Source organism: Dicentrarchus labrax, unplaced genomic scaffold (genome assembly GCF_905237075.1).
Source record: "Dicentrarchus labrax unplaced genomic scaffold, dlabrax2021, whole genome shotgun sequence".
NCBI classification, from domain to species: Eukaryota; Metazoa; Chordata; class Actinopteri; family Moronidae; genus Dicentrarchus; species Dicentrarchus labrax.
Window position 1 is genome coordinate 24,536,569 of NW_026136707.1, and position 72,089 is coordinate 24,608,657.

Here is a 72,089-nt window from a genome sequence, read left to right on the forward strand (position 1 = left end):
TAGTATGCTAAATAAACATGCTCTGAATGATACCTGCTGTTAATCATGAACGATGATTTATTGTTCAGATATTTCAAAATATGTCTCAGAAAGTGCACACTCATCTCTGTATGACACAACTTTAAAGACCTCCAGATCTGTCTTACAGCTGCACTAATCAATATGTTCATATGAACAATGGAAAGAAAATGTCTTTGAAAGGAGTCGCTTGTAGTGACAAACCCACAGAGAATTATCATTTTTTTACCATCTTTTAGATAATTTTTTTTGTTTTCCAGCCCACCAGCCTTGTTTCCAGCAGCAGAAGGCAGCTGTTTTCAGCAAAGAGCTCTAAAAAAATTCACTGTACACTACCTGCCATGGACCATACAGCAGACAGAAACAGTTAGCTGGTGAACAAAGTGGAGCATCTAGCAGTTAAAGAGCCAGATATTGTTCTCAGGGGTTGGTGGAGACCAAAAACCGAGCTAAAAGTAGAGTGAATATAGAATTTACATTTTAAGGTCAACAGAAGCATGATTCTAATTGTCAATATTATTCTGCTGCAACCAAGTAACCCAATGTCTTCTTACTTCTTAATGAGACCTTGAAAAATTAAATGACGCACAAAGGAACGTGGGAGAGAGAAACTACTTAAAGCCACTACGAGGAACTTTGTGTTGATTCTGGCGGCCCCTGTGGACAAAAGTATGCGTGTTTTCACTGCCTTGTTTCAAAATAAAAAGAGTACTGAATGAGAAAGAAAATGTACAACAGATGTACACAGTCTGCAGTATCATTATCTTGCTCCCAGATTTGTTTGGATAACAGAAAGAGTAAGAACAGAATCTCAGTATACAGAAATATCTTTAATTCATAAAAGATTTACAATATTTTACATATGACACATACTGTGTGTAAGGCAGGGTAAAAGATCTTTGGCACACTCCTCAGTTTCCTGTTGATATAGACAGAAAACATACAAAACGCTTTAAAAAATACATCTCTATGAAGTCTTTTATTCTCTGCATTCAAAGATAAGTAGTAGGATTACTGTCCCTTTTTGGCTGATTTATCTCTTATGTACAGCTATTGTCTCTTATGTACATTGTGCTTGTTTATCTGGCAAACAAGGTTTAAGTATAGCTGGGTGAAAACAACACGGTTACACAGACACACACACACACACACACACACACACACGAGTACAGACACTCTCAGTCACACACACACACACACACACACACACACACACACACACACACACACACATACATTCATTGGGATTCCTGCTGTTGAGGATGGAGTGCACAGCATCATTAGTGTTAGGGCGACATCTCTGCTGGCTCAAAGTTGGACACACAAAGGCACTTTCAGGCAAAAACTCCCCTTAACTCCAACATGTTAGAATACATGAACATATGAAAATGACAAACATGTGTAATGCAAAAGTATTACATGGTAAAGTGCACATCAAATGTCTTTGGTTTAATAGTTATTGCCCTGATTATTTCTCATAAAGCGAGAGAAGCCTGTCTGACTACTGTCTCCATGCTCAACACATCTTTGGAAGCTTCCAGTTAACTTTGGCTTTTTGGCTCTTTAGCTTTTCAGCTGATTAAGGCAACTTGTTACATTTTACAAACGGTGAAGTACTAAAGCATCACCCAGAGTCCCTCTTTGCTAGAATAACATATGACACTGTGACTCAACTCAAAGTCCTGGGTGGATGCAGGAGCTCAACTCCTGACTCTCTTCAATCCCATCAAAGTCGAATAAGTGCCCTTGTTGAAAAATCTCCCTCAGAGTCCCAGAGGAGCTCCCTCTCACTTCTCGTCGCTCACGGAGCAGTCCACGGCTATGATATCCTGTATCTCCGTGATTTTAACCATCTCCTCCGGGATCTCCACCTCTATTGGGATCTTCAGCTCCTCTGGGATCTTTTCTGCCGAGGAGCTGCGGCTGGACAGTTTGTCCATCTCGTCCTCCAACTCGTTGATGCGTTCGGCGACGCAGTGGGCGGTGAGCCGGGCCTCGGGGTCGTGGTCCCAGCATTCCATGATGGTGGCGCAGATCACCGCCACACCCTGTAGGGGGAGGAAGAGAGCAGGGATGTGAGACTCCACACTGAATGAAACCCCTTGAACTGTTTGGGTAAAGGTAGCAGCTTCTCAACGGACCTCAAGTTATTATATTGCAATGTAACAATAACCATATAGTTGTAATGTAACACATTTGTTCACACATAGTTATGTTATACATAGGCTGCAACTAACAGTTATTTAAATTATCAGTTAATCTGTCAATCATTTCCTTGATTAATCGAAGAAACCAGAAAATATTCAAATCTGAGAAGCTAAAAACAGAGAATTTCTTTTTCTTTAAAAAATGACTCAAAACGATCCATTATCAAAATAGTCGATTAATAATAATAACTAATTTAATAGTCCACAACTATTCGATTAATCGACTAACCGTTAACACAACTTGGCAGTATAATAAGAATTTCAGTGGTCATGGTTCTATAAATAGTGTGTTTTTTTGACATTTCACCATATGTTTCCCTTTAATACATGACTCCCTACAATTTTGACTTACTTGTACTTCATACACATATTTCCATTTTATGCTACTTTATACTTAATACATTACATATATACATTTCAGAGGGTAACATTGTACTTTTTACTGGACTACATTTTGCTTACAACTTTAACAAGTAGTTACTTTGCAGACAAGATTTAGATAAAATAAAAAACAACACATTGTTAGAGATTAAACAATTGGTCTCCAGTCTTTTTAGCTTGTGACTCCTTAGAAAAAAGCAAAGATTTGATAAAAGAGCAAAGAATGAAGATAAATGTGTACAGCAGAACTCATTAATCATCTTATGCTGATTCATCTCGTGGCTCTTTGGAGGGGTCCTGACCCCTAGGCTGGAAACCATAATGAGGCTACTACTTTTTTTTTTTAATATATCATATTCTGTGTCTGTATTTGTGCAGTCTGAACCACTGGCGCTGGAAGCAGGGGTGCTGAGGGGTCTGCAGCATCTAACATCTGGCTTAATAAAAACCATTAGTTCATTAAAATGTTTAAACTTACGACTTTCTCCTTTTTTTACTGGGATTTACACATGTGCACTGGTATTTGTGGCAGGGAAGAGGTTTTGGCTTGTTTTTTTATCAGTTTTATCCCCTAAAAAGTTATACCATTTGCATAAAATGTTGTTAATAACTATTAAATAAGCTTTAAATGATCCTGGCCATTCAAATTAATGACCAAAACTGTGACTGACTTCCAACAAAAGTTTAAATTGAGCCTTTTGGCTAACACTAGCATTATTAACACCATTTATAATGATGTTGACTTGTGTGCTTTGTTTATATAAAAATAAACCCTACAGAATATATAACCTTGCTACAGATAGTGTCTGTGTGTACATTGTGTATATCTGACCTGATGCTGGAGCCAACTGTCGGAGATCTCAGGTCTCCCTCTGTCTCTCAGCACGTTGTCCTTCATGCTCTCCACACAGGGGTGCTCTCGCACTTTAGAGCCATACGCAGGCTCGTAGTCCTTCACCTCTGCAAACAAAAACAAGACCCGTGGATCAGATATGGACTGCAAATCATCACCCGAGTCTCAAGTGCAGAAAACGTGTGGTCTTTACAGTATGTCAGGTTGTCTGTGCCATTGAGTTCCTGTCATTTGCAAGATGTAGATGAGTCAACATGAACACAAGACAAGTGCACATTTCATAGAATGGTTAATGATACCGGGAAATTACTAAGGTACAAAAAAAAGTAAAAGGGGAAGACGGAGTGAAACAGGTGGCATGATGAGTTAATGTGGTTAAGTGTAAAAGTATCCTGATATGAGGTCATTCCACACCAAACCACCGAGCTGTTAGTTTCCCCCGAGCTGTCAGCTTTGTACACTGGCACCAATAATGCTGACAGTAGGAAATAAAATGTCTTTTATGATGTCTACATGGGAGGGTAAATGCTGGCTCTGGCACTTGAACAATGATTGTTTCTAAAAACAACAAATCAGCTTCCGCTAACAAGCAATTAGCGGCGCCCGTCCAGAACACCAAAATCACAATCTGTCATTTAAATCTTTTTTCTTTACTGTTTCATGTTGAAGAACTAGCCGGGAAAAAGAGAGAGCGTAACGCCGAAACCATGAAAAATTAAAAACAAAGTTCCGGGATTGGGTCCAGACCTCATGAAACTGAACTCACAACAGCTGCAGTCTGTCTTCAGCCCCAAAGAGAAGGCTCTCAGGATCTCACAGTTGCTGTGAAATGAGACACTAGTTGCTGCAAAGTCATCATCCTCTACCCATCTGAGCCAGAAAATGACATGTATTTAACAAATAGTACAAGCCTCACGCTCTAAATCCTGTATTTCACAGCGTGTCAAACACAGAGTATTATTCACCTATGTGTACTCTTAGGTGTGTTACATTTGGCAGCATCTGAGCTTTTCTTCTTTCTTCAGTCAAGGTGAATCATGACTGGAGCACCAAGTCCACCCTTCGTAAAACACAACAAGTGTTCTGGTCCTTCCAACTGTGTTCTCACACATACATCTACGACTAAAAGATTTTCTTCCAATCAAATCTGTCAAATCCGAGGTGCCAAATTCATTCTTGACCTTGGAGACAGAAATAATCTAACCACATGGTCAATGAAGTTGCTGTTCTGGAGCTTTTAGCCATATCACATGGTCTTCATCAGCAGATGGATATTGGCAAGTTGTAATGAAACTGAAACAGCAACTGTTCAATCATAGCTTAGCAACCACAATTAGGCACAGCAGGTTTGTAAAGCTATAGATTGCTCCTCAAGTTGAACGGACCTGTAGTCCACTGCATAAATGATGATTTCTGAGTAAGTGAGATTAGCTTAAAGATCCCCTCCAGACATGTATGTAGAAATAGTCTGCTTAGAACAATAATGTGTGTCTGATATGTGTTTTTTCTCCTCCATTAAAATTGGTTCATTAAAGGTTCATAAGTTCATTAAAACTTCCAGAATCTGTGAATATGCAAATGTTGTACATTTCTAAAGGTTTCCTGCTGGACACAAGATGTCTCCTACTTCACTGTAAAGTCCATTCTCAGTGGATGTGCACTGGTGGCTTCAAGTTTCTACATCACACTGTATAAGTTGCATACTGGACCAGGACTGACTTCCTAACTATTTTTGATGTCACAAATCCTGCTGGTAGGCCCCTCCCCTTAAAATCAGATGTTCAATGAGCACAGAGAAACTTTCCACTTTCAGCAGATGAATGTGAAAACATCCTTCTAGAGTCAAACACTGCACAGACAGCATTCAAACAGCACACTGTAGGAACAAGAAGAAACACTGGTTTCTGACTGGAGGGGGGACCTTTATATACTAAATTTGCTGACTATGCAGACTAACTGGGCAAACTCCACCTGCTGATGAGGATCATGTGATATGGTCAAAAACTCCAAAGCAGCTACTAAACAGACATTGTGGTGAGATAATTTTCTCAGCAGTCTTCAAAATGCCCTAAACTGCTGGTGAAATCTAGGAAAAGCTGCAGTAGTCTCAATTTAAGTCAGGCCCCTGTGGTCTCTGCTGCTGTGTCCTCAAACACAGGAAGTGGGAAGGTTGGAGTGGAACCCCCGGACAGGAAGTTGGAGGGCTGGGATTGGGACTGTGTGCAGAGAAGCTGACTCTACAGGCTCACACTTCCTGTTTTTGACATGTGGAACTTCCCCCGTTTTTAGCATTTTAAAACAGAACCCAGCCAGGCCCGGCCCATTCCCCTGGAGGTTATTTATGCCAGGGCTGGTATTGTCCTCAGCTCTCTGCTGTTTAGATCTCCTGCTGCGGAGCTGGTATAAATACCACACATTTTCCTGGACTGGATACAGCTGAAGCACAGAGCAGCAGAAAGCAAGCTGACCTAAAATGAGAAAGTTGAACACAGAAATAAAAAAGAGGTGGAGCGCTTTCTAAACATCAAGACATGACTGAGCGGGAGAGGACTCATTTCACGCTCTGATGTTGATTTGGCTCCTTTACACCTGTCCTCATGTTTCTGAATGATTAGCTGGGACAATAGAGAAGTAGACACACACACAGATACTACCGCTTCAGTCTATATGATAAGCGTGGCCTGCTTCCCTGCTGCAGCTCTGGACATTTGTAAGCTATGAGAAGAATTTCACCCGTGGTTTGAGAAGAGATTTCACAAGAGACTGCAACCAGAGCCTCAGTCTCACTTTCCCCTCGCTGTCTGGGGCCCGTAGTTAAAGCCCTGCTATATCCAATCTAAGGGGCGGAAAGTGGTTTACGACAGTTTCCTTTTCAGATTATCTGTCTGAAACCTTTGTGGCCTGGAGGTTAGCAGAAACCTCGGCGGCTGGCTACACTGTCTGGGATCTGCTGCTATCTTGAAAGAAACACAGCTCCATGTTTGGCTTTTAAACAGACCGTAGTCTCTCAACAGGCGTAACACATGAGACTGATCCCGAACTGAGGCAGTACAAACTACATTATAAGAAGTAGAAATGATCGAACCTGCATAAACTCTAACAAACCACGCTTCCAAAGAAGCGTCTGCCCACTTCCAGAGAAAGTGGTTGGTTGAATTGCTTGCAGCAGATGAGAGCTTGGTGAAGCAGGTGAATCTAGTTTCAGTAATATCAGTTCATGGCAGCACGACTGACGTCAGTGACAATCAATCAGTTATCGTGCACATTATCGCCATGTTTTCTTTTCATTGGTTTCCTGTTTGTCAGACTCATCTATTGTGTCTTTTTCACAGTTCTGTTATCATCTGCTCAGATCATATGTTGTCATGCTTTAACTGCTTGCAATGTCTGCACTACTACTAACTAATCTACATCAGTTGTTAGCTAATGTTACTAAAACTCTAGCTAACTAGCTAGCTAATTTACATCAGTTGTTATTTAGCTAATGTTTTGCTAACATTAACATTGGCTAACTAAGATGTGACTATCTGTAGACGATGCTCAAAATGTGGTTGTCTAGATTAGCCTAGCACATAGCCTATCTAAGTACAGGAAAGCTAAACAGCTGACCGAGGTTGTGGCCGAGGCTTGCTCAACTGTTATTGGAGCATGGAGCAAAAAGGGGTGGGACTTAGGAACGGTCAATTTCCTCCTGGCTTCAGCTCCAGACTTAACACAGACATGAGCCTGCTATCTACCTTCTCATTTATTTCTCTGCAAGAAAGCGAATGAGTGTATTTCTCAAAAATCAAGCTCTGTTCCTTTGCCCCTGCGGGGTATAACCATCACCCCCTCACCAGCTGTTGCCAAAGGCTGTCTCCCTTCACAGACCACAAGCCTTTTGCTTGGCACAGTGCAAAGTCTTCTCCCCGCTCCATTACCCTGCATAACCCTCAGCTCAGACAGAACATGCGAGCCCTGCCGCGCCCTGCAGGCTAATTCAGGATATGTAAATAAAATGCTCGGCAACACACAGGGAACGTACTATAACTGACCACAAAAACAATGCCAGCGCGGGGGATTGTATTTCTATTCACTATTCTGCCCGCTGTTGTTGGGGTGGAGACAGAGGACACACACACAATCCTAGATTGAGACATAGACACAGGGATAGATGAGGGCATCTGTCTAGTACCTCCATTTCTCTTCCTGTTTCTATACACCTCTCTCTCTCTGAAATAAACACACACAGACAAACACACACACGTTGGAATGTGACTGTCTAGTTCTAAATGTCTCAGGCTGTCTAGAAAAGCCAACTAGGCGGAGGGAAGGAGGTGGACCATGAGAGACTCCATCTCTACTCCCAGGAGAATAGGTCAGAGGAAGCAGAAAAGTGAGTGTGTGTGGACTTCTATCTATGCAAGTCTTAAGCACTGAGACTGATGATGTTTTGGGAAAACAAGGACATTTTGTCTAGTCAAAATGTTTGTTTGACGGTTGAGAGTTTTCAAGATTATGTTAATAATATGTTAATGAGTTATTGGTTGCTACAGTTGCTACATTCCTCCTCTCCATACTGACTGTTAAACAATCACTTCGTAGCGGGAACACTAAAATTGTGACAGCAGCATCAATATTCACAGTCCTTTCTGTGCAAAAATGTATTCCAAAGTTCGCCTTAAGCTTATGAGGCTTTAGCAGTCTAAATTCAAGTGGGGATCTTTGTCCTGGCATTCATATGTAAGTTGTAGGTGTGTTGTCCCCAAAACAAACTTAAATGCGACTACGAGGATGCATACCTCTGCTGAGGCTCAGCAAGGAATCATTAAAGGTCCATTTATTAGGACATATTGGCAGAAATGGAATATATTATCCATAGGTATGTTTTCATTAGTGTATAATCACCTGGATATAAGAATTGTTGTGTTTTTGTTACCTTAGAATGAGCTGTTTTTATTTACAGAGGGGGTGGGTTCAGTGTGTTTAGCCAGCATGTTTCTACAGAAGCCCAGAATGGACTAACCTAGACCTGGGCTTTAGATAGGATTATTTGCATTTAGGATTTGTGTACAAAACAAACTTTCTAAGATATCCACTCATGTGGTTTACTGTTAGTTTTGACAGAACAAGGACTGTAGATTTTGTTCGCACTTATTTTACAGTGGAATCACATTAGGAAGGATCTATTCACGGCAAGTAATGTATGAGAGCATAGTATTACAATAGACTTGAAATATAAATAAAAATAAAGAGCATTTCATATAAATATTCAATCTGCAATCAAGGGAGAGAGATGGGCTCACCACTTTAGCGGCGCCCCATGAGCAATTTCTTGGGGTGCCTTGCTCAAGGGCACCTCTGCAGTGCATAGGAGGTGAAACTGGCACCTCTCCAACTACCAGTCCACACTCCATATTGTGGTCTGTGGGATTTGAACCGGCAACTCTCCGGTTCCTAAGCAAAGTCCTTACACACTGAGCCCCTGTAGTCCAGCGGGTTGCATTCCTGAAATGCACTGTCCATGTGTTTTCTGACTTCGTGAAACCCACCTACCCTGTAACACTATCAGCTTGTTACTCAAGCGAGGCAGTGAAAGCACCACGACTGGAAGGGATATGGCATTTACTTAGGCACAAAGCAGAAGAGACAGGAGAAAGGCATTGTTGTAAGTTTATTGCAACAGTGTTCCAAGTTGAACATTATGCAGCATTTTGTCAGACTATTAATTGTCATTACCCCCAGAGTTCAACTGGATTTAAGTTTGTTGGAAGCGATAGTGGCAAGGTCAGTTTACACTGCAAAAGCGGAATCTCAAGAAAGTAAAAAAGTCTTGTTTCTGGCAAATGAGTCTTATTTTTTGTCTAAAAAGAAACATTATCAAACATGTTTTGCATTAGAGTAATCTTGTTTAAAAAAAATCGATCTAACTTTGTCTTAATAAGATATTACAGCTAATATTGAGCTTGATTTAACCAGGAACAAGTTCCAACAATGTTTTACATAACATCCCAGGAGAGATTAAGATTATTTTCCAAATTTTAAGAGGAAGACCAATTGCACAACTTCTCAGTTTTAAGAGAAAGTAGTCTTATCCTAGTGTTGGAAATGACGCAGTTGTTTAGTTTTTCACTGTTTTAATAAAAATGCTAAAATAACAATGCTTCTGATGCCTTCATTTAAAGTCAGTTTTTTAAGGCCTGTTACAGTCTTTCAGTGGTCTGATTTTTATGCTAGTTTTTAGACTTCTAGTCAAGCAAAACTGGCTTACCACACTGGCAAATTGTTTTGCTCAATACAAGAACATTTTATTATATTCAAGAATATTTGGCTTGTTTCTAGAAGGGCTGCTTTTGCATAGCCACAGAGGACATAGCCACAGTGTTGTGACAGTGACAGTGGAGTAAGGCATGTAGTTGTAATAATTAAGTTTAAGGTAAGTGGTTAGGTAATGCATTATGTCATTGATGGTCCTTAGAGAAATACAAACCAGTGTTTGAGTGTGCTGCATTCAGACAGACAGTGGTGCGAAGAGGAGCACAGATACAGAAAAATGGCTCAGACACTGACAGCAATCAAACTTTACAGCTGCTCACATACACATACACAGACATACACACACTCCAACCTGGGGATGAAAAATGTCCTCACTTTAATCTGCCTGTTCTTGTGAGGACATTCAAGCCTCATGAGCACAGACACTCACACACACACACACACACACACACACACACACACACACACACACACACACACACACACACACAGCTCGATGAAACAGGTACAGTATCCTCTCCAGCTCTCTCTGATTTCCTGCCCAAAGAAGGGCAACAGTAGAGTTCAGATTGTCTCCCTCACATATCAGACATTCCTCAGATTCCTGCTGCAGACCTGGAGCTGGGGTCGAGGTGCAGTCTGACAGACACGACCATCAGACTCCCCACTGACACACAAACCCCCAGTCACTGCATAACAGGAAACAGTAGCCTGAACCTCTCGTCTGCACTATGTAGGTCACAGATACACACACAGGCGTACAGTACACTGTTAGTACATGTATGTTTACTCAGGTTGCAGTACAGTATGCAGAATCAAATACATGTTTGATAATAAGGATGTAGAGAATGTTTTGTTGATGAAATATAAAACAAAACCATGTCTCCTCACTTGAGTTAAGTTAACTTTGAAGGTAACTTAGGTGTGTCCTTTATTTTGCTGTATCTGTGTTACCAAAAAAAAAAAAAAGGTTTTGCATATTTATTTAAAGCTGCACTAATCAGTATTTTTATTTGATATGAAAAATGGGTCAAATGACTATGCTAATGTCAACAATGTCACCTGTAGTGTTGAAACCACCGAGAACTATAACCAGCTCTGCAGTTCCCCATAGCATCTTTCAGCTCATTGTTTTGGTGTTATGTCCAATAACTTCCCCAAACTCAGTTCTAAAAACCTTGCCATTTGCCATTTAGCAACTTTATAATGTGATGATATGTCAAAGATGACACCTTGCTCCTAGGTGCAATTTAAGGACAAGTGTGTAGGATTTATTGGCATCTTGTGGTGAAGCTGCAGATTGCAACTAACTGAACATAGCTCACGTTTGTATTTGACAACCTGGGAATGAGAACAGGCTGGGAAGTGTGTAGAACAAACTACGGTGGCCAAGATGGTCATTCTAAGATAACAAAAACACAACAATTGCTATATTCAGGTGATTATACACTAAAGCAAAACATTCCATTTCTGCCAATAGATCCTCCTAAATGTTACACACCTTTAATGCAGGTTGAAGAATTATGACATTACATTAGTTAAAGCTACAAGAAGAACAAAGATTATCTCACTTTTCCAGAAACCTATTCCATTAGAATATCTGAAATATGCTATCACATAAAACATATACACATAGGGCCTTTCAAATTATATCAATTATTTTTCTAAATACAATCTTTAGAATAAAGTCCTAAAAGATTAAATTGTTTTTATCAAGATAAAGAATATCATCTTTAGGGTGTGTTTCCTGAAGAGTTTCACGCAGCTAGGAGTGAATGGAGTTAATATCAAAATAAAGAACATCAACAGAAATAGAGTCATGTTGATTACATTACATTACAGATGTGACACATGCCTTCACATGCTGCTTTCCCAGCTGCATGTGAGGACTGATAAACTGGAACATGATGATATCACTAGCAGCCAATCGGCCCTGCCTGCTGAGCTTGTTGTGACAACCCAAAACTCATGACATGCTGTCAAAGTGGAGTTATCTCAGTGGTTGACACTTCACCCCAGCAGGGTTTGTTTAGTTCTGTGTGTGATTATGTGCTTGTGTATTCACATTACACTTCCCAAAGGTCTACCATAGGTAATTACTGATTACGTGTTTGTGGTGTGTGTGCGTGTGCACTGACCTCCTATAGCTTCACACCTTGACGTCATCTCCCAAAGCACCAGGGCCATGGAGTAAATGTCGGTCTGTTTGAAGGACTCGATGTTCTCCAGATTCAGTCGGGCCTCCAGCACCTCCGGAGCCATGTAACGCGCCGTACCCACCTGCAGGACAGATATGCCAGGAGAGGTTAACACCAAAACACACACACATACACTCAAGGAATTATTGTTTCTGATGTTTAACCAGGTAGAAAGATTACAAGAATAACTGCATCTCACTCTCACTTTGGCACACCACCCACACATTAAACACTGTATCTGTCTACAGGAGTGTCATGTTTACCTTCTCCTATTGTCTGGCTTGTGAGTTATTGCAACCGTTGGGCTCAGTGACAATAAACCTGACTCATCTCCTGGCTTTATTCATTAACGGATGACATATTGGACAAGATACAAAACTACACTGATGACATGTTTTCTTCTCTGGTTATTCAACTATTTGATGTGCATAATCAAAATACACACATCACTTACTCCACTGAGTATAGTTGAGCTTACTTTAAGGTTGAAAAAAGTTATTGTTTTGCAAGTCAAAAGTCTCAAGTCTTGGCTATGGGGTCCCAAGACGAGTTCAAAGTTAAGACCAATACATCCTCAGTCAAGTCCCAACTCAAGACCAGTAGGTCCACAGTCAAGACAACCAAATCCAAAGTCAATTCACAATGTAAGACTAATACATTCCAATCCATGTCCCAAAACCAGTCCAATAGGTCACAAGTTAACATCAACAAGTCCCAATTCAAGACCCAACTGAATATCATTAGGATTAATGTCAAGATCAACAAATTCCAATTGAAGTCCCAACTCAAATCCATTAAGTCCCAATCACAACTGACAGTATGGCAATCCATTGCCATTTTGTAATTCTAAGTCAAAAGACTTTAGTCCTCGGGGTGCCCTATATCTTACCTGGTAGAGCTGGTTGCCCCGTGTACCAATGCTGAGTCCTTGCTGCAGCGGCCCAGGGTTTAAATCTGATCTGTGGCCCTTTGCTAAGTGTCATCTCCTTTCCTGTCTATCTTCAGCTGTCACTACTGATTAGTAACAGCTGAAGATTGAAAAAAAATTACTTTAGTCCAAAGTGAAGTCACGAGTCATGGTGGAGCTACAAGTCTTTTTTGACTTTGTCAAGGCAAGTCATCAGATGCTGCTTGCATACCACTGGTACTGTATGAGCAGGAAATAGCAGCTCAGTAGAGTAATGTTTTTGCATGAATCAGACTGTATTTGCATAATGGTGCTGATAATAGCCAGGAAGCTGTTACATAATGATCCCTCATGTCAGAATTGAAAAACCTGACTGGAAGTCTTAAGTTGGGACTTGACTTGGAACTTGTTGATCTTGACTCTGGACCAACTGGCCTTGCATTGGGACCTGAATTGGCATTTATTAGTCTTAAGTTGGGACTTGAGTTGGGATTTGTTTGTCTTGATAATATGTGTATATGGTACGTAGCATCACTTTCACCACTACTTTAATAACCCTCAAATAACTCTTAAGTTTGGTTTTCAGCATTGCATAACTTTAAATCTATCAAAATACATTTGTGGTTCAACACACAGAGTCGAACAAGCTTGCAGAATATTGCTGACATAATATCTGCGGTTGTGTGTGGAACCCTTTTTTTTGTGGCAGCCCATGTTTCTTCACAGGTTTTTTCCGAGTTGGACCGCATGAACACACACAAAGGTTATAATTACAACCTACCAGCTGGGAATTTCCAGCTTCCAATTGCATATGGAACACAACATGACTGCCACGGATCATAATTTGAACATTTGAATGGATAAAACAATGCAACAGAGAACACTGGAACAGATGAAGAGAATCACAGTGTACAAGACTGAAGGGTGGCAAGTGGTGATGTGATTCATAGCCAGGTTTCTCCTGTGTTTGCATGCACTGTATGTGTATATTTGTGTGCATATATTTGAGTAGAGGATAATATGTGTGTGCAAAGGGGTCACAAGTATGTCAACAGCCTCTCACCTGTCCCTGTTCATTTCCAGCCAGTGAATCATAAGTCATAAACAAGCAGGACAAAGTTACTGTACACTGACAGACTTGAGGAGCTTGTATGTCACAACAAAGCCTTTACCACTACCTTCATCCCTTGATTGCTGTCTGTCTCCGTCACATCTCTTCTGTCAGCAAATGAGGTGTATCGCATCAAAACACACAGATACACAGTTTTAGATAGAAAATGGCAAAACAAACACGGCCAGCTCATATCTCACCAAAGCTGTTTTAATGCAGAGCTTTGATGGCAAACAGACGAAGTTACCATAACAGCACACAATGCAGGCGCCCGGTTAGCGCAGTCGATAGAGCTGGCAACCCATGTCCGGAGTTGCTGCAGCGGCCCAGGTTCAAATCCGATCTGCGGCCCTTTGCTGCGTGTCATCCCCCCTCTCTCTGCCCTCCCTTTCCTGTCTATCGTCAGCTGTCACTATAAAAAAAATAACTAAAAAAAAAAAAAAAAACAGCACATAATGCTCTTTTTCTTCAAACCCCAACGCAAGATTTTAAAACACCTGACAATGGTACTTAGGTTTGTAACTACTGACACTGACAGGGAACTGTCCTCAAGTACTGTACTTGAGTACAATTATTAAGTACTTTGAGTATTTCCATGGCAAAGGGCCACTGGTCGGACTCAAACCCTTGGCTCAAAGTGAAGCATATGAAGTCACACCATAAAGAAGAAAAGTAATGAAAGCGACTTTTCATCTGACCTGTCCACTGTTGGCGAGGTCATCCACAGACAGGCTGCTGTCCAGGCGGAGTCCCAGCCCAAAGTCACACAGGCAGCACGTCAGGTCGTTCTTCACCAGGATGTTGGAACTCTTCAGGTCTCGGTGGACTATGGCCACCTTTAGGCACAATAGGAATATGGATGTCAAAAGTGTACATTTCTAAATAAAAAGCATCAGAGTAGGTAAATAAATTGTAAACACAAAGAATTAGAAAAGCACAAATGAACTTGCAATAGCACAAAAATTATATATAAAGACATTTTATATTGATCAATGTGGTAAATGACGAGACATCTTGACCCCTTGACCACTTGACCTTTCCTCTGGTGTCACCAGACAAAAAAGTTTGTAGACACGGAATATCGCAATTAAGTGGGCAGGTTGCCATGAAATTTGCCAGAGGATGAACTTATTTCAATTCAGAAACTCCACTAGCATTACTTGCTAGCATCTATCTGCAGTTCATCAATGAAAATTTGCTGAGCACATTTATGATCTCAAGAGGACACACCCTTTAACCCTCATAATGTCTTGGGGTCATTTTTGACCCCATTTCAATGTTCTTTATGTCATAAATATGGCATTTTTTAGATCTAACTTCACCAAAACAACATGGATGGTTCCATTGTATGGGAGCTCTACATAAAATCAATTTTGACCACTTTCACTGAATTTTGTGTGTTTGATTGAACTTTAGAAGACTTGTTGTTCTTCCTTACTGTAATTTGACCCCAGAAGGGCCATTGGGTTACACTGTGCAAACACACACACACAGCGAATATAATGCACACATACACACATATACACATACACACACACCCGAAGGACAACAGTAAAAAAATTTAAAATAACACTAAACTTTGACATATACCAGACTTATAATCAATCACACATATATTCCTATTATATTAACTTTAAAACAAAATGCAATAAATTTCACATAATGGTTTCGACAAATTATATTTGGGTCTATTTTGACAATGAGTTAAAACAGTATTGGATCATATTCATAATGATTTTAAAAAGTAAATACATGTATATTTTAAAACCTACATTTTGAGCATCATTTCCATACTACGTACATGTTTAGTTCTATGACTGGTAGAGCTTGAAATTGTCAAATATGTCTGTTAGTATGTTTGTTCTGTCAAATACTTTTACTTTTACACTTGAGGTGTTGCCAGTGAGGCTTTAGACTTTTTGTCTAAATATATCATCATTTGGACATTAAATCTGTACTTTCTAGATGCAATCTATGTAAGCTGTTTCTTTCTGTATCTATTTTGACAATGATTACTATTATTATGATTAGTATACTGTATATTTTTAGCTCTGGTATGCTGTCACACAGTCCTACCTTGGGGCGTCCACAGGGGAGGCGGTCACTGTGGAGGTGGGCGACACCCCGGGCCAGAGAGCTTCCCAGCACCTGCAATTCCTCCCAACTGATCACATTACGCGTCAGGTGCTCCTGGAGGGCAGAGGGATGATGGGATTAGTAGTATTCTAAAATGGTTTGATACTGAAACTTATGAAGGAAAAACAGACTCTTTGCGGCAATTGCAGTTCACAACATGGAGTAACACTGCCCCTCTCATGTTGGGTTACCTGACAGTGGTGGTCTCACCTGTAAGTTTCCTCTGGGGTGGAAGGCAGTGATGAGCCAGTACTGTTTCTCCACCTTCCTCTCCTCAGCTGTCAGGAAGTGGAGGATGTTTTCGTGTCGGAGGTCTGTATCGGAGAAGATGTCTTTCTCATTCTTCCAGGAAGCGTACTCCTCATAGGGGAAGATCTTCACAGCCACCGTTTCAAACTGATCTGAGGTGGTCTGCTTCAGCTTACCCTTGTATACCTGGGCGAAGCGACCCTTTCCCACCTGGGACAGGATCAAAATTACAGTTTTAGTTATAATTTAAGTCAAGATGGCTTTGAACAGAATAGCTCCACAAAATACTTCTAGGTGTGTATACCAGCAGATCCAGCTCTATAGGCAGTGGCTCAGTGTTGTGGTTCAGGCTGTTGGCACGCGTCGAGCTGCTGTCTGACCTATCGTCATCCATCATGATGGCGCAGGCATCGCTGCAATCCAGCCCACCGGCTTTTGGCTTCCGCTTCTTAGTGCTGCTTTCCCATTCTTGGTTGAGCACACGTTGCCGGTAGGCTCGGTACCAGTAGACCATTCCCACAACCACAGTCACCATCACCAACAGGGGAAGCAAGCTCACAAGAATCACAGACACCAATGGATCGTCTGGAGTTGGATCCACAACTGGAAGAGAAGACAGAAGATTCATCAAAGCCTTTATATAAACTGGAAGAACCATCGGGTTTGCCTTTATCTAAATGATGTCGGGATGAGATAAACAAAAAGGCTGAGAGTATATGGCAAGAGCAAGACCAAAGCAGCACACAACACTGAAAAGAAAGTAAGTACAAAACTACTAGTAAACTAGATCAACACATACAGTGGTGGAGGGTACACCCACCAGAATTGTATTTAGCTACTACCATGTTATAAAATTCCCAGATCTAAGAGCTAAACTGCTTGTGGGTTCTTAGTGACATTAAGACCTACTTTGAATTGAATCTTAAAAGTCAGCATTGAAGAGGTTTAACTCTGATCTGCTGATTGCGGTGAACGCTGCAAACATGAGTCATGATAGTTTGCTGTGATGTCGCAGACTGTGCAGTACTTTCCCTACCTATCTGAAGCTAAGGTGGGCTGACAATTGAAACCACCAACATGGGTACAAAGCGCTGTTGAAGACAAGTAGGAGTCATTTTGGACTGACAGAAGACTGCTAAGATTTCTCAAGTGACTGCTTCCATGTAAAAGAAAAGAACTGATACTGGCTGCACATTGAAGAAGCTGCAGGAAGTGTTGACATAGTAGCTTAGCTGAAAGCTCCTCTACACTCACACTTGTAAAGTGTGATGTAGAACCTTGAAGCCACCAGTGCACATCCACTGAGAATGGACTTTACAGTGAAGTAGGAGACATCTTGTGTCCAGCAGCAAAGCTTTAGAAATGAACAACATTTGCATATTCACAGATTCTGGAAGTTTTAATGAACTTATGAACCTTTAATGAACCAATTTTAATGGAGGACATTTTTTTGAAGAAAACACGTATCAGACACACATTATTGTTCTAAGCAGACTATTTCTACATACATGTCTGGAGGAGATCTTTAAGATGATGGAATTTTTAAGGGTCTAGTGTGTAGGATTTAGTGGCATCTAGTGGTGTAATTGCAGATTGCAACTCTGTCACTTACCCTTCACCTTCCAAACATGAAGGAGAAACTATGGTGGCCGTAAAAAGGTGCAAGGTTTGGTTTGTTCGTTCTAGGCAACAATTCAACACGGTGGACTCAATTAAAGTCGAACTGCTGCATCTGTAGATAAAAAGGGCTCATTCTAAGGTAACAAAAACACAACAATTCTTATTTTCAGGTGAATAAACACTTATGAAATCATACCTATGAATTTTATATTCCATTTCTGCCAATAGAGCTTCCTAAATGTTACACACTAGACCTTTAAAAATGTATATGGAGAAGATGCCTTTTTAGGGATTTTAATGCGGATACAACACTTGTTTATGCGGAAAAAACATACATTAGATGTAGCAGACACACATTATTGTTCCAAGCTACCTGGAGAAGTTGGATGTATATTGTCCGTCACTGGCAGCTCTTCATTTAACAGCTCACTGTGGCTGCTCCCTCTTGGTCCGTTCATCACTGCAACATTTAAAACCGATCAACTCAAATGAAAACTCCCTTTTTATAGATTTTATAGTTTGGATGAACACTCACAGTCAGTGCTAACTGTGACAAAAACATAACGTTTCCGGTTACTGCTTCACAATGTAAGCCACCCCGTGTTTGACAGTTGGACACTTTTGATGTGAGCTAGCAACAGTAGGAATAGTAAAGTCAGGCTGGTAAAACACTAAAACTGGATTACATGGTGCCTCGTTTCTTGTTAATGTGCGATTGGACAATTGGAATCCAGCACAGAAATGCTGCTACTGTTTCAATCAGGAGGCATCATTCTGAGTCAACAAATACTTATTTATATTTATAAATATATTTATAAATATATTTGGGGGCTTTTATTGCCTTTAATTGATAGATAGAGCTGTAGAGTGGCAGGAAGAGGGGAGAGAGAGAGAGATGGTGAAAACCATGGTTTGGTTCATGGGGTACCAACTTTACCAGGTGAGCTACCAGGGCGCCAAATAAATACAATTGTTTTTGCCATGTGGACAATAAAGATGAGAAATGTGAGAGTCTTACTAACGACATTGTGACGTTATCATATTTTACGGTAGTGGTGAAGCCATGGGTGGTGTCTAGACACTGATGATGGTGATGGGATGACGAGAATAGCTTAAGATCTGGCTGTGATGAGCTCAACCTGGATGCTGGATATGATGAACTAGAGGTAAATGGGGTGGAGGAAGGTCGCAAGGATTTCGCGTTGAAATGACAGCTGACAGCAGCAGAGAAGAAAACAGATTCAAATGTTGACAGCAATGATAATGATGATTGGTTTATTGAGATTGCAGCAAAATATGGTTGTTTGAACTGAAAGAGTATCTGGATTCCATTTTTACAATTTTTATCCAGCACCAATAAAATATATTTAGACACCTCATTTTACTCTTCAGAAAACAGCCTACTGTTTCCACAAAAAATTAAGTAGAAGGGAAGGTAGTGGCATAAAGGCAGGTTGTTGAAGGACACACAGCTTAATATGTGTGTTTTGGGTGCTGCATACAGCAGCAGCAGCAGCGAAATGCAATTTCCTCCCACTACTCATACAGTAACAGTCCAACACAAGTCAGCCCACCACAGGGAAGTCATTCTCAAGGTCTGTGCTATGAAAACAACATGCTGTTCTCCACTCTATGGAGTGCTGTAAATCATGTTCTTTCCATCGTAACAATGACTTTAAAAAGTATATGTACATATGGGTCTGTATCTTTAAGCTTGTGATCTCAGTAGGGAGCTGACTGTGTACTCAGTCAATAGGCCTACAGTGGACGCTGCCAACAGTGAGCTGCCTTTACAGCTTCATGAGCTATAGCATTAACTACCTCCTCTGACTCTGACTGCCAGCCCGGACAGAACGGCAGCCAACCCTCAGAGCTCCAGCGGTGGGGAGAAAACAGTTGAGAGCCTGTCTGCCTCGGCTTGGCCCGGCCCGGCCTGGTCTGCTCTGGCTGGGCACCTTTTCAAAGAGTGTCTCACTCAGTCCCTCAGGGGAACATTACTCCTGAGCGAAGCTGCCACATTGGCAGGCTGGAGGAGCTCGGACCAAGGACTGACCATTAAGAAGTCACACCACCCTGAATCTATTTTGCATTCAGATTTTCCACTGAGCACTATGAAGCCATAGAAATGTATCACAGGTTATCAATCAAGTCAAAACTACAATTGAATACATCAATAAATAATACTGTGAGTTACATAATTATAATGGAATGCAACAACAAACATAAACATCAGTTAAGAATTTTTTTCAGTTGATAAAATTAACTCCTAATTAACTAATTTAGCTCCTTAGTTCCACTAAAGGTCCAGTGTGTGCCATTTAGTTGGATCTATTGGCAGAAATAGAACATAATATCCTAATTACAGTAGGTCACCTTCCACGGAGGTCGCCCTCTGGAATGTCACGCTGCAGCTAACTTTTGTCATAAAACACCAGCCAGTGCACATAATGTCATATCATTCATTTACAGTCCTGCATACTACTGTACTGTCAATGTAGGCTATTTTAGCCAGCAAGCTTACACTAATACAGTTAGCTTCCTAATGCACATTATGAGGAAGAAGACACTAAATCACACATCTATAAAATGTAAAGAATGACACAATAATGTCCAAGGCTTATCTCCACTGTGGTCCTTGATGAAGATAGATAGATAAGATACATAAGATACATGCACTTGTAGATGAAGTGTTATGAGTATATCAGCTTAGTGTCTGCAAACTTCTAATTAGTGTTAACAACATTATAAGCATTAGCTTGTTAAAAAATGTTAACTTTGGCTTTTCAATTGTGTCAGTATGTGCAGTGCACAACAAATAATTATCATTGTCTTCACTGCCTGGCGTAGTTTTATGACAAAGGTTATCTGCAGCTAAGTATAGCAGGCTAGTGCTCAGTGTGTTTTCATAGCTGGCCACAGTCAGTTTGAATTGTTTGATAACCTTTTATTGCAAGTTGCAAGACTGACTGAGCAAATGACAACTATTTGTGGCTTGATAATTATTTACAGGCACTAATGCAACAACATCATAGGCTTACATTGCATGCAGCAAAGACTGAACTACTCTGTGAAAAAAACATTAAAGACTTGTTTGTCACCCCGAGACTTGATGTAACCTTTATTATAATGTGTGCAGTGATCACAGCAGACGAAGCTCTATTTTGCACAGATGTGCCCTAAGCAACAACTGTCATATGATTATACAGCCTAATTAACTTTAAAATAGGTCTGATTCACATGCTTTAAACTCTTTTTCTCTTCAAAGAAACTATAACCTTTAAATATATCATGTACTGGGCTGCTGTGTGATCATACAAGGTAAAAAATATTCAGAGTGGGATGAATAATATCTTAATTTTGTGGTTGTGTGTGTGTGTCGGTGTGTGTAACTGTAAAGCAGTAAATCTCTCTGAAATTGCTGTGGGCAAAAACGTGGACGCAATAAATCAAAAATACTAAACACAAACACACGCACAGATTTTTTGATTTGAGACAACTTCAAAAGTCTGGTAGTAAAGTGGGTTGCGAAATAAGAAGGCCAGACAGTCAGACACTGCTTCTCAAATTCCATGTGTCTGTAAGTGTGTGTATGCTTTAAGGGTTTTAAGATTGCTTGGAGGTTTTTGAGGTTTTAGGTTTATTTCCTTGCCGTCTTTCTGCCATGATTGGAGTGTGTTAGTGTGTGTATTTGTGGCAGAGACACAACCAATCGGATGGTGCCAAGACAAACTGGTAATAGGACTCATGTTGCCTTTTCCAATCAGGATGCCAGAGTGTTCTCATGCAGTGTTCAATGAGGTTTGACACATCATTCGGACTAATAGAGGGATCCTCGCCTCCGGTTTGCAATTACACACGTCATCTGTGTGTGTGTGTGTGTGTGTGTGAATGGGTATGTGTGTTTCAGGATCTGAATGGTGGGATTTCAAATGCTGCCATCTCTGACTCATGCTCTTAATGCTTTAACCAGTTGCTAATTATTTGGATCCTCACAGCATTTGGTGAATAACAAAGTTGTGAGTTGGATATTTAAAAGGAACTTTTTTCCTCGGAAAATGATGGAGCCAGACATGATTTCATGTTCGAAACAGGTGATGGGTGGATAGATGGAAGCCATTACAAACAGAGAGGAGGTCGAAGCACACTTCCAACAAGCCTTCACTGTGCCAGTGTGTCCTCTCAGCCAACAGAACCCTTCTAATGAGGCTTTAAATGTCCTTATTCATGTTGACTTGATCAAACATTTTCATTCAAAGCCAGTGGTTAATTTCTGGTGTGATATTTTATCAATGTCTTGGTCACATCATGGATAAATAAAAGTTGTAGATCAATCAGATTTTTGCATTTTCTGATTAGGGTTGTAAATTGTCCTTACATCTTTCAGAATGTAATAAACTGCTGTTTTGTGTCAACCAGCTGTAACAGAGATATAGAGACGATAACAGCTAACAGGTGAAGGATGATGTCATGTCTGGCAGTTGATAGCTTTATGATGTCTAGAAATAGCAGATATGTGCTGATAAGACGCTGCTATAGCAGCTCCACGACTGACCTTGTGGCACTCATAAAATCAATCATGGAATGCATAAAACTGAACAGGAAAAAGAGGCCTTACATGTACTTACACTACTAAAGTTTTAAAACATCAGCATTTAAAGCTGCACCAATCTTTTCTTTTTAAATATTAACAATGGTTAAAATGACTATGTGAAATGTCACCCGTAGTGACAAACCAGACAATAATCACCTAACTCTTGACATATATACACAAATATACAGAGGTGGAAAAAGTACACACATTTCTTAAAAACAGACTCTGGTAAAAGTTCTGATTCAAGTTCTTTGCTCAAGTAAAAGAGGAAAAGCTTATAAGTGTACTCAAAGTATAAAAGTAAATAGTAGTACTAGAAAACTACTAAATTACAGCAACGCAGTATTTGTACTATATACTTCATTATCTATTTAGTGTAAAGTGATACACAGCCTTGAGATCGAATCAGAGTCAAAAAAGGAGGGTGACTATAGGGTTTGAATTTACTCAACCTTATTAGATTAGTTTTGAGCTTCTTCTGCTGCCCCTGAGTGGCTAAAAAAGATCAATTAATACAGCTGTCATATAATGTGTGTGCAGGGTTTTGTAAGTTCATTAAATATTTGCTGTTGTACTCTCTGCACACTGCACCAAAAGGTTCCGAAGTTTCCTGAAGGTATGTTTGTACTATGCATGGGTTTTATTTCATGACATGAATCTCATATTAAAAAATGTGTTTACCTTCTTTCCCCCTGGAGTTTTTACCCTTCTAAATGTATATAAATAACCTGCCTTTATCCAGGCTGGTATCATATTATGGTGGAGCGTGGAGGAATCCAACCACAGGGAGGCTGGCAACACTGACTAAAAGTGAATATCACACTCACTATTTACTTGTTATGGTAACAGCACTGCCTTTACAACCCAGACTGCTTCATAAACATGGCTCATATCTCTCCTGCTCTCCATCCCCTCCCTCCAACATCTCCCTGTGCGTCGCCTTGCTTCCGTCTCTGCATCTACTTCCTCATCCCTCCTCGGCGTACTCTGTCCTGTTCTGTCACTTTGCCTCACACATGCCCTTCTCCTTTCCCTCCTTTTTATGCATCTTCGAGTTGGCCTGCTTGAGTCATTTGTCTGCTGTGTGACCGACTGATGTACTCACTGAGGGCAGGCCAAGATTCCACAGTTAAGGAGGAACTGTAAAAAATCGGAATAAAAATACAGCTCTTGGAACATGCACAGAGACACTTTTTCCTTTACAGCTCCACGTCCCTCTTCTTCTCCTCTTCCTCTTTGTCGCCTGCATCAAGAAGTCACTCTAATTAACTTTTCCGTTTTCTTATTTTTATCTCTTGTTCTTCTTCTTTGTCATCAAAATAGATCATAGCATCAAAAATCCCCACTTTATATCATGAGGAAGATTTCATTCATCATGAGGGATGCCAAAATAACCCATGAAATGACTTGGACGGGATCAGGCGACATCTGTGAAAAAATACAGACGGTACGAGTGAAGGAATCCATGTCGGGAATGAATTAGTTCTACCTCCATCTCATTCCTCACATAGCGTGCCTCAAAGTGTGTAAAACTGACTTTCACAAGAGCACAGCTGTAAATACAGCACTAAAACAAATAGCATGTTACTATGACAAGGCAGTATTTAGTATCGATGCCTCCCTTCCCACTGAAACTAGTTCACAAGCTCCAAAACACATGTGCAACTGACACTGGCTGAGAGGCAGTGTTAGTCTGCTCCAAATCTTCTTAATTAGAAACAAATGTCGTATCACAGAGGTCTAGTCTAGGTCTCTCCGAGTGTGAGGGATGATCACAATGATTGTGAAAGCACAGGAAGTCAAAATGAGGATTCTAAAGTAGTATATCCACACTATTTCTGATTAGATTTGAAAAAGGGGTTTTGTCCACACTAATATCTTAACTTAAATACTTACAGTCCACCCCGAAATGCCAAATTAAATAGAAACCAGAATGCAATAGTACATACGTACACCAAGGCCACACAGTCTTCAAAACTGTTTATTCTAATAATAAAAATGTTTAGAAAAGAGGTCTCAAACTCTAATTGTCTTGGGGCCACTGCTGCTATTGTCATCTCATAGGAGGGCCACTGCAACGTTCAAGTACTACAGGGAAGCACAATATTGAAATTGAAACTGATACTGAAAATATTTCCATTACTAACTTTCATCAATCAACAAATGAAGGCCCAGAATGCTGCTCTCTTCTCATCAACCCTTTGACCTTTTATTTTGTGCCAAACAAAATGCATTCTTTCAATAGAATTGTGTTTTTAATTGTGTATGAAGGGCTAATTTAAATTGATATGAAACATGAAAAAGTCACGTGGCGGGTCTGATCTAAATCAAAATACACATACTGATAGACAACGATGGTGATGTGACAGACAGGATCTTTAAAGAGCACCTAAATTCAGGCTTATTTAAATGGGTCAGAACTGGTGCTGGTTAAACACAGGAGGACTTTCAGTGCAAGACTCATTCCTCTCAGAGACACCACAGAGCGCCACAGGAAGTTATTCTTGCCTGTGTCCATCAAATGTTTCAGCTCCTCCCTCAGAGTGTTGGATGCACAGAGGAGCTGACTGGACCTTAAAAAATGCAATACCCAGATTAATGTGCAATACTCTCCATTGTTTCATTAGCTGACTTATTCATGGATCCAGTTCTCAGCATTATTAGTACGCAGTATTTATTCAGTACACTGCTGTTATATATTGCAGTATACATATATATATATATATATATATATATTTGTTTTTTTAAACTATTTTTTGGGGCTTTTTATTGCCTTTATGATAGTGACAGCTGAAGATAGACAGGAAAGGGGGACAGAGAGAGGGGATGACATGCAGCAAAGGGCCGCAGGTCGGATTCAAACCATGGGCCACTGCAGCAAGGACTCAGCCTCGGTATATGAGTCGCCAGCTCTACCAACTGAGCTAACCGGCGCCCTGCAGTATACATATTTTACTATTTATCTTATTTTCTATTTCTTTTTATTATTGTTATATACTGTAGTATAATGTACATATTTTAACACATATTCTTATTTTATATTGTTAATATTTATTAGATATATTGTTGTTATATATTGTAATAATATGCACATACTTGTTCTTATTTCTATTTCTTATAATTTCTTTGTTCAGCAACTTGACCAACCCCCCCGCTGTGATTTGTGATTTTGGGCTACATAAATAAAATCTGACTCTTGGTATGATATTACATAAAACATCATGTATGGCATATGTGAGAAATTTGATAAAAACACAGCAAAGAGTGGATGAAATTGGCAAATGCATGCATTGTGGGTTTGTTTTTCCAAGGTAGATTGAAACTAGGGAATCCAGGGATTTTGCCTTGAAAAATGTGAAAGTTGAAAGTTACAGAGTTGTGTGTCAAAATGCTGAAGTGCTTTATAGGTGGTCACATGGTGACACTGTCTGCACCAAAATCCTCCCTGGCCTCTGACCTAACTTTCAATGAAATCTGTAACCTTGTGTGAAGATAAAACATTAGTTCTCTTCCTTTCCCCCTGCTTTTTAGTTCATCATCACCATTAGGTGTCAGGGGATATTGTTAGTTGGATTCATCACTACGACACCTTTAACAGTGCACATAATCATTAGACCCATTTCTGACATAAAAATATAATTCTAATATTAAAATATTGATTAGTGCAGCCTTAAAACTCAATTTTGACACATCTAAGGCTAATGCTGAATCATCAATCAACTGAGAAAGCTTTAAACTCTGCGCTCGCTGTGCAGTTACGTCCCCAAACTGGACAAATCCCACTTTGAGCCGCTTAGATAAACCGAGGCTCTGATCTAACATTTCCTCATCTCACCACACTGAGACAGTAGTGACAACACAGCCCACATCTGATTCACTTCTGACAGGCCTCCACCGAGCTGTCCATCAAAACCAACAAGCCCTGTTAGTGTCTGCTGCAGTGGGATCGCAATGTTCCCTCCCTCATGGTGACATTTGTATCACACCAGAATCCACAAGCATCTTCTCTCGTATAGCAGTAAACCACATGCTCAAACACTATTACAGGCACGTCATAAGAATGCAATGCTGGGGAAGAACAATGTGAGGCATTTGTAGAGGAATAAGCCATGGCAGAAGTCCAATAAACAAACAAGAACTTCCTGCTGCATGCGTCCTCAATGGGAGGAAGGAACCACAACCCTTACCCTCAGGGCTCTAAGTGTGTGTGTGTGTGTGTGTGTGTGTATGTGTGTGTGTTTCAGTGAGAGATACAAACTGAAAGACACAAAGACAGATTAGGATTTACACAAACTACTGTACACATCCTTGATAGAGCCACTTAACATGCCAAATTTAGTATAAAGTGCTCAGGTTTTCAGTTCCCAGGCCTCCCTGTACCTCTTTATACTATTTTCCATAGTGGTGCTGTCTCATGCTTATTGATCGCTGTAGGGATCAATAACAGGAAGATCAAAATGCAGCGCCAGCTATGGACCAGCAGCTCTGGAGACAAGCAATACCATAGCAGTCAGAAGTCAGAATTCCAGCTTGTTTACTAAATGTGTGCAGTGAATGGAAAAAAAAAAACGGCCAACCATTGCTACTCACGACCATACATATTTAAATTATAGCTAATTTACTGCCCACATAATCGCTGTTTGCAGGTGAAACCATGCTAGCGAGGTTGTGCTCAATTTCCAACACAAACAAAGTTTCTTTGAAGTGTGGTTTGAAGAGGTGAATTCGGCTGCATTCACTACCGTAAGACTCAGACATCCCACAAGCAAGTCAGACACGCAAAGGAGGATCTCAAATTAAAGAAAATGCCAATTATAAATGGCGGGATGCACAAGCGGTGTGACTATTGATGTGTCTGTGTTATAGCTAATGCATGTAGTTTTCTCTTAAAGGTAGTGATGAAGAGCTAGTTACCTGTGAGCGTATGTAATGTGTAATTGTATGAATGAAAAGTTGAAGGGTCACTTCACCCAAATGACAAATCAAAGTTAAAGGTTAGCAGTTTGAAGGCATGATAGATCAGATTTTGTGTGTCCAGGTTTCCAGTTATTAGAATTCAATGGAGGTTACTATGCAGCTCACAGCATTGACAAATTACATTTAAATCTCTCAAAACCAAACCTGAAGCTTTAAAACAGCCGAAGAATACTATGTTTCAGCGCTTGCCCACCCTTCAGCCTCCCACATTATTTTCAGTATGTATGTACAGCAGATGAAAGTTGGAGTTTAGTCAGTCGTGCGGGAAGAAGAGGATTCTAATCTGCTTTAATAACACAGTAACGTAGGAAGGGAATGAATTAACTGCCCCATAGCAGCAGACAGAGTCTACCTCACTGTCATTCACTACAGAGGTGTTCTGTGTCCATGAGGCCTGTTTGCCATGTGCTGGAGATGTTTCTGATTTGAGTTAAACACAGACAGGAAACCATATGTCTGAGCTCTCCAGCATGGCTACACAACCACACACATACGCACACATACACACACACACACACATTCAGAGGCTGAGACAGACACGTAATTTTCTTCTCAGCACAGCGAGAGGCAGAAACCAAACACACAGCACAGAACAGAACGCACCCAGCTGTGTGTCTGTGACCACACTGAGGATTCCCCACTCGTTGTTTACGTGTGATGCAAACACCGCGTTTCCACTTCCTGTTTGTGATGACGACGCACTCTCCATAAGACAGTAGCAACCATAATGGGACCTAAAAGCACACCCACGACTGAAATTCATGAACAGCTTTACATGCCAAAATACACACAGAGTTTCCTTGTCTGTGGTTGGAGCTAAAGTCAGAGAAGTAGGAGGAAGAGGGGGAGGGGGTGAGAAGATGACAACAAAGAGATGATTTACTGATAAATTAAAGAAAGTAGGGCCAAATAGACAAGTGGTTAAACATAGAAAAAGATGGCGAGGCAAAGAATGCCTGACACAAGATCTTGTTTGCTCATTAACATATGAGGAAAGGGTGGACATGTATTGCGGTGTTAAGCAAATGATGGCAGTTTTTGATATACTGTGCAGCTGTCTGAACAGATAACAGGCTGATTTTATGGTCGGTCGACCAGATATGCTATAACGGATGTGTGAACAATATCAAAATGAACTTTAAAGCATTTAATAATAAAAAAAATAACAGCTGATGGAATTTAGGGGGCCGAACAGAATTACTTCAGACTTATCGTTAAAGCTGAGTCTTCAGCATAAAAATTGTAAAGCACATCATGATTTGAAGCAACCTGGCCAAGAGGCAGCATGTATGTAGAAAGCAGAATTGGTCCAAAAACAAACCTTTTAAGGACACCACAACTTAACTGAGTTGAAGCCAGAATGAAAATAGATAAAAACACGATTACAGTTCCTGAAAGAGACTGAGATGACAAAAAGACAATTTCAAAATTCCTCTAAAGAAATCGCAATGCGGTTTGTGATGTTGTCAGGTAGTTTTTGCAATGAAATTGCAGAAAAAGTTTTTGTATAGTTAATTAAAAATTGTTCTGGTGAGAATGAAATTGCCAGGATTTTGGTGGTCTATGGCTCAATGTTTTGCGTAGGGGACTTTAATTGTAAATTTGAATTGTTGATCGCAACACCAAAACTTCCTGGAGGAACTGGCTTTTTAAAAAAATGAAACAAAATATTTGTGAGCAGTTCTTCAGGTGCCACAGGTACTGGTTATGTCCTCCGCTCTAATCAAACCAACAACAACATTATGATTATGCAACATCCGCTAAAACAATGAACTGAAAGATGCTAAAATGCACCACAGAGCTGTGGGGAAGAGATAATTCTCTGTGGGTTTGTCAGTACAGTGACCCCTTTCACCTTACTCACAGTCAATTGATCCAAGGTTGAAATAAATATATTGATCAGGGCAGCTTTAACCTCATTAGAGCATGCTAGTTTTGTGTACTCACTCGGGGAGAATAACAGTATGTCGTTACACTCCTCTTCTTCAGTACAGGAGCAGAAGTGAGCCATCCCAGTTGTCGTGTTCTTCTCCTTCATTACACAGGTGGAGCTGTTGTAGTCGTCCAGCATAACGCCATACAGCGGCATAGACGGGTCATGGCAGAGCGTTTCAATGGAGAAGGCTGTCTCATTTTTCCTCCTAGGAGACAGAGAGAGCAGAGATGTAAAACATGTAAACATTAGGAGCTGTCTAGTTATCAGTTAATCACATCTAAGAGATGATTTCTGCTCTCAGGTACCTACCAGATAGCGACACAGACCTCGCTGAAGTCCATACAGATGGATGTGATGGAGCAGTTGGACATGCATGTTCCTGTACCACTACAGGAGGAAAGCTCCAGATCACAGAACTTACAAAGCTGAGGCATAGGGTAAAAAGAGGGCATACCTGCAGAACACACACAAAAGTATCCATCAGGTTGGCTTCATGTTTCAGGCATTTACTATTATCACACCGAAAACACAGCAATTGTAAATGCCAGTTCTCTGATTCTTGGTTCACAGCAAGTCACTCGTGGTCATATGAAATTTGCTGTGGATATTCATAGTCTCCAGAGGATGAAACCTACATTTCCACTTCTGTACCAGAGATTCTAATGAACTCATTACCATAACTATCTGAGCACATTCACTTTGCCCAAAAGATGAATCCTTTCCTTTTGAGATGCTACATAAGCACAGGGGCAGATGTAAAAGTGTGGCATTGGGGTGGCAGGTGCCACAAATAATAAATGCCTAGCCACCCTAGCTGCCACATGACATGTTGCAAACAAGTTAAACTAATTAATTAGATTAATTTTGAAAATGACGTGTTAAAAAACTCAGATAAAAACAAATAAAACATTATTTAATGATCTCTTATGACCATATTTTAGAGTAAATTATAAACAGTGAATGTCTGAAGAGTTGGGAATAAAACAATTTATTAGTTTCTAATTCCATCTTTAGATATTTTTATTCAATTCTTTACTAATGTGCCACAATAATGTTTCTCAAGTTAAACGTCTTCATTTGGGGGCTTTTCCAAACAAATATTGATATATTTGAAGTAGCTCTGTGAATACGTTATTCATAAACCTACTTTAAACCTCATACTGTACACTCAGTAGGTTTGAACCACAGGACAGCACCAGCTTCCTGAAGTTAACCGGGTTAGGACTGCAAACAACGTCAACACAGACAACGACAACCAGGGCAACACCTCCACGGGGCTGCACAGCATTTTCCCAGATCAGCCACCTCAAATGTGCTGAATGGGGGCCTAAGGAAACCATCGAGCCATTCACAAGTAGGCCATGACCACACTAAACGCTCAACACAGACAACCACAGCTGAATCAATAGGCAGCCTGTGCCAAGTTACAGCAATTTCTCACATCAAACACATTTAGATACATAACCAAAAACCTCATGCAATCTTTTAAAATGCCTTCAATAAGATGATGCAAAAGAGATTTCCTGAGAGACGCAGCAAATCAAACTCCATCTTTTTTTAATTAATTCATCAAAGACGGGATGCGGAGTGTTTTCTAATCTGATTTTCTGGAAGTAAGAGATGACAAATCTGTTAAATGTGAAGTCAAATCCATCTAAACCACCATCCAGCATGACTACCCTGGCTAATTATAAACATAGGCAGATTCCACGTGGTCTTGTTCTCGCTTACGAGATGTTCTTTCTGTGTTTTATAGATGAAATTCATGATCCAGAACCTTATATTAGAGGAATAATCATCCCTGAGATATGGTTACACTGTTTGATATCATCAACTCGGCTGGTTGCGAGGTATTGCGTTCGGTATAGTAGGTCGTGTCCTGCCTGGGCTGGCTGTATAATCAGTACAATCTTATCCCTGTCATTCTCCTTAGCACGACTTGAGCCGCCTACACCTCTCTGATCTCCCTCTGCTCTGTGACCTGTTCAGACCTGCCTCTCTGACTTCAAGTCCCCTGAAGGAACTTTGCAAGGAACTCTAAGGTTGTAGAGCTTAATTGTGCCTTTTTAAACTACATTTTCGGATCTAGAAAGGAAAGGAAGGGCGGACTTACAGGGCGGGATAGAAGCTCTGTGTACAGTATGCAGGTGTTGTGGTGCAGCACGTGGTTTTAAGAGTTGGAGAAACCCTCCCTGATCTGGGAGGTCTGAGTTTGAGCCTCCGTGTCGCCAAGCATCTGCCCCAGTTCAGCTTCACTGAGCAGGACACTGAATTCCTTCCAGCTCTGCACCATGTAAAGCAGCGTTCCCAACACTTCTGGTTAAAATGAAAAGCAGTGACGAGTTCTGGTTCAGGTCCTGACATCACCCAGGCTAGCAGCTGTTCCACTAGCTTATTTAGCTCAATGCAATTATTCATTGGGAGGTGCTTTCTTTGGTCTTTCTGACAGATTGAATTGTGTTCCTTGGCTTTAATGTTGATTTTCTAACATAAATGAAGCACCAGATACTACAATCTGTGATTTTCAGCAACTCATTTGTAACTAACTGTTTATTCCTTATCCATCATATCAGTAACACTTCTTTTCAATATTTTATCTCTGCTCTCTAAAAATGTCTGTCTCTTCATAACTTGGCTTACAGCCCACCACTTGCCTAGCCTCCATCTGTGAAGCTGGTGCTGTTTAACTGGTGATGGTTGGTATTGTGGGGAACGGCGCTTGCAACTTGTTGTAGGGCTGGATATTTAGCCATCAGACTTATTGCAAATGTCAAGGTCATTTGAATTAGGTTTTCTAAAAATATGCACAGGCTCTTTATCAAATATCAACATCTTGATAGCAGCAGACATGTTTTATGACTGGAGTAGGGGGCTTCAAGTGAACTATTTCAGTAATAGACACATTCCTGTACTGTAGGATTAGTTACGGAACTTGCACTATGAGCCACAGTGACATATTACATTATTAACATTTGAGTCAGAAACACTTACTCTGGACATGGTCAGAGCAAATGTTTAGATGTGGCAAAAAAATCTGGAAGGAGCGTTGGCATGTGCTTGTCAGCAGAGTAATAATGAGAATAGAGCTGCAATTAATCCATTACTTGTCAACTATTAAATTAATCCGCAACTATTTTGATAATTCATTGTTTTGAGTCAACTTTAATATAAAGCAGTTTATGTATACAGCACGTTTCATACACAAAGGTAAATTAAAGGTGCAGTAGTAGCAGTTAAAAACAAGACAGCTCAAGATAAAACACAATTCTGCAATGAAACAACCCACTTATAAAAATGATAAAAAGCATAATGAAAAAAGAGATAAAATGAAGAAAAGGAATAAAAATGAATAATAAGTAAATAATAAGACCTTGGGTTTTCAAAACATTTAGGTGAAAGCGCTTGAGAATTTAGTTTTCAGTCTGGGTTTAATGGTTGTGGCGTCCTAAGACCATCACGCAGTTCCAGTGCTGTTCTGCATAGTAGCTTCTCCTTTTTGACCCTGGATTTGACCCTTGGCACCACTAGCAATCCACTCCCTAGAGATCTAAGATGTCTCACAGGCCTATATAACTCAAGCACTGACTCCATGTATACATTTATAAACAAGTAATAAAGCTTATTGGCAACCAATGTAGAGTTAAGAAGTGGTGTGATGGGGGCTGAGCCGTTGGTTTTGGTCAGAAAGAACAAAAATATCTAGATTCTCTGATTTCAGCTTCTCAAATGTGAATAGTTTCTTTCGTCCGCTATGATAGTAAACTGAATATCTCTGGGTTGTAGACAACATTGGAGGACGAGTCTCAAGTTACTACAGTATATAACGAGTATGAGTGGATGTGAGTAGTCTGCTGATAGACACAGAACCAGCGATTGTGAAGCGTGAATGAAGCAGCAGATGTAAATCAGTTAATGCAAGCGCAACTTCAGTTCTCTGTCTAAACCATTGGTTAGCTCCATTAGCTCCCATAGAGTGAACTCAGTCAGGTAAATGTTATTAAGCTGTGCTGTGTGGATTGTGCTGCAGTAAATTCTACTTAAATGAGCCTTCATCAGTTCATATAAATATCTGGTCCAGAGTGGTAAAGTAGGCCTACATGCTCATACACCTTTGGACTCTACGGATTGAACAAAGAGGATGTCTGATATGACAGATAGACACTTCACCGTGATGAAAGGAGCCCCTTCCTCGCAAACAACAACAACAACAGCCCTCACACATCTGAAATCCAAGACATAGACAAAACAAGTGCACACAGCGCAGTCTGTGCTATCATTCAATCAACTGACGGCATGTCAGAGAACAGTAAACCCAGACCAGAGGAGGACTTCAAGTTCGACTCCCTCATGTCGTCCAACTCTACCGATTCTCCTTTAACAGTGTGTGTTTATATGGGGCGCGTGTGACACCCGATCACAGTCTACATAGGCCGGATTATTCATTGAACAGGAACCACAGTTAATATACTTTCAAGACACATTCCGTCACACACAGGCAGAGAGCGTGAAATAGCTCAGCGCTAACACCCACTCACAACCTCAGAGACAAATAAAACGTGTCGATTTAGTGCAGCAAAGTGCCTCAGAGAGTGAATGAAGCGGAATGAGTAATGGGGGTTGACTTACACTGCAGCCAGTGAGCTCAGTGAGTCTTTTATGGTGTTGATTAATCTTTGTTGGACTGTTGTTGATTACTGATTACACATTAAGAGCTCATTAACCGTCAGCTTTTGATTGTCAGACAGGTTTTGATAGATAGACTTTGGGTTGTGTATACACATAGATATTATACATTAATATCGATATAATGTAAACATGTGTCATATATTCAGCCTGTGCAAGGTGTGCATACATACATACTGTAATATATATACACACAATATATATAATATGTATACATATATATATATTATATTTGCTGGTAGAAGATGAACTCTGGTTGTCTTTGGACCCAGGCTATGTTGGCTTTTTTCTTTTCACTCTTTCCTGCCCTTTATGTACTGGCTTTTGCACACATGTCTTGTGTATAGTTTAGCTTAGCAACAAGACTGGAAGCAGTGGGGAAACAGGTAGCTCTGGCTTTGTCTAAAGAGAAAAAAACATCTCTAACATTCATAACAATTAGTGGTTTTAGGGGGAAGCAAGTGCTGTAAATATTACTTGGTGAACAAATGCCAGGAGCAAGCTGTGGTTTCCAAGTCTTGTCAACACAGTGAGGTCACCAGTGGTCTCAAAGAGTCAGTGACATGACGCTCAGTTCCGTGTTTCACCTGACAAAGTGTTGGAAGTGCAAAATACAACATGTTACTGTAGTAAGCAAACTTTAGAGAAGCTGTTTCCCCATGCTTCCAATCTTTATGCTAAGCTAGGCTAACCACACCCTGACTCCAGCCTCATACTTATCACAGGAGACATGTATAGATCTTCTCATACCAATCATGAAAAGAAAGGAAATAAACACATTTTTCAAAATGTTTCTAAAGTAATAACATATAGTTATTATAAGTTTGGCACAAATTCCATGTCAGGTTTAATAGTCTGTTCTATAGGACACTTTATAAAAGAGAGTTTCACATAATTTGAAATTGTCTACAGATTTTCAACTCACAGGAAATATTTGCATATGAACAGATGGAGGACAGTGTGTTTATGGATATAAACACCGTGTTGATTGGTTATTCTGTGTTAATACTGTTAAAAAAGTTTTTGATAGAGTAAAACAAACAAAATAAGATAACTTTTATTGATTCCACTGAGTTTGCCATCATCCCATCATTGGGTTGCATTATATATTATGAATATTACAGTGTATCTGCACAATGTCAAGCCGTGCTTAAGTAGCAGTTCCTGTTTTCGCTTTTACCAGGATTTCTTTTGATAGTACAGAAAAGCTATCCATTTATGACAAACAGCTATCATTTAAAAAAGTTCTGCTGATTCCAGCAAACGTCCACAATGTTTTGATTTGACTGAGTTATGAGTCTGAGCAGGACGGATGTGAATTTTGCGTCAAACGGTTCAAAGGGTAAATCAAGGCAAAAGAAAAACACCACCCTAAATGTCTCCATTTACTTACTTTCCTGGGTTTATGACAAAATTACAGCACTGTTGATCTTAGATAGTTAGAGGCTGCAGCTTCACACCCTTTACTTTGAAGTCTCAGCAGATTGTGCCGGTGCAGAAAGTTAAAGGGTAACTGTGCATGAAGGTCTGTGGTGGTATGTGGGTCATTGTTCCAGCTGCTAAAGCGCTTTGACTTTCTCTTTTATTACCGCCACACTTTCTTCTGCTGCTATAGCCCATGTGTAGGAATTGTAGTATGAAAACACAAGTGACCTCAGTGCGTCACAGGAAGGTGGAGGAGGAAAGTGTGGACTGCCATTAAGCGAGCTCTTGATGGCTCCTGAAGGAGCAGTAATTGAAATGTGAGATTTCTTTGTGCTCCTGTTACTGCAGGAGGGAAATCATGCTACTGTGGCCTGCCTCCATCTGGCAGTCAGACCAATGAATAAGCTTGATAAATGCTTGTGTTTCAGTTTGTTAGCACTAGAGAAAGTGAAGACAAGTGTCTTACTTTAAGGTGAAGATGCAACATCCTCCAGTAACATATAACAATAACCTTAAAGCTGATTCCTGAAATGACAAATGCATGTACACGACTGGACATTTGCTTGGTATATAGATATTTCTGTTAATATCAGCATGATAAATACTATGCTTAAATAATTTTAAATGACTGAAAGAGTTAAAAAAGGTTGCCCTTTCAGCCCATTCCTGTTTACTTCACTTTGGAAGTTCTTACACTTGCATTAATACATTCTACCTACAAGCACATGCAAAGTTCAGCAACACTAATATTGTTTTTTCACACTTGTTGAGTTGTTGTTCCCAACCCAACAGCCAATTCAAATCATTTATCATCTCATCACATCCATTCCAATTGTCTGCAGCTAATGTGAAGCAGAACTTATCAGCATTGAAACTCACTGTCATGCAGATGCAAACACAGCACCTCGTCTCATCAGCTGAAATCCCCCCCTCTATATCCTCCCCTCTCCCCCTTTCCCTCTTTTTCCAAACCACTGAGGATGTGAGCTCACAGTGGATGGGAGGACAGACAGGAAACGCGACTGCAGTTTATCACCCATATACAGGAAAAACTGCTTCAAACTGCTCAAATGTGAATGGAAAAGGGGAAAAATATGCACACCAGGCAGGCAGTATCACTTAAAGGCCCTGAAAGCCAATTGTCTCAATCAGCTTCTTACTGTGAGCGACAGGATCCTACTGGACATGAACACAAACGTTTCTGCCGAAGCAAGAGAAATTCTAGGTTTTTCACATGAGAGGTTTCAATATTTGTGTGTTATGTCAGTGCTCTCCTCATTGGTTTGAAGTAGACAGTCCGGAATTTGCAATAATCGAATCAAAATCTGATGACAGCTGTGCAGTTGTTTCACTGTGCAACATACAGAGGCCTAGGACCCCCTGTAGACGTCACAATTAAGCTAATTATTTTCTATTAACTTATGTGGTCTATACTGTTTCTGCTGCAGCTGTTGGTGTGGATACCTGCAAACTTATAACAGGGCTGCAACTTGATTGATGATTATTGTCATTATTGATTAATCTGTTGATTATTTTCTCAATTAATCCACTCTTTATTTGTTAAAAAATGATGAAAAATATTGATCAGTGTTTCCCAAAGCCCAAGGTGACGTCCACAACTCAAAGATATTCAGTTTACTGTCACAGAGGACTAAAAACGTGAAAATATTCACATCTGAAAAGCTAAAATTGATAAATCTAACAGTCGACAACTAATTGATCAATCGACTAATTGTTGCTCTAGTTAATATAGATTAAATATTACTTATAATAATTAGTTCTTAAACAGTTCTTAAATCTCAGAAGAAAATAAGGGTTTGGATATCTCTGCTGCTATATCTCACTATATAAACTGTGCAGCTCACTGCTGTCAGAAAAGCAGACATGGTCAGTTAACAGTTACCCTATCATGTCGCAAGATTTAAATAATTAATGAAGGTATCTGCACTGTGCCAGCTGTGTGTAATATTACACACAGTTTTGGAGAGGTGTGAGAGTGTCTCTCAGCCGTTTCACAGGCTTTAAACAGTAGGCGGAGCTTCAAAGTGTGCTTCAAGACGTCTACATGTAGAGAGTATAACAGCTTAATGTGTGTAGATCTGTGTGTGGCTAAATCTAAGCCTATAAAACCCTTAAAATAGATTACACTTCTCTGGGGCAGTGCTGCATGGCAAATACAAATTGAAAATATCTCTGTGGAAATGAGAATCCTTCTTCTTTTCGTTCTAGTCCCGTCACTGAAATGAGGGAAGACAACTGGCAAGAGGCTGCGCAGGGCTACATAACTGCCACAGCAGGCGGCTCAGCTCTCTCCCTCAGCTCCTGAAAGTTATCCTCCCACCTCTACGACTCCCCTCCTAATCCACCCCTCTCCAACTTGGCTGTAATCCTCTCATTCCTCCCATCTTTATCTCCCTCCCTCAACTCTCTCAGGTTTCCTCTCTCCCTTGTGCCTCCATCCCTCCTTCTTCGCTTTGACCCCGGAGAGTCAGCGAAGCGAGTGGAGAGGGGAGAGCGCGAGGGGAAGTCGACTAATATGGTAAAAATCAAAGGAAGGCACTTTAAAGGAGGTTAAAGTGGGTGACCCCCTTCTCTCTTCGTCTCACTGAAGCCCAGTAAAGTCAGTGTAAATACAGTAGGAACTGGACTTTGCAGGGCCAACTCACATGAACAACTTCACATAGTAAAAAGAGCACTTTGGGGGCTTAAACTCACATGTACACAGCAGTCATAAGACAATCCATACCCCCTGTCATGCAGCCTCCTGTTTCCCTATCAGCCTTCATTTTTGATTGGCACCTTCAAAATAGCTCAGCACTATCTTGGCTAAGCTCAAGGATCGGCAAGTATGCAAGCACTCGGTGGCCTCTGCCAAGACGCTGTGAAGATTCCCTGGAAAGGAAGGAAGAAGGAACCTTCCTGTGACAGCCCACTGAGCGGATGGTTATCCACATCAATTGAAAGAAAACAAAGAAAGAAAAGATAAAAACAACAGAGTCCAGCCCTGGTGTTTGGATAACCACAATGTCAAGCTGCTCCGGTACTCGGAGACTGGTGAGCAGCTTCCTCCGGGCCGAGGTGCTCCGGAGAAGTCAGAATAACAAGGAGTGTGTGTGTGGTAATATGTATTGGTGGGGAGCACTGGTGAGGCCGTGTGGGTGGAAGTTTGTATGTCTTCTTGTGCATGCATGCGTGTGTGCATGTGTGGGTGTCTATTTGTGACACATACAATGCAGCAGGACCACACAGTCCTTCTGGTATGTGGGATTTCCAGGTTCAAAATAGGCCCAAGTGTGGGAGGAGGGCAGGAACAAACAGCAGAGAGAGGGGGAGAAGAAGAAGAAGAAGAAGAAGAAGAGGGAGAAGGGAAGGAGGACGGGGACGACACATGAAGTGTGTGGCAACTGAGGCAGAATTTTCATTTTCATCTGTGTTCAGCCAACCCACCTGTCAGCACGGGGAAGTTTCTGTGGTTTACTGAAATGGGAGGTGTTACGGTATGACAGATGGAGAGCCGCCAAGACTGTTAAATTGCAACTGTTAACACGTGGGATTACAGTGTAGAGGAAGGAAAGCGGGGCTGCAACCATACAAACTTACAGGGAGATTTAAACAATCTTCCACTGTGGCCATGTAGGAGCTGAGGGGCCATGACATTCAATACAAACTCCTACAGTGCACCCAAACATTGTTCAAACCTGCAGAAACACTTAAATTCTTAAATTCTGTTTTGGGGAAATTTGTATAAAACAATGCACAAGAAATCTAGATTATTTCCATCTGATGGAACAGTGCAGCCATTAAAACATGCAGTGTTAGGTTTGAATACTTCACTCAGTGTAAACATCATGTAGCTTCAATAAATACCTGGAACGAGCTGATACAGAACATATACGATACTGACAGATATAAGGAGACTCTTTTCAACCTTAAAGGGGCATTTGTGTAGTTTAATTAGCGCTGGTAAGGTTCGGGACACTCACAAGTTACAAGTGATTTAAAAAAGAATGCTTTAAATTGAATCTGTAAAGGGTCCTACTATTCAGTACGTCTCCAAAAACACTAGATCCTACAACTCCCATGATGCAATATTTAGTTAAAACTTCAAACTCCATGTCCTTGCTTCATAACACAAGATTTCATTTAAAAATCTCAGTATTACTATTATTATTATTATCAGTTACAAGGACCCTTAAAATAATTCAAATATAAGGGTCTCTTTGTTGAAGAGATGCTTGGTTATAATTTCAAAAAATATAATTCATTTTTTAAAATATTTTTAAATAGCATTAATGAGGAAATTCAGTACTGTAGATAAGCAACTGTACACAGCATGACACAAATTTCATATCCAGGTACTGGTACACTGCAACCCCTCTTAAAACTAATCTGAGATAACAGCCCATGACTTAAGAGAGTACCCTTCAGAGCCACAGAGTACAGCATTAACAGTTTACACAGGCTGAATAGACTCCTCCAGACAGGTAAACTGAGTGTCCCTTTAAAGCCACTTAAGGGGAAATAACAGTGGAAAACTTAATGTTCAGGGGTTTAGTCACATGTGCCTAAGATGAAGGATACGAGAAAAGTGCAAGGCTCCAACTAGAAGATGAGCATCTACTTTGTGTTGTACTTCATCGTTAGAATATTTGTTTAAGTTGAGCCTCTAATGCACTGAGAACTATTAGTCTATAGACGATCAGTTAGACCAAATAATTTACAGGACACATCCATAAAGTTGTGTAATCTGATCAGAGAGCTGGTCAAATATGTTTCTAATGTGCTCTGTGTAAAAACACGTGTGCTGTATGAAACAAGTCACAAGCACAGTGAGCTAACCCAACAGCAGCATAGCTGAGCAGTGTATCAGCCGCTGTGTGAGTCACCTGTTGCGCCTGGCTGTTGTCGGCTCTCCGGAGAGCCGTGCGTAACGTGCTGGAAGGAAAGTTTCCCAGGCTCATTACGACTACAGAGCCCAGGTTTGCTTTTAAATACATACACAGACTGACATTAGTGAGCGGCGTAGTGAGCTCGGTGTACAGGCAGAGTGTCAGTGAAGTTTAGGATCTGCGTAACTCACCGGCAGTCCCGGACTCCAGCAGCAGCGCCGTAAAGACACAGACGGATAAAGCCCCCTGTAAAGATAAAGAACCGCGCTGAGCCTCCATGTTTGTGCGTCCGCAGATCCTCAGTCACATTAAAGGTCAAACCAGCGAGAGTCCAGTGGAGGAATGAGTTTGGTGTGTCCGCTGTCCTGTGCGCTCCACTCCGCTCAGCAGCTGGAGAGTCACTGCTGAACCATCCATACACACACACACACTCACACACACTGTATACACACAGTGCTCTGACAGGAAACCGGAGGAGGGAGGGAGAACTCTCTCTCTCTCTCTCTCTCTCTCTCTCTCTCTCTCTCTCGCTCGCTCTCTCTCTCCCTCTCTCTCTCTCTTTCTCTATGTGTGTGTGTGTGTGTGTGTGTGTGTGTGTGTGTGTGGAATTACCTATCCAAATACTTGAAATGGGAACAGTAAACAGCTCTGTATACATTTACATAAACTCCAGCTTTCTGAAATATCACAGAGCTTCTACAGATTTCCAGAAAGTGTAGACTTACAGCTAATAGACAGCTGGAGAAACAGCTTCACATACACTTAATTCATTAATAATTTGCCTCACAATTTACAAAAGAGAGTAAAATGCCCATATCGGCCTACTAACTGCTTATCAGCTTTAGACCTACTTTAAGTGGCAAAATATACTTGGTACATTCTGAAGGTATGACTAATAACAATAAAGTGCCCAAAATGACTCTTTACTATAAACTTAACCATTTTCACTACCAGGACTATAGTCACCACTGAGAACATTGACATTGTCCGTGGTTTCTTTCTAGGAATTTGAGGGACATTCTTAATTTTAAAAATGTACAGATGGTTGGGATTTTTTTAGGCCGATTCCAGGAACTAATTTTTATAGTCAGCATTAAATGTGAATATATTTAGGCCAGTAGAAAAACACCCAGGAAAAATTCAATATTTCTTAAAAAATTTTGGCAATCTAGCTTATAGTTGTTGTCTCAGTGTGGTTGACCGACAGGCTGACCCTGCCATCCATAGAGCCATACCACTAGTATGGCTATAAAGAAAATCTAAACAAACGGTGAACTAACAAGTCAAAATGAAATATCAAAACTCCAAATAAATAATGTTGGAGACCTCCTTTTTGCTGTCTAGTCATAACCTTTGGGGTAGGAGGGTTGAATTAGGGAGACTTCGATTCACCGCAGCATTTCTAAAGTCTCATATGGTTCTGTTCACAGTATGTATTAGAAATACACTGTTAGACACAATAATAAACACAAGTCAAAATATAATACAGTTCAATACAATTTGAGTTAACACCTGCAGGACACAAGCTCAACAAACAAAAAAATAACATTATGTGTTTGATAAAGGTAACATTTATGGCACGGTTATTATCATATGTACAGTATATAATATAGTGTCATTGTACAGGTGTTCCTTTGTTGTCATGTCAAATGTTGAATTACTTTTCTTTAGAGCGTTATATTTTTTTATAAATATGGATCCCTGTATTATGAACGATGATTGTAATAAACTTAATCTAATTAAACTTTTACTTATATATCTCAAAGCTACAAATGACAGGGAGAATACAAAGTTTCCCCATGTCACTGCTTTTCATTTTCCTGGGCTGAGTGGCTGCTTTAATCTAAAATGATACTGTACACATAAGGAGCAGTTGGGACACTGCCTACCTCTGTGTGTGTGGGTGTGTGTGCGTGTGTGTGACTGACGAGCTTGCTGACTGATGAGTGGCAGTGATCTGTATGACAGCACAGAAACTGAGCCCAGTGACAGAGAGATAATAAAGCTGAGCCTGTCTGTCTGCTCATATGAGGCAGCAGGTCTGGACATGCTGCTCTCTACCAACACTGGAACTGAGCCACACACTCTCTAGAGTCTCACAGCCCCCGTCGACCCCTCTCCTCACCAGTCCTCTGGAGTCCAGCTCTGAATTCAGCCGGTAGGGTCAGGGCCCCAGCGGGTCGGAGCTCTGTTTGTTTTCGGGTCCCACATGACAGCCGTAGTAGAATATGTTTTATAGCCTGGGACTACAAATAAACCGAGTTTGGCTTTATGTCTAAAAAATAAATCCTTTTTTAAAAAGTATGGAGATGGGAAACTCTGGGATTTGCAACATAAGATAGTATCCAACAGTGTTCTCAAGTGAACTGTTGTTAATTCTACAAGGTGATTCACAGATATTCAAAGATATTCAATTTGCAGTTAGATATACATTTTTGTCTTAAGCATTCCTTATGACAACTCAGGAAATTGTGCACCTTTGTAGGTCTGGCCATATATCTATTATGACAGTCACTGCACTCATTGCTAAGATACGAGATTGCACAATTCCCAGCTTTCCCCAGGGCATCTCAAATACAAGTGATCTGCTAGATTTAACCCCCTAACATCCAGTTTTTCCCTTTTATTTCACCTTAGGCAGATTTAATTATCACATTCTGGTGCATCGTCACCTCGGATTAAAGTCCCCCTCTGTTCAAAAATCTGTTGTTTAAGTTTGAGTTTCACTGTGCATAAAAAAAAAATGTAAATTTAAATTTATTAGGTAGAAGAGTAGATAACTTTTTAAGGACTTTAATGTGGAAATTTTACTTTTTTTTTGTTGAGACACATTATTGTTCCAAGTAGATTTGTATTTTTTACCCAAGACTACAGGCATCCTTCTATCAAATGGAAATATTTTAGAACAAAACAATAGAATACCCCATGCATTATTTTGTACTTATTTCCCCAAAAAACAGGTGGGATGTCATCTCTAATTTGAACACATCCATCCATCCATTATCTATACCACGAGCTTATCTTTTGTAGGATTGTGCGGTGTTAAGCCAGTCAGAATGCCAGTCTGATAAATAGGGAAATAATATTACAACCTGCAAAAACCTACAAAGGAGCTCATACAGCCATCAATCCTGTTACATGCCAAGCAGGGTCTGTAGTGTTTTTTTCCTGCTTCTCTTTCTCTGCCTCTCCCCTGTGTTCTCTCCACGTGCTAACAGGGATAACTGATTTCCCCCTGTGCAGTCTGGCATTGCTGCTCATTGGCTGAACAAGTCTGAAGCTGGCCAATCATCATGCAAGCCCTCAAAATAAGCCGCCTGCCAGAGTTCACCCTCTCTGAGATTGACTCTGCTGTTGCTGTTTGACAATTTAGAGTCACCAATTAACCCGTTAACCTGCATATCTCTGGACAGTGGGAGGAAGAAGAGGAAACCCACACAGAAACAGGGAGAACATGCAAACCCCACTCAGAAATGCACAGGAGGAACACAATGAGAATGAATAAGCAGGATGAGTAATTCAATTCAATTCAATTCAATTCAATTCAATTATTTATTTGTATAGCGCCAATTCATAACAGAAGTTATCTCAGGACACTTTTCAAGTAGAGCTAATGTAATGACTAACTCAGCATATCATCTGCATTTCTGAAGAAGTCTGATTTAGCCTCCATTATCAGACACCACTTAATTTGGAATAGAAATGGAGGTGAACATAGCGGTGGCGGCTGCCCATCTGCATCCTGATGATGACCATCTTTAAAAACATTTAAACATTTAAAAATGGCTCAGTCATTTCCAAAACAAGCTGATCACTGTAGTTGCTCAAACAGGAGGAAAGTAATTTTTGTTGGTAACTATTTTCAGCTATGGTTTAATAAACATTTGGTGCTCTTTTTAAGACTTGGGGCAGCAGGACAGTGTGTGGGATAGAGTTAAAATAAACTACAGTTCGTGTGAACAAGTCTCCCAGTGCAACAATGGAGCTCTATGGCACAGAGGAAGAAGATCAGGCTTTGATACACACACAATCATGAAAAAATAATTTTCTGACAAAACAGAACAGGAACAATTTCACAACGGTAACAACAGAAGTTTTATTTTGTATGTCCAGAAATGACGCTACAGGGATACCTACAGCATCATACTTGGAAGCTTTTCACTATATCTTGACAGTAGTACATGAGCCAGATAATCTATGCAAATATCTGGTTCCTCTGGCTCTAGTGCTCCTAGTGGCGTTTGCAGGAATCTACTGGGCCTTGACAAAAACAATCAATCAGAGTCGAGAAAGATATAAAGATGCTTTGGGTTGGAGGCTCGAAGATAGTTAACTGTTGAGTCTCATTCCCAAGTCCCTGGGAAAAAAGCTCAACAATCAACTATCTTTAATAAAATTACTTGCTGCAGCTTTAATTCACGCCCACTTTGTATGTACAGCAAGTGTACATACTGTGCTGAAACATAATACATTCCAGTCTCAAGTACCTACAGCTGACACCCAAACCATGAGGATGGAAATACACAAATGTGAACCCTTGGCAGCCGGAAAAAATCCAACAAATGCTATCTCTGACAACCACACTGGATCTCCTTATGTGCCTGAATTGGTAAATGATACAATACTGTGCACTATAAATCTCACTGACCGCTGACTAATGTGATTGATGATAATTGCTGATGGAGGGGAGTAGGCAGGGGTTGCTGCAACATTATATCAGAACTCTGTTGTCAGTCAGAGAATCTGAAACCACAGAACGATTTATATCCCTGAAGCTTCGAGCAGTGGATACAGCCGGGGTCATAACTGGGACACTGAGATCATGGGTGTTATGGGATGAATTCAAGTTCCAAATTAGGAGGCTTTTAGTGCTAAATTGGTTCCCGAGAGCTAAAATGATGTAAAGGATGTGTCACTGTGTGTGTAATGTGCTCATTATTAATTCCAACTGTCAACACCAGCAGTTGTCCGTCTCTAACAAGCCCAAAGAGCTCCATACAGGACCATGTATACTGGTAAACACCTGCCAACTGACTTCATTAACTCTGTATTCTCCATCAGATCAAGTTGTTTATGTTTGTCACGTCTTTGCTGTACGCGATGGTTAACATCCAGAAGTTCTCCGGTCCGTTGTGTGAGACGCTCTTTGCCAGGGGAGTTTCACAATAATGGAAACTTGGACACAGATGGGATGGACTTTTTGCTGTTATGTTGGCTGAGCAAGCTATTAAAAGAATATTTTATTTTGATTCATGTGGTGTCTGTTTTGTTTCTTTGGCCCCAGGAGACGTATAAACAGATACACCATGTTTCGGGGGACTGGCTCTGGGACAAAATCCTCCATGTAGTCCCCTCTAGCTCATTTGCTCAAGTGCTGCAAGTTAATTCTTTTTTATTGAGGGTATTATAGACTTTATATTATAGACAGAGGACAGAGTGTTTGATAATAAAACAATAGAGCAGAGCCCTGCATGCCCAGAAATTATGCTCGATGGGTACCTACAGCATCATATTTTGAAGCGGAGGACCACTGACCAAGTGGCAATATTTGATGTTTGACAGGATGTGTTGGTCTTTAAGCTGCAGTAGGTAACTTTTATAAAAATATCTTTTTGGGGCGCCCGGTTAGCTTAGTTGGTACAGCTGGCGACCCATGTACCGAGGCTGAGTCCTTGCTGCAGTGGCCCAGGGTTCGAGTCCGACCTGCGGCCCTTTGCTGCATGTCATCCGTTCTCTCTGCCCCCCTTTCCTGTCTACCTTTGGCTGTCTCTATCAATTAAAGACAATAAAAGCCCCCCACAAAATATACTTAAAAAAAATAACTCTTTGTCATATTTGCTGAAACTTTCACTATATCTGTAGTATCAGTAATACACGAGACAGGTTATCTATGAGACACAGCTTCCTCTGGCTCGCCCTAGTGCTCCTAATGGCATTTGCAAGAATACACTGCGCCTGAATGAAAACAACTAATCTGAGTCGAGAAAGATAGTAGATAGTTAAGTCTCATGCCCAGCATCAGTATTTACCAACTTGGTAATGAGACACAACAATCAACTAACTTCAAGCCACCAACCCAAAGCGTCTTTATATAATTATTATTATTTTTTTTTAAATAAAGTCAGGCAGCAGCAAGACAATGACGTTTGGAATTGTACTGAATGAGTGGGACCCCAGCCTCCAGCTCTCTCCATGTAATGATAGTTTTAAAAACCAAGGCCATGTAATGAATGAGTAAAGGGCTCATAGTTTCGTTTTGAAAAGTTAGATGACAAATTAAATGGCGCAGCAAGTTTCAGACATCCAGAGTGGGTTGACTGACTGAGAGACCACAAAAACAATTGTGCTTCTCTTGTTTCTCTTGTCATAATGAACTTGAATTGGCTGCTGACAGCTGAAAGTTGTAAACATGACTGAAGCTCTTTTGTTGTTTGACAAAAGCTCAGTACCGTGAGGATTTAAACTGAATTTAATGGATTTCTGACATTTTGCTGTGCATGGTTTGCACTACTCTGAAAAATGGAAAGCATAGCACAAGTTTTAAGCAGAGAACAGTAACTGATGAAACCACTGATAGAAATGTCCACACTATCAAGAATCATATGACATTGACTGAAGTAGATAATTTTAACATAGTTGGCCCATACAACACCTGGGAACTATATTTTGCTATAGCTCTCTCTCTCAATCTCTCAATGTTTCAGAAATTTTCTTTTTCTTTCTTGTTGTCTCATTAAAAACAAATAGAGTGAGTTTTTCATCCACGTCCAAGATCTGATGTCCGATCACGCTAACCTGACTGCATCAGATAGTTTGTTTTGCAGAACCATCTGGAAAGTCGTATTGGAAACTTTGGGAAGGGGCAGGCACTTTCAAAAAACACTTGGTAGGTAATTGGATGAACCATCTGTCTTCCACCAAAAAGCCAGTTGAGAACAAAAACACATTTTCCTTTGAGAAAAGCCATCAGGGCCATACTTTGGTCTTCTTTCAATGTAGTAATCTCCAGTTCCGGTATAACTGATGCTAGCATTATCTACGCTAACCTCTTTAGCAGCCACCATTGTTGTTTTCGAGCAAATTGTCACTTCTCACATACGTCATCACACACACCTGTGTGCCACACCAGTAGCTTATGCTGTTGGTCAAATTAGCTTGCTCAAAGCTACTTAAAGGGGAATTTGGCAACTATTTCAACTTAATAAACCCGTTTAGAAATAATTTGAATGGTTAAATGGCCTGTTCCGGTGTTAATGGTAGCTCGTCATCATACACATCTTGTCAAGGTAGCAGAGCGCATCCCAGAGGTCGACCCTACCGCTGAGATCCTCCTGTTGCTTGGTAGGGATATTATAAGAGTGCACCAAGTTCGGGACCAAGTCAATGGCCCCCACAATGGCCCTTTTGCCCAACATTTAGACCTAGGATGGGTGCTAGTTGGAGAAGTCTGCTTGGGGAACGCACATAAGTCAACAGTCAACACCTTCAAGACAACTGTGCTCGACAATGGCCGGCCCTCCCTACTCAAACCCTGTACAAGCTTTTTGCACATCAAAGAAAAGGTTCATCATGGCGGAGAGGCAAGAGACAGGTTTTCAGAAACTAGCAAGTCCACCGAAGAAACGTTGGGGCAAACCGTTTTCAGTCACACTGAACAGGACCACAAGCTGGCATCTTCAATCGAAGACGACATCTTTCTGAAACTAATGGACAAAGAAGTCTACAGAAATTAGTCAAATAGTTGGGTGGCTCCACTCCCATTTAAGCAACCTAGACAACGCTCGTATAACAACCAAGAACAAGCTGTCAGATGCTTTGTATTACTCCAACATAGCTTGAATAAGAAGCCAGAGATGCAACAACAATATGCGGCTTTCATGGGGAAAATGTTGGAGAACGACCACGCAGAGGTAGCTCCATTACTAGGAGAGGACGAGGAATCCTGGTTCCTGCCAACCTTTGGAGTGTACCATCCTCGAAAACCTGGCCAAATAAGGGTGGTATTTTACTCAAGTGCCAAACACTTAGGTGTTTCTCTCAATGATGTACTCCTTACAGGTCCTGACCTCAACAATTCTCTTCTTGGAGTTTTGATGCGGTTCCGGAAGGAAAAGGTGGCTATCGTGGCAGACATACAGCAGATGTTTCACTGCTTTTTGGTGCGAGAGGACCACAGAAACTATCTGAGATTTCTGTGGTACAAGGACAATGATCTGACAAAAGAAATCATAGACGGGCGCCTGGTTAGCTCAGTCGGTAGAGCTGGCGACCCATATACGGAGTTGCTGCAGCGGCCTGAGCTGGGTCCGACCTGCAGCCCTTTGCTGCGTATCATCCCCTCTCTCTCTACCCCCCTTTCCTGTCGATCTTCAGCTGTCACTATCCAATAAAGGCATGAAAAGGCCAAAAAAATAAATAAAAATAACTCAATCATAGACTACAGGATGAAAGTTATGTTTTTGGCAACAGCCCGTCCCCTGCCGTGGCCATCTACTGACTCAGAAGAGCAATTAGAGAGGGCGCACGAGAACATGGGACGACACAGTTGACTTTGTGGAGCACAACTTCTATGTGGACGACGGCCTTCGTTCTGTGTCGACTGATGCTGAAGCCATCAACCTGTTAAGCAGTACACAGACATCACTGGCTGAATCAAATCTCAGGCTTCATAAGTTTGCCTCAAACAGTCCTGGAAGCTTTTGCATCTGATGACTGTGCCGCAGTCGTGAAAGATGTGGACTTAGGTGGAGAGGCTGCACCCACTCAACGCAGTCTGCGTCTCCTGTGGGAGATAGCAAGCGACACATTCACCTTCTCTGTGGCAAATGACATCAAATCAAATGACTCACCTTGGCGTCCTCTCCACGGTGAATAGTGTTTTCGACCCCTTGGGTTTCCTGGCCCCCGTCACAATCCAAGGAAGACTCCTCCTCCGGGAACTCATCGCTGAGCTGTCCAAGTGGGACGTACCGCTACCTGAAGATAAATTCAGCAAATGGCAAGCTTGGCAAGACTCACTTCAGGAGCTGAGACACCTTCACGTACCAAGGACATGCACAGCAGCTCTGCTAGCCAAGGCAGTGCATATAAAGCTCTGTGTGTTTTCTGATGCATCTATCAAAGCCATCGGCGCTGTGGAGTACTTGAAGGCTGTACAAGAAGACAGACAAACTCACATTGGATTTGTCATGGCCAAGTCAAAACTTGCTCCTCAGTCTGAACCAACTATCCCAAGACTCAAACTCTGTGCGGCAGTCTTAGCAGTGGAAATGGCAGACCTGACTCACGACAAACTAAATTTGAAGCTGGATTCCACAAAGTTTTACAACAACAGCAAAGTGGTCCTTGGCTATATCTATAATGAATCCAGACGATTCTATGTCAACGTCCATAATAGAGTACAGCGCATTCGCCAAACCACAAAACCTGAACAATGGCACTGTGTGCGCACAGAGGATAATCCTGCAGACCATGCATCAAGGTCTATTCCTGCCTCACTCCTGGCACAGACAAGCTGGTTAAAAGGACCTAACTCCCGACTCAACCCTCCCGACAAACCAGATCCAGTTCAGTCATTCGACTTGGTCAAACCAGAACTGGACACGGGTATCCGTCCACAAGTGAGAAGCTATGCCACAAAGCTGCAAGAGAGAAGCCTTAGCACAGAACGCTTTCCAAGATTCTCTAGCTTCAACAGTCTTGTTCGAGCTATAGCACTCCTAATTCACATTGTGAGGTCCTTTAAGCTCTCCAAAAAAAAAAAAACTCCTTGAAGTATGTTTAACATATTTAGTATGTGTCTGTTTACAATGATCTTAGTTAGCATGATTACATTTGTGAATCCAACACAAAGTACAGCTGAGGCTGATGGGAATTAAACTTGTTTTACAGATATTTTGTCATTAACAAAATAATTAGACAAATTAAATCAAATGAGACAAATTGATCTAATGATGGGGCTGAATGAAAAGTTCAGAGAAAGAGAGTTATTACAGTTCATCCAAAGGGGACGATGAATGCCTGTACCAAATGTGATCCATCCAATAAGTTGTTGAGAGTACTGAAAAAATAAACCTCATGGTGGCGCTGGAGGAGGGGGATCACCAAAGTCATTAGGATACATCATCTGGGAACTTATAAATGTTGGTACCAAATGTTGTGCCAATCCATTGAGTACATATAGACCAAAGTTGTGGACCCACTGACCAACCAACTAACACTTGGGTCATCCATGTTTTACTGAAAGTCCCAGAATGTGTAAAAGAATTACATTATGCTTCAAATCTTACCTGTCTTCTTCCCGTCACTAGGACTGCAGAGTGTTGTCACACTGGACCTGTAATACAGATGTTAGCAGATGTGTTAAAGCGCCAAATATGTTTTATAAATGATTTCATTTCACTATCCAATTAATTACCAAGGGAGGTTTCCAACATGGAGATGATTCTTTGAAGGGGATGTAAAATAATGGATGCTCTCCCTCATCAGGTTATTATGCAACAGCTCTGGGTGAGCCCGCCAAAAGAGCTTTCAGAACAATGATCAGCACACCCTTATTTATTCCAAATGTCAACACTTGTCTGGACTGAAACACTGCCAGTCACAATTTGAGTCCTTGTACTTCTTCAGCTATTGTCAGAGTAGGCAATAGCTGAAATGAGAGTAGTTTGGGTGACTGATGTAAATCTCTGGCCAAAGGGATTTCCCTGTGAAGGCAGAGGGAATGGAAACTTGGAGTTGTTAATGCATGCTGCAATGCAAGCATGTTCTAGTTGATCAGACAGATAAGTGCGTAATTATAATTTGCACACTTTTACTATTAGTATGCGGTTCTTTCATGCACTTTGTTTTCAGGCCACGAGCAGTGCGTACAGGAAACATTCACTACAGTCAAGCTGCACTTTCGCCCTCTGCCTGTGTGAGTTTTATTTCTGACCGCAAGGCTGAAGCAGATTGAGGAGGGGGTCGTAGTTTCCAAGCAAGCTCTTCTCTGAGGTACTGAAGAGAGGAGAAGAGAGAAAACGGTAATGGTTTGGGTGACAGCAGTGTGAGTAAAGTGTGTGAATGCTGCAAGAAGTATGTGAAACGCAGCATGAGGTGTTTTCTGGTATTGATCTGCTGAACGTGTGGTGTGAAGTGTGTGGCATACATCGCCTATGTAAAGTCCCTATTTGCTCTAGTCATTACGCAAAATATACAGCAGCCCACACACTGACGCCCACGGACAACTGCATAGGCAAAAACTAACGCGCGCACACACACACACACACACACACACACACACACACACTTGTCACACATCACAGAAACAACTTCTCAGTGACTCAGAACTGCCCTGTTCGTTCTCTTTCTCTCTATCAACACACTTGCATTCCTATAGGTTGTATTCACAGGTCACCAAGAAGACAATCTGCTCAACAAGCAGTGACTTACTAACTTCTGTTTTCAAACCACATATGTTTAGGGGCTAATGCAAATACAGAGTTGTGGCAGTAGTCCCTTATAAACTATAAAGACAGTGGGCTTTGCTGTTGGCTGATGAAACAATACACAGTCATGGTAAGATAAGATAAGATAAGATAAGATGAGATAAGATAAGATATTTTTTATTTATCCCCCTTAGGAGAAATTCAGGTTGACACAGCAGCAATAGGGTAAAGTAGTGCAAAAACAGAGAACAAAGAATATCACAATAAAAATATTATTAATATTATTAATATTAGAAGACATAAAACTATAAATTAAAGTATATATACTATGCATTGTTCAAATAGGACATTGAGTGCAAAATATGAGCAGAAAATTAAACTTGACTAAAACTATAAAAGTAAAACTAAACTAAAACTACTAAACGACTAAAGTGGAAATTAAATATAAATAGTGCAAAAGGCTTGTACGTTATAGGTAGGAGTTTTAAACCAGTCTTTGTCTGTGGGGGTTGGAGGTACTGGGTACTGTGGCGTTGTGGAGTCTGCTGGCTGATGGTACAAACGAGCCTCCAAACCGCTTTGAGGCCATAGTATTAGTGGTATTACTTTATCTTAGGCTGCCAAAGCACACAGTTGATCTTTGTGCATAGTGGAACGATGCAGTAGTGCATGTGTGTGTGTGTGTGTGTGTGTGTGTGTGTGTGTGTGTGTGTGTGTGTGTGTGTGTGTGTTTGTGTGTGTGATATTATCATGAGGTTGGATTTCTGTGTAAATACTTTCAGTCATGTCCACAGCTGTTCTCAACATTCCATACTGGAGTCTGCTGGACTTCCAGGAGCACACACACACACACACACACACACACACACACACACACACACACACACACCCCACAGTTTGTGCAAATATTTAAAAGGAGCAAACATCCATCGATCCGTCTGTTTTCAAGCCGCTTATCCTACTCAGGGTCATGGTAAGTGGAGCAAATAATGCTGGAATATATTTTCAGATTTAAATTTGCATTATTGGCAGGACCAAAGCTCTGTAAGGTTTACAAATAATGATATGTTCCATGTGTGTGTGGGGGACGTGTAAATATATATAAAATAAAGACAGAGAATTGTATAAAAAGTTCCTAAAATGTCAGGAAAATCCATCTCCGTATCCATCAATATTCACAGGAAATAATCTGCTCAAAATGAATCCAAATCTCTGGTTTTACACAAACTTGCAGTTATTGTGTTCACTGTTTGGGTTCATTGTACAGTTTATCAGTTGTTCTCTACTGTTATTGTAATGCAATGAATATAATATGAAATACACATAAAATGTGTTAATTGGGGGTCGTCAGTTTACTCAATGATAGAAAACGGGTCCCTTAAGGATAGAGGTTGGGAACCACTGCTGTAGACACAGCCTCCTCTCTTTCTCTCACACACTCACTCTTTCACTCTTCCATACAAGTCCAAACATGTCTCATCGTCATAGATTCGTCACCTTCGGAACATGACAGGAAGCAGGAGTGGTTTGAAAGAATTTAGCCAACTGATAAAGGAAAAACAACATGTTTCCAAACAGTGAAAAGTCAACAGGCTTGGATTCATTTCTGTGTTGTTATCCTAACTCTAGATGATCTTGTAATAACAGCATTTCCTACAGCACACACACATAACTGTGTTGCTGTTTCATTTACACATCCTGAGGTGATTAGTACAACACACGGAGTTACGAAAATGGCCGTGTATTTAAACCCCTGTCTCTCACACATGCACACACACATTCACACTGCTAATTGAAAACAGCCGTTTTCAGCGTGTTGAAATGTGCACAGTGTGTGCCTCTCCACCTGCTGTCTTGTGGATTGAGGGAAAGCTAATGACAAAGTCTTCAGCCATATGCAGAAAATTGTCATTAAATAACCAGAGTACAAGGCAAAGAGGAAGAAATGAGTGAATGTTGTTGACAGCAGCTTGTCCACACAGATTCTCCAATCTTAACCTCATCATCAATCTGCCACATCCCTTATGGTTAACTGGAAAAAAGCGCAAGTGGTAATTTTATGTAAGACAGTACAACAATAGAAGCTCATTACCGTCCAACAATGGACTCACTTTTCTGTCTTTTTTTCCCCCTCATGTTTGGCTTCTCTGTCCATTGTTCACAGCGTTGTTGTGAGTCCAGAAAAGACTCATTCTCCGTAAGAATATAGAGGTCATTCATTTCACATTGGCCCCACTGGAAACTCAAGATCCTTTCATCATATCCTCACTCAGCAGTTCTTAATGCTTTGGGAAGTACCCTCCACCCCCACCCCTAATTCTTCTCCCACCGAGTGGTATCCTCCACACAGCATTGCTGAGGAAGGAGCATTGTTCAGTCAAACTCTATAAGAAATACAATTCCACAATAAGGGGTTGTACTCTGTTGATTTCCAATTCCAGCATCCTCAGTCATGAAGTCATTCATTTCCAAAGGGTTCATATCTCTGGGAGTATAAATGTGCTTAGTATAGTTCCTGCTCATATACCTAGATCAACGAGAGATATTGTGTGCTGAGGATGATGGTACAGTCAAGACCATGAAATGACAAGAGTTCACTCTCTGGGGAGCATGAATGTGCTCCCCAGAATTTTAATAGCACTATGCTTACATTGGGATATTTCATGTGTTAAACTGGAAGAGTAGACCAGATGGCAGCACCAGAAGGAAGGTCAGGGGGGTCACCAGAATTAAAAGGATCTTCTGGGGACAATGCATATCTAAATTAAATCTTATGACAGTTAGGATGTTCATTTGTTCAATCTTGATCTGGCTTTCAGCCAAGGTGTTTGACAGGTCCCATAATTACTAGGGCCTACAGAGGTTGTAATTAAGCACTGTGTCGCCTTCAGCTAAATGCTAAAGTCAGTGTGCTAACATGTTCACATTGGCAGTGTTAGAATGCTAATGTTAGCAGGTATAATGTTTACCATGCTCTCCATCTTAGTTTAGCGTAATAGCATGTATGATTACAAGGACTAAGTAGTAGTAGTACATCTGAGGCTGATGGGAGAGTATTTTTAAATTGAAAGAAGAGCAAAGATCGACACTGAATACATTTTCACTCTTCTTGACTGACTTCAGTAAGAGTGTGACTACATTATATGGTTTGTTAAAGATAGACGGTGATAGATGGTTCATCCAATCGTTTGGAGAGGATTTGCCTGTCTTGTTTCAAAAACCTCTTCCCAGATGGTCCTGTGTAAGTTACGACAATCTGACAATTTGATCAGTTGTATCCTGTGGATAGTGGAAGACAAATTAATCTGAGGACACCTAAGATACCCTGCCTTCTAGGTCTGTCCAAAGGTATACATTTATATCCTGGAAGTCTGTTTCCACCCCCCACCCAGTCACCTGTTTCAAATTATGAAGGCCTTGAAAGACCCACAGCTCAGTGTTCTAGGAGTTATGGTATGCAATGTTCAGAGCCATTTGGGCACTTTATGTAGATGGCCAGAGACTAAGGGTGTAGCAGTTGGGGTGATGAATGGGCATGTAACACGTTAAACGTTCATGCCGGAGAACAAAGTGTGCGTTCAGTTACAGAGCAGCAATATTATCCTTTACATGTTTATTAATTATAACTATGATCTTCGCCTAACCGTAACTTATCCATAGCATTATTTTCACCATGAACATACTCTGGTTGCCATGCATAGAAGTATTCTTGTGCCGATAGAGTTGTAAAGAGAGCAAGCTAAGGGTGATGATTCAATGTATAATCTGTGAAGTCTCTTTGGGGAGCTGACCCTGATATAACAGTGTAGCAGAGAAATATATAAAAGTCTGCACACTTAAATTATCTTCTGGGAGGTGTTCTTACATCGAGACAGACAGACATGCAGACGGAGGCAGGAAAAAGCTAAAAGGTCCCCAGTGGGAACACTGTATATGGAGCTGACAGTGCAACTGTCACACGGTAGGAATGATGCATCGTCTGGGAGCAGTGGAGGAAGTGGAAATGTGAAGTGTATCAGGGTCAGCGCTATCACAGAGACCACCCTGTCCCTGTTACACTACACTATTGTCCTGCCAGGAGGTCGTGGTGGGTGAAGGCCAAGAGGGCAAACACACACCGATAGCAGAAGCATGAGAAACCTGACTGGATCAAAGGTGGGTTTCTATATGTGAGGCAAGAAGACGCTACCGTAAGACATTATTGGTTGTTACACATCCAGGTGCAACACACACTCAAACACTATCCCAGACTCTTTTGCTTTCTTTTCATCCAGAGACAAACAACATTTGATTCCACTTCATACTCTGACCCCGCGTGCTGGCAGTGTTTGTCCAGGGAAGAGTGTTTTTCTCAGCAGCAGCAATCATATGGAGGGGGAGAGGCTTGGTATGCCCTATGGAATGTTGCTGACAGGAAGGACAAGGCCTGAAGCCAAGAAACAGGAGAAACTCAGAAAAAGAAGAAGGTGAAGAGGATGAAGAAATTATTAACTGGGAGATTGTAGAAAGATTTTATTACAGTTTTGTGATACTATAAACTTATTTACATCTTGAGTGAAATGAGTTGTGTTTGGTAGGTATGAAACCTGCAGACTCGTGGCGTATGCTAAGTGACCACACATTTAAATTCTGTTTGAGGGGCCTTTTTGTTGTGCCTTTCCTAGGGGAAAGCTCTGCTAACTGTTATCCAGCAGCTGTCTCTACAGAAACCTTCAAAAGTAATCCAGAGATCATTGTGTCTTCCTCTGTAATTTTTTGATGGGATCGTTTTGGGATCAGAGCTAGCCAGCAATTACCAGATAACAGGAACTTATGTGTGTCTCAGGATGTGTTTTCAGAGACAAACACAGACAAACCTACAGTCCTCTTAATCAACCGGAAACACTTTTCTTAAAGGATAATTCAGCTTGATTATGACTTTTTACGTATGTCGTTTTAGCTTTCATTCCTATCTATAATAGCAATTTTATTATCACCTAGGTAATTGCTGAGATGTAGGAACATGAAGCCATCTGACAATCACACAGATTACGAACACACCCGCAGTTTAGCCGAACTTATTTGGAAGAGAAAATTATTCTGGTCTGTCCTCTGTAAACATTTGCCTCTGACTTCCTGCTTTAAAGTTGAGCTACTGTACTTACTGAAAGTTGTGCGCACACAAAAGACAAATGAAGAAACAAAGAAATGATATCAAAAGCATAACCTTCTTGGAGGGAAGTGGTTTAGATATATAGCGTAACTGTTGGCTTGTTTACATCCTGTCTGATTACTCATGCTGTGCTCTGCGCTGTTGTTACAAACAACAAATATCCTGACACTGTGAGCACTGACAGGTGAAGTGAATAACACTGATTATCTGGTTATCATGGCTCCTGTCAGTGGGTGGGATATATCAGGCAGCAAGTGAAAATTTTGTCCTCAAAGTTGATGTGTTTGAAGCAGGAAAAATGTGCAGTGTGAGTTTTTGAGTGACTTTGATATAAGGCTGCTCAATTAATCGAAATTTGATCATGATCACGATTTTGGGGCCAAACGATCTCAAAACTAATAAAATCGGGGGGAAATGATTTTCTTTTCATTTTCTGTGGTGCAACGTTGTACAGAAAAAAGCTCAATTCAGGGATGCAGCCCCTGAATTGGGACACAGCCACAGTCTGCATATTTCGTGCATGCGTATTTCCGTCCCTCCCCCACAGCATGCACTGCACATGAGTCAGTCACGTTGTTTTCGTTGGAACAGGTAACGCGTAACAGTAACAGGTAATCAGTGTTTCCTCTAGGTTTTTTTTTAGCAGTGGGGGCAATTTTGAATAATCGTGATTTCAATTTTGACCCCAATAATCATGATTATTTTCCATAATCTAGCAGCCCTACTTTGATACAACAACGACTTTGTGGCGTATGGGGCTGCATACCATTATGACCACAAGGGTTCCCAGGTGGTCATAATGTTATGGCTGATCGTGTATATAAACCTATACAGTGGTTCCCAACCTTTTTCATTAGGGGACCCCTTTTCTATAAACTGTACAATGAACCCTAATAGTTATGGCAGATGAGTTCTCGTGAATATTACATCAGTGTTCATTATGATTTTATTAGGAACTTTGTATATAATTCTGTCTGTATTATGTATTTTTTTTATTTTTAACCATCATACATACAATAATTCAGTGTTTTCTTCTCCCTGACACTTGGCCATTGTTCTATTAGCTTCATACTTTTCTAATACAGGATGAAGCTGTTTGTTAGAGAGTGAAGGCTCTGTGAATATAGCTTGTCTTCAGGTCTTCAAAGGTTACATCTTAAATAATAATCTAAACTCTAAAAATAATAATTCCATTCCATTTACTTCACAGAAATAAACAAAATGCTGAGATGATATGATATGTATATATCTATTTTTTTTTAAAGTTTTCTTACACCCCTTATAATCAAGAAGGCCTCACAACCCCCTGTGAAGCTAATGGGGGTCCCGACCCCCCAGGTTGGGAACCACTTTCCTATAACATCCATCATAATTCTAAGAAAAGGTAGGTGTGCTGCTCAATACATTCTAGTTTCAGTTCCTTTCTACTGTGACAATATCCACTTATTCATGAATCAGTGTTGAGTTAATAATAGCTAAAGCTGAAAAGAAAAGTATGTTTATTAAAATGCCGACTTAATTGTCATCGGTTTTATACCAACTTGAGTCTTGATGAAAGTTAGATCAGAGGATTGATACCACTACCATATCTGTATGGTTTACATCATCATTTCTGTACAGAAATTGTTGTGGTTCATGGTCCAGTGCCTTCCTGGCATCTCCATTGTGACAAGACTCCTATATTTCTTCTTGTGTAAGGATTAAACAAATAACATGTAGCGTGTTAATGAGTGAGCTTTAGCATACAGACTTTTGTCACTATGCTAAGCTACCTGTCTCCTGGCTCTAGCATCATTTTTAGTATACATCTCTGTAAGTTCTAACAGGTTAAATTAAAGACTTTTTAAGACAATTATGTTTGCAATTTAAGACCTACAGTATACTCCATACTGGCAATAAATGTATAAAGGATATAAATGAATATCTGTATTGGTTCCATGTTGGTTTTGTTTCGTTGTTGTTACAGTGTGATCAATACTATATGTTTCCCAAAAACATATTTAGAAGTGAGACTGAAAACTTTATACAAGTAACGTAGCTCATTATTCCACTCAATTTTGACGCCTGAAGGTCAGGTTCTTCAATTTTAGACTATATAAGACCCCATGGACATACATAAAATAGGACAAATGAGACAAGTAGAAACGCAGTGGTCAGACGGTGTATAAACAAGTCAACAGTTTAGCTGGAGCTGACTCACTTGCCACTTGCCAGAAATCTCTCATTGCTTAAGAACACTGTGTGTGCACCACTAATGCAAGTATGACAGATTCAAGTTGAAACAGGAAGTCGGTCCTTACACTTTTATGGATGTCAACAACAGACAGTTTGTGTAATCATTTTTATGTTTACTTTCATTTTCTTTTCTAAATATGTTTGGCTTAACGTGTTAACTTGTTTGCAGTCTTTCTGATCTGTGTGACAGCTTGTTCCTCCTTCCACGTCAAACTTAATTTTAGCAACACTGTCGCATTCCAAGATCTCAGCAATTACTTTGGTCAGTACAATGCTATGATAACCCACAGAATTGTTGCCTAAGCTACAAAAACAAAACCTAAAAGTGGTCTTCCTTTAACTTAATGCCTCAGATAGATCATTTCACAGGTCTAAAGCTTTCATTACAAAGTTATAGTGTGACTAAGGCCCTGTAATGGCACCTGTCATCTCTGTGATCCACTCTCTGACGCAACACATCCTTCCCCGAAATATGAAACGGAATATCCTGAATTTCTCCCATTACTGCCAACCTCACTAACCCTGCAACCTGACCTTTAAGTAACACATTGGCACTCTAAATGTGTCATTTACAGGAACTCATATGACATGGGTTAAGACACTGATTAAGGCTTTTTCTTGTTATCAGACAATGTACAGTAAATAGAGACAGGAAAGTAGGAAGAGCCATTGATATGCAGCAGCGGACTCTGGATTTGAGCCATGAACACTGATGTTTCTTGGTGGGATGAGCCACCAGGATGTCTTTTAAGGACTGGTGTGTATGATTTAATGGTAACTAGTGTTGAAGTTTTAAATTGCAAGTAACTGAACACCTCTGGTGTCTGCATTTGAGAACGGGCTGTGTGTAGGAGAAACTACAGTGGCCGCGAAACTTGTAAAAAAGGTGAAAGTCCCTATCTGCAGCCAGTGTTTGATTTGTCCATTCGGGGCTACAGTAGAAACATTTTAAAAGTCGTACTTTCTCCTTACTCCTGTATATTTGTGAGCCAGTAATCATCTTTTTACTTCCCTACATTTGCCTTTTATTCCTTCCTTTCAGCTTTTCTGCTCTATAATGGAGCAAAACCCAGAATGGCAACTTCCAGCAGTCCCTGGCCACAAGTAGCCAGTAGCCAAAAGTAGCTAAAATCTAAAAAAGTTACATAAGTGCAGGTGTGTAAAATATAGCTAGCTAGCTAGCTAATATTTTCTATGTTCATTTTTCGTGATAATGACATTTACTTATCTTGAAGCTTGTGGTCTGTTCGGCTTTGAAAGGACCAGCGTGTAGGATTTAGTGCCATCTAGCGGGGAAGTTACAGATTACAACTAACTGAATGAGCGTGAAGGACAAACTACGGTGGCCGCAAAACCCATGAAAAACATGAATGGCCAGTGGTTGGTTTATCCTTTCTGGCCTACTGTAGAAACATGGTGGCTAATAATGGCTGACTACATAGAAGAGAAGCGGCTCCCTCTGTAGATAAAAACAGCTCATCCTGGGAGACCCACTAGGGGTCAGCAAAGTTTCATGGGGGGTCACAAGGCCTTCTTGGTTTTATGGGGTGTCAGAAGAATAGATCCTCCTAAATGTCACACACTGGACCTTTAAATTGGTGTGCTTTAGAAAGAAAACTTTACTTTACTTAAGGTTTCTCATATGGTAATTTTCACTTTGACTTGACTCATTTTTTAAAGGAGTACTTTTACTTGAGTAGCCTGTACATTTTCAGTACTCTACCCACCACTGTGTTTAGCATTTTCATTTGTTTAATTTGTGATTTGTAATTTCCTTAGACAGGTGACCCTGTGTTGTAATTCTTCAACCAATCTCATTCCAATATTAGTCCCTGTTAATGATTAATAACACCTTGTGTCATGCTGTCCTTATCTTTTAACATGCGCGGGAGGCCAGGATTAATGTGAGTACGGGAAAAAATAACAGCTGATAAGAGTGGGAGGAGGAGCATGTGGAGTGTGTGCGCATGCACGCTGTTATGCATGTGTTTGCATTTATGTGTGTGAGGCTGTGTGTGTCAGTGTAGAAGGCGAGCATTTGTTCTTGCAGGAGTCGTCCAGCCCCCGCAAGAATGGAATGCGCGTCCATTGTACCGCACTGCAAATACCATCAACTTGCTTTCTCTTTCTCACACACACACACACACACACACACACACACACACACACACACACACACACACACGCATCATCATCTTTGCTGCAGTGCATTAACAACCCACAAAGCAATTTACAGGTCACACTTGCATACAAAGGTTAGCAGTGTTGGCAGTAAATCATTTTAAAACCCCATAAAAGGAACAATAATGCAGAATTTACATAGTTTTTCAGGAAAGACGTGATGACACAAGTGAATCATGTTTGACAGTAAAAAAGGAACTTCTAATCTTCTTTATCTAATGTATTGTGTAACTATTCACAACAAAGAGCTGTCCGTCAGTGAGGAGAAAAGCCTTTCCACATAATCTCATTCGCTTCTTCCTGCATTTCCTCTTCTACTTCATCACTTATCTGGGTTTTCCTGGCACGGACGCAGGAAAGACGGACGTCAGCAACAACAGTGCGAGGCGTTGTTGGGAAAGGCTGCAAGGAGGGCAGGGCCTTTTTGGATAGAGACAGATTAGAGCACTTGGTGCCAAACACTACATCACTCATAACAAATAGGGAGCGAGAGGAGCTGGAGTTTGGATGCAAAGTGAAGGGCTATTATCATTATCGTTTAATGGATTGAAATCGCTGAGAAACTGTACGCTTGTCAAAACTGTTTACCCTTGAAGGGAGGGGCGGAGAGAGGGTGGAGGTGAGGGTGAAGAGGGAGAGGAAAGGAAAGGAAAGGAAAGGAGGCCTTCATTTATCAAACCCCTGGAAAGGAGGTCAGATTTAAGCCCTGTAAACTGCAGGAATAGTGCTGTATCTGATTTGTGTCACAGCTACAGCCATACCTCTAGTTTTTCCCTCCTGTTTCCTTCGTCTTCCCTTTCTCATGTGTCTCCGTGTGGAGAGGGCGTGGCACTACTTCCCTGACTCTCCTGGCTTCTGGTTGCATGCTGATTATGCACAAATGCCTTCCATAAAGCTCATCACTCTGCAGCATCTACCCCGGCTCTTCATCCCCTCATTGGCTGATCCCTGTTTCAGCTACAGTGGTCGTAAACGCCTCAGGCTCCTCTAGAGTTCATTTCCTCGTGTTGATTTTCTAAAGCTAATCGCTATCTCTTTTTCCTGTGCTCTAGGAACAGAACTTGCATGCCTGCTTGTCTGCATTCAAACCTACAAACCAGCTGCCATCTCCGGCCTATCTGTGCCATTCTCCCCCCTTCAGCCACCTTGCTCCAGCCAGTCCTGCCATACCTCACCGTCCTCTTGCCCTCCACAATAAATCCTCTTTATTCACCTTACTCCTGTGTCTGTGTTTAGGTCCACTCTGCTAAACATAACAACTTGAGAAACCATGGAGCTTAATTAAACATGTCAACATGCAGAATAAAATTGTTTTTTTGTGTGCTGTTGATGGACAATATTGTCCCACAGTGCAAAAGAAATGGAAATGAAAGAGCTCTAGCTGAAAAACATTTTCTATTAATTTGCAAAGTTTTCAAATTTGGATCAGGCATCTGTTGGCTCAGGCCTGGTCTTACTTCCTGTTGGTAAAAGACACAAAAGTCCCTTTTAATACAGAAGACAGTGCACTGTCAACATTACAAACGGATTATTTTAAGCATTTAAAGATCTGACAGACGTGGGGACATATAAAACACAATATTCACTTAAAGGTCCAGTGTGTAGGATTTAGTGGCTCTAGCAGCGTCGTTGCCCTCGCCTCACCCTCCTGTTCCAAGCGTGTAGGAGAAACTGTGGTGGGTACCCTGTTTAGAGCCAGTGTTTGGTTTGTCCTTCCTGGGTTAGTGTAGAAACAAACACAATTTTGATGCAACAAAATGTTCTCACTTTAGTGTTATAAAATACAGAATAAAACCTATATTATCCAAACATCTACGTGGATACTGGCTTCACTATAATTTTACTGTAATTAGGCTCTTTATTCTTACCTTTAAATCAAAAGGAACTGGAGTAAAAACTTAAGTAAGAATGAAAGTAAAGTAAGAGTTTAAGCACTTATCTATGATCAGAGAAAATAATCATGTTATGATTTATCACAAAGCAGGCAGTTATGTTGCAAATAAAATCAAACTGAATCATTAAGCAGTTCTGTGTCTGGTTTTCATGTGAAATGCATATGATTCTCATAATGATTACAGTCATGATTCTGGTTATTATTGTTGCTTTTATTATGCAATATCAAGTCCAGGATTAATCAGCGTGTTGGAATGTGTGTACACAGTCTCTGACCAGATGTGAGTTTAATCTACAGGATCCAACAGAGACCATGATAATGAACTGTGACACTGTTGGGGAAATGATCGTGTGATTACTGTAAATTCCCATTTGTTCTTGTTCAAGTTTGATAAACGACAGTCAGTGTTGCTAAACTCACCCTAAAACTGAGCCCGGACTCCTCCTGTCTCTGCCACGGTTTGGCGGCTATGTGTCTGTTTGACTCCCTGTTACCACCACCACCTCCTCCTCCTCCTCCTCCTCCTCCTCCCTGGCTGAAGGCTGTGTGACTGTGCGTCTGTGGTGTACCTCAGACATCACATGTCACGGCTCAGCTTTGCTTTTAGAGGTTTGGCCTTTCACCTCTGCTGTTTGGAGTCCTCAGACTGTGAGTCCTGATGGGGGGGAAATACAAGACTGATAATGGTCTCCTTTCAGACTTGATGTATGGACCAGAGAGCATATGATACAGTTTGCACACACATATGTGCTGACAAATGGACATGCTGGCACATACTGTACATACATGTGGACTGACACACACACAGACCTTAAAACATGTGTGAGCAGCCTGGTCCTGGCTCTAGTTATTCCAGCTGCCTCTGGTTCAAACGGGGAGAGAGGAGACAAAGAGACAGCTGAGGAACAGTACGGAGAATGAAATAAGCGGATGTGTAGTTCTAAGCACTGCTATGTGTGTGTGAATATGTGTGCATGTTTGTGTATGTGCTATGAACTTAACACCATAGTTAAAGCAACGTGATATCATGGGATGGCGTTTAAATAGCATACCACCTTCAAGGACATTTCACATTAATCTGTGATAATCAAAAGATGCACTGCAGAATTATTTCATGAGTGTATATGTGTATGTAATGTGGGAAAATAGTTTTGGTTTAAATAAGTACATAATGTAAGTTACATATGTGAGTGAGATTACTTTATGTACATCCTGTAAGTTAAAAAACTATACAGAGTAAAGTAAAAAGTTCAAATAATTCAACATGGACAGCGGTCTCCTGGTGTAAAGTCCTGTGTTTGTTTAAGACCCCCCCCCACCTGCTCCATATGCAGACTTTGACATCTTTTTCTCTGTGACAATGGTGCTTAAAATGACACGGCGTCTCTGCACACACAAAGCATCGGAATGGCTTAGAAATGACACAGGAAAAAAGGGGTTGTGACAACATGCAAAATTGCTGTGTATGCCATTTGGTGATACAAGGCTGGTTAAAGAGAAGTCTCAGTGAGTCAGACTCTGTTAGTGTTGGTGATACCAGGTTACATAAGATGAGGTCTCTTTTATCCCTCAGTAAACTTTAGCCTATCATTTAGTAACCAAGAGATCATAAACAGGAGTTAAAGCTAATCAGTAGGTCTTTTTCACAGCAGACATTTTGACTCTCAGTGGGAAAAGCACAGTTGTTATGAATAACATTAATGATGACTGTGCTCTATTTAAGTGACAGTGAGTCAACATGAACAAAACCAGAACCAGGATAATTATCTGAAAATGTCTCAATGTGACTGAAATGTTATCCTCTCCTCACACGCTACATTGTTTGCTAGCTAGCTACAGCTAACATATGCCTGGCTGTTGGGACAAAAAAATACAAATACATTACATATTTGCACAAATAATAAAGTTATGCCTGAACATTCCTTTGAAGGTGATCTGACGGACAGTGGACAGAAAGGAACCAGAACCCCCCGAGTGTACTGAATTCAACAAGTATCCATTTTACTGTTTATGAATTAAACGTTTTAGATTGTGTTACACAGTCTGATTGTAAAGATCCTCTCCACATGTATTACGAAATAGTCTGCTTGGAACCATAATGTGTGTCTGATGTTTAAACGGCAAAGGACCCTTAAAAAGACATCTCCTCTTTCTCCCGCATTAAAAACTCCAGAATGTATGAATGTGCAAATGTTGTTCATTTCTTAAGTTTTCCTGCTGCACACAAGGGGCCAGATGTATAAACTGTGTGTACACCCACCGGTTTACAAATGTATAAAAGTTCACAGGCAGTGAGAATGTGCGTACTGGTACACATCTTTAACATCATGCTAACCCCATGTAGTCCTTCGAGTCTTACAGTGTGATGTTGCAATTTGGAAAAAGTGGGAATTTGACACTTTATTTAGAGCTCTATTGTTTCCCTGCACTGTGTTCGGATGCAGTCAGGCACATTTTTTTGACAAGCCTTAATTTCTTTCTATCGAGTAAATATGTTTGTTACTGCATTCTAATAATAATTATGATACTAATCTTTATATAAATCAAATAAATACATGATGTTTATAAAAATAAACATTATTATACTGTATTAAATGAGGAATAAGAATAACCTACACCTTCAGGTAATTGAGTACACACATCATTCTGCACAGTGAAGAGCAAACATCACACTGTAGGGCAGGGCCGGTGCTAGGCATAGGCGATATAGGCAGGTGCCTAGAGCGCCATCTGCTGAAGGGGTGCTGCCAGTCACCCTCGAGGGAGAAAAAAACAAAAAAACAATAATCATTTTCGATGCCCATTGGCGCCCTCCCTTCGTGTTCTGTCTTGAAAATAATAAATATTAACAAAATAAAGAAACAAATAAACAATGACATGTTTCTCCCTGAGTCACGTGACGTGTGGTCATTGGCTGCGCACCTCAGAGGGTAAGACAGGTGTCACAGAGGTCAGGTCACGTCAAGGTTATGTTTTGATATATCTTACGAGATGAAACGGCCGTCAAAGGCCTTGGGCGCGCAGTACCGAAAGAGAAGAAAAGAGGAGGAGGAGGAGGAGAAGAAGTCCCAATATAAAGGTAACATTATGTCATCTTCTTTAAATGCCGTTTTGTGTGAAGACGTTTCATTTGTATTAGCTTGCTAGCTAGGTTGAAATAAAGCAACGCTAGCTTAACACTAGAACGGCCAAGGAGGTCATTTTGACCGTTTTCAGATTTATATGTGCAATACTGCTGCTAGAGCTACAGCCGGCCCTGCTGTAGGGACAAGAAGAAAACAGATTTTAGCGAGGAGGGGGTCTTTAAAGGGGACATATTATGCAAAACCAACTTTTTAATCATTTGATTATGTACAATAGGGACTCTGGAGGGCCTATCAGCAGGCAAAGTGTGGGCTGCCTCAGTCAGAATACAGGAGAGAAATCACTCAGTTTCAGATTTTCACTGTTTTTGACGTCATTTCTGGGGGTTCATTAGCATATTCCAACCTTTCATCTGCATGTTGCCACCCTATCAGGAAGTTTACTTCCTTGTTGTCTAGCGGAGCTCCGCCATTGTCCCTATAAAAGAGCAAGCTAGCAGAGAACAAGCAAGCAGCCCAGCCAGCAGCCTGCAGCCTAATGTCTGGGCAAAGGCTTCAGCAAGCAAACTGTTCAGTGATTGGCTGCACAGTCCAACACAAACCTACATATGTATGAGCACAGTGGATTTATTTTTATTTTTGACGGCAATGTCGAGCTAGAGTCGGAAAAACCTGAACGTGTGTGAACCTTCGTGTCGGACTGTTTTCACAACCTCGGTCAGTACAACACTGGACCGGCTGAAAGACTGTTCCTGAAAGAGGGATTGTACCAACTGTCTGCGGAGAGACGGCAGAGGAAGTAACTAAGTATTTTTAAGAATTTATGCTTTTCATATTTCGTGTACGCTAGCACATGCTAACAGTCGTTAGCTCCAGGAGCCTCAGTGAAGCTAACGTAGTTATTGTTTGTTAAATGTTTGTTAAATGTTTGTTAATGTTTGCAAGATGAACATGAAACTTATAAGGTGAGGTTCATTTATTTAGCCAGCTGGTGCAGATGTCTCCATATTCTCCCCTGCTGGTATTTTTTATAGAGATTCACACAAAGTTTATGCCGTGAATTACCAAGCTTCGTGGGGGGGTCGACTAATCTACAATCTACCATTCAAGCCAACATGAGATGATAACTAACGTTAGCTAAACACAGCTGTCTAGGCGCCAGTAGCTAGCCAACGTTAACGTAAGCCACCAACCCAGCACAAACAAACCGCACGGAGAGACGAGACAGCCGGTCAGCACCACCGAAGTGCGCAGAGCCCGAGCCACACAACACACCACACGAACATGAAACCAACCCAGCCAACGCCAGCACCCACCCGCCACCGTCTCCTCCACGAGCGACAACGGGGCGCCTCCGCCCCAGATGCTCCCACATTGCCAAATGGAGTTGGTATACCACACCAGTTGTAGTATTCCCAAACCTTCGATGATTTAGGGCGAGCTGTTTTTTTTAGGACCTTTTCTTTTATTGGGGCTTTTATTGGGAATTCTGTGGGGAGGTTGCTGTTTCGTCCTCCATTCTGCAATGTTTTGGTCTCCCACGTGTGTGTGTAGAGCTGTGGCGAAGCGTCGACGCAAAAATTTGACGTTGACGTATTTTTGACGTTGACGCGTCGCTACAGGCCTAATATATATATAATTAATATAGCAGTATTTACCAGAGGAACACGTGACAGAAGGCTGTAATCCTGATTGTTGATGTTGTTCATTTCGCCGTGATTTCAGGTCAGACTCCCGCTCTAACATGTCCGCTGGTGAAGTTTTTGGTTTAGAAGCAGTTATTGAATTAATATTGACGGTAGAAATGAAGCTAAACTCAGCAGCAGTGAGGAGCTACCTGCAAAACACCTGCAACGCTGAGGCGGAAGTGGGAGGGGCCAGAGCGTCATCTGCGTCATAATGCTGACCAATCAGAGCAGACTGGGCTTTTCAGGAGGGGGGCCTTAAAGAGACAGAAGCTAAAACCGATCGATTCAGACAGAGGCTGAAAAGAGGTGCTCAGCTGTAGGCAGTATGAGAAAAATAATGTGTTTTTTGAACATTAAAACATCTAAACCTATTGTAGGAGAGCCACAAAATACAATTATGAACCTGAAAAGGGGCATAATATGTCTCCTTTAAAGATGGGGCTTAGTGCTTCTGATTTTTGTGTTCAACTTAAAGTCCCCTTTAAGTGCTATTTGCTTCCGCATGTTTTCGTGTTTCCTGTAAAAACAAGCGGCAATGGAGGGACTTGCAGATATTGATTGGCGTTTACAGCAGCCAATAGTGCTGAGTGTGTGCTAGCATCAGCGTCCACCTTCCAGTGAACACAGCCGGACAATCTTTTATCTGAACACAATCTCCGAGACTGATGGTTCCAGTTGAGCTGGTTGTCCTTGCCGGGTTTGGCTCCAGGCATAGCTACACCACTGACTGAGCTAACAGGAGTAAGCAGTTTGCTACTCATCATCATTCCATCAGGACACTCTGTAAATGACCTCAGTACTGTAATGTTATTCCCTGTCGCTCTCGGAGGAGTGTTCGATCCCAGTGAGTGAGTCCGGTTCTGTGGCCTGCTAATGGCAGATACAGTTACCAGCAGTTAATTAGGATGATTTTTAATCAATTCAAAATCCATCATTTCTAAAGTTAAAGTAAGATTTGAAGAGACTAATGACTGTATCATTTAGAATCAAAGTTCGACCATCAGAACATCATTGGTTCTTCTATTTTCATGTGACACAGATGAATGATTGATCCAGTATGGAGGGTAAGTTTTTTTCTTAATGCCACACAATTGCTGCATTCAGCGGTAGAGGCTGAGATGTACAGCGCTAGTCAGGTTATGGAAGTACAACCCCACGACTTGTAAAATGCTTCCTCTCATTTCTCAAGCTGGCAGGACAGGAGTGCTCTGTTCTCAGCTGGCAAAACCATCACACACACACACACACACACACAGAAAGACATCTGCTCAAACACTCAGCCCACACGGTGCTAAGTGAAAATCAAGAGATGTGAGAAATGCCACTGGAAAGAAAGAAATCCAGATACTAAGTGCAGATCTGATGGAAGAAAGATTAAGAAAGAGAACAAAGAGGCCAAAAAGGAAGATAGAGAATAACACCAAAGACACATTGCAATAAAGATTTTATAGTGACATACTGAGCAGACATGGAAGGAGTACGTGCGCGTTGCATGTTGCACAGATTTTTAACAATCAATAGAGACTGGTGGAGCTGCAGGGAAGCAGGGGCTCATCAGTCAGCAGAACATGATCTGTGCACGGTGCCGCCCTGTGATTTCCCCGCTGCCGCTGTTAATCTACTTCCTAACCTCCGCAGCTCTGCTTCTGCAGCCAGAGCTAAACCCCTGAGAGGGGAGGGGAGAGAGGCAGGAGATGAGAGAGGAGGGAGGGGAGGCCGTTCTCACGCTGCCTTCAATTTTGCAGAATTCAATTGTTATAATTTGGATTTTTTTTCTCTCTTTAATTTATGGGTTTTGGGTTTGCCTTTAATTATCCGTGCCTTTTGATTTTATTTTCTCAAATGATTTTGGTACGGTAGATCTGAGGAATTATGCTACAGACTGTAATAGATCATTTGTGCAGACAGTTTATTAACATGCTATCTTACAAGCATGCAGCCATAAGCACTGGCAGATACATTTAAGTTTAGAAGGAGGTCTGACTGAGAACTGGTGTTTTGTTTCTTACACGTGAGAGATAATTTCAGGGCTCATCATGTCTTCTTGGTGTTTTTTTCTCTTCTTATTTTATAATCTTTTGTTCTGAATTATTTATTACATTTTATTACATTCCTCTGTACATGTGGCTTGTATTTGTATGCATTTGGACGAAAGGCACAGTGTATTGCACTGTAATTTAAAATGTTTGCCATGCCTCTGACCTTTCTTGTTTTTTTCAGCATGACATTGCATTAGAGAAAACTCAAAATATCATTGCTTTTACAAATAAATAACACGTTAAAGAATAAAGCTGGTGTTACTTTATACTTTTCTTGTTGTCAATAAATTCCATACAGGTAAAAATGACCTGACCACCTCAGTGTCCAACCACAGTTTGATGTCAAATGCTGTAAAACTGAAAACGTTATTTTAGAAGAATTTTAGTATTTTAGAATATCTGTTAGGGCCACATTTTAGACTAAAGGAAAGGCTGAAGTTCAATGAAAAAAATTGGAAAAATGTCTTAAGATTTAAGAAAACATGTGTTGTTTACCATTTATTCTATTCAGTGTTTTACTAATGTGGCACAATCATGTAATGTTTCTGGGCTCCAACATCTTCATTTGGAGGCAGGACTGAGTCAAAATAAACTACAGTGTGTGTGTAATAAAGCAATATGACGTTGAAGATATGTTATGTTATAACGTCCAGGGTAATGGTGTGCCTCACTTATGTGTTTTTGGTTTGGTTAGTTATTGGACAACCATCGATTGCTTAGGCACAGACGAATCATAGGTGATGGTAAAATTAACAGGGAGGTGTTACAGTGTGTATTTTTATGATTAGTTTCCTTGAAAGAGTTGTCACAAATGGCAAACGTTTTGTGTCCTTAATTTCTCCCAAACTATACTGACTATTACTTCCAAGCTACATCCACCAGCTGCACATGCACAAACACTAAAACACAGACTGTACTAATACACAACGTATAATGTGCCATCATAATGTTCACAAGCGTTCAAACTGTTCTCTCATAAGAAACAGATGAAAGACAAGCCTTTGTTGATGCTGTTGCAGAGCACATATGGATCTCAGATTGTCTTTGGAGCAATTATGTGTTACAGCTTTAATCCAAGAGGACTAGATGAGTAACTGCCTACTCAAATTAGCTGGAGAAAGAATATTTTCTTCACAAACAGTAAAACAGTTGGCTTGACAGTTGACAGTTGGCTTGTTGTATTGCCAACATAGTGACCTTTGTGGCCTGCTCATTTTTGTCTTTTAACTTCTGGTTGCTATTGCTGGATAGTAGATATGACATATGAATAAAACGTTGCTGTCCTGATCACAGCCTACTGTATTTCTCATTCCTCATATCTTTCTTGCAGCCCTGTCTGTCCTTCACGCTGAACGTTAGATTATAAAACTCTTCAGATATTTGCTGAAATGTAGATGCAAGGTAATCACAAGCAGCAGATGTGCAGCACATTCCCACTTGATGTAGACAGAAAGTTAAAACAAAATAACGCAGTTGGAGCTGAAAGATCAATAAAGCAGTAAATAATACACAACATAAGCATACTTGGATTAGATGGGATTACATGTTTAATCTTTTATATTTTTATTATTTGAGGGATGCTTGAAATATCAGCTGTCAGATACTGAGGAAAGCAAGTTCAGCCCCTATAAATGAAATCTATGTACTGAACACACATGAAGAGACACCTGTTAGAAACAGAATGATCCACATTTGTATTAGCGGCTAAAGAAAATTAAATTAAGACAAACTTATAACTACAGGCTTTAAATAACAACTGAGCTTGTGCTTGGAAATCATGCTCATATGATCATAGGTCATGATGTCCAAACCGATATATAACAAATCAGGAGCTGATGAGTCATGTCAGTGAGAAAATCTGTAGGAAGATCACAAGGAGATGTACAAGGGCCTAAAAATATTTTTGGGCCAATATTTTAAGGATTAGGGAATTTAAGGAACTCATGGCTCAT

At 40.8% G+C, this 72,089-nt stretch overlaps 1 protein-coding gene across 2 annotated transcripts; it reads right to left on the reverse strand.

The window, feature by feature from the left end:
- Positions 1–829: 829 nt before the first annotated feature.
- Positions 830–40,884, reverse strand: tgfbr2b (transforming growth factor beta receptor 2b). Of its 2 annotated transcripts, XM_051406770.1 has the most exons (11): positions 40,628–40,884; positions 29,749–29,893; positions 29,451–29,644; positions 18,309–18,395; positions 16,620–16,918; positions 16,277–16,525; positions 16,007–16,120; positions 14,629–14,766; positions 11,853–11,994; positions 3,439–3,566; positions 830–2,066 (listed from the first exon to the last, which is right to left on the reverse strand). In XM_051406770.1, the coding sequence occupies exons 1-11, from the start codon at positions 40,713–40,715 to the stop codon at positions 1,806–1,808; spliced, it is 1,845 nt and encodes a 614-aa protein (XP_051262730.1). In that variant the 5' UTR covers positions 40,716–40,884; the 3' UTR covers positions 830–1,805. The 2 variants fall into 2 exon arrangements, with proteins under 2 accessions (XP_051262730.1, XP_051262731.1); XM_051406771.1 differs by lacking the exon at positions 18,309–18,395.
- Positions 40,885–72,089: the final 31,205 nt, after the last annotated feature.

What these genes read in the sequence shown, in the direction of transcription:
- tgfbr2b (XM_051406770.1), bottom strand. Translation starts at nt 40,715, where the DNA reads ATGGAGGCTCAGCGCGGTTCTTTATCTTTACAGGGGGCTTTATCCGTC. An exon ending in TCCCCTGTGGACGCCCCAAG is followed by an intron (nt 14,767 to 16,006) that starts GTAGGACTGTGT and finishes TTGTGCCTAAAG; the next exon opens with GTGGCCATAGTCCACCGAGA. An exon ending in ACAGTTGGCTCCAGCATCAG is followed by an intron (nt 2,067 to 3,438) that starts GTCAGATATACA and finishes CTCCCCCTACAG; the next exon opens with GGTGTGGCGGTGATCTGCGC.